Genomic DNA, 51442 nt, shown 5'->3' on the forward strand with positions numbered 1-51442 from the left:
TTGTTTATTCTGGTTCTGAAAATCAGGTAATTATGGCAAAACCATAATCAAGAATATGACCTTTTTTTTTTATTTAAATACTATTAGAATATTCTTGTGCTTATGAGTTCAGTCAGTGTCTTCAACGATTGTGTTATAGGTGCTGGTAAATTTGTAGACTCATCAGCTGTGCAGTTTCCTCCTCATCTCAGAAGCGGTGGGTTTTGTAGGAATGAAAAGAAAGCACCTGCTCTCCTGTGCCTCCTTTCACTGATTTATTTTTTCTCCTCACTTCATTCTCCATTATAACATTCATTGAAATAATGGAAATTGCATTTTTTTTCTAACTTAGGGGAAATCAATATGTGGTTCTGGGGCTTACGCGAGTCAAGCAATCACTTTTCCACACATGAAAGAAGAGCGTTATGCTCATCTGCTCAGGCCTTTGTTAGCCAGAGCTTGTACTGACGTGATTAACTTTGACAGAAGAGACTCTGATAAGATCCATCTCTTCAGAAAACCATTTGTGCTCAATTCTTTCCTTCCTTTTCCCCTCTCTGGTCTTTTTATTAGAGTTATTTCAGGGTAATTGTAAGAAGTCTTTATGTTGGATTTCTAAACTGTCTTTGGAGTCACAAGTGTCATCTGATGAAATCATAAGTATAGAGCAAGTCATTCACAGTTCTAATTAAAGTCTCATATACAGTGTCTGATCAATCATGATGTAATTCCCGATTGGTTTCTCGAGCTGCTGTAATCCTGCACATCTAAATTAAAGGTTACATTAAATTGGCAGGGCCAGTTTCATCTCCATTTGACCCATTGATGATCATTTAGAAGTTCTTTTGGAGTGGTAGTTACTTCAGTTTCAACCCATAATTCAGTTATTTACGTTTTAGGAGGGTGTATAGAAATCTTTACCACAGAAAGTTCAATGCATGCATTTGTTTGATTTTGAGAGAGATGGGTTTTTGGACTAATGGTTTTGGATTATTGGGTGTAAAGAATGCTGCGAGGGTGTTATTTAGTTTTTTGGGGGGCATCAGAGGGTCACAGATATTTTGAACACATCATTTCTGCTTGCAAACAACTTGTCTGGAATAGTTATGGGATATATAGATGTTTGAATGTATCCCTAGGGAGAGAAGAAAGGCTTTGAATTTTATTTTATTTATATAAACTCTTTTATCATTATCCAAATTTCAGTTGGCAATGCCCTTGAATCACAAATGAGCCCTAAGCCAGTTGTTTCCTCAGATCTGGTGCTAATAGCAGAATCTAGAGCACCATAATATCTCCCATGATAATCTCAAAATGGTTGCGAATGACTAAAGCTTCATCAAATCACGCGAAAACAGGACAATTACAGATGACTGTATTACTTTCTTTATTTTTATTTTTTTTAAGAAAACATGCCTGATTTAAAAAGTAGCCCATTTTGTGAGAATATTTAACAGCCTCGTTGTGTTCATACTTTTCAACATTTTTATTGTATAGGTAACTTTCTGATTTGAATTATGCATACTGAATGAATGAGTTCATCCCAAAATGGATAATTTGATAATTTACTCGCCTCCAAAACCAAAATACAAATCCATCAAGATGTAACTTTTTAAACTTTAAAAAAGCTCAAATACGAATTCCTCTATTCATAGAGAAATATGCGCATATCATGGAAAGTTAAAATGCTCTGATTAAAATGGATTAGTTTCTTTCAAGCGTGCAGCTTTTCACTTCACAAGATATTAATTGATGGGACTGGAGTGGTGTGGATCATTGTGATGTTTTTATCAGCTGTTTGAACTCTCATCTGACGGCACCCATTCACTGCAAAGGATACATTGGTGAGCATGTAATGCTAAGCTACATTTCTCCAAATCTGTGTTGAGGAAAAAACTAATCATCTAATATTCGATGGCATGAAAGTATGTACAATTTCAGCGATTTTCATTTTTGGGAGAACTATCCCTTTAAGAACCCTGTCAGGTGCCAGGATCTTTCCAAATGAGCGTATGGCCCAAATGGATGACCTCAGCTCTTTCTGTCATTAGAAATCCATCATTACGACCAACAATCTTTTTGCAGTGTCTAGATTATTAAAGGTCAGTATAAGGTTAACGTCAAATGGTCCCAGATCAGCATTAAAAAGTATGCACAGCAGTCTCCTCCAGACACAGCAGCAAGTTGGTGCCTCTTTTGACACAGAGTGGTGCCAGATTTATCTCCCTTCTCGTCTGTCTCATTATACACCCCCTCCTCTCCAACATCCCTCTCCTTTCACCAAATCCAAATGCCACAGATTTCATCAGTTTGCGAATGTCACTGTATGATAAACTCAAAATGTCACAGCGATGAAATCCTACATGATTAATGTAAGCGAGGTTATGACTTTACAAATACACAGAAAATGTTTTTTATTAGTTTGGAATTATTTTCTCAACTGTTTATACTATTGAGAAGTTTGCAATAATGAGTTTTATGATATTTGAGACGGTCTCGCTAGACCTTAGAACTCTTCTAGTTTGAGGCATTGCTAATGAATGTTTGACCAATCATGTTATGTGCTTAAAAAGAAGTAATTGTCATAATATTCCTTTTCAGATGAAATCTACAGAAGTGGATCCGGGGTTATTCACTGACAGCTACTGCAAAGTGTGCAGCGCTCAGCTTATCTCTGAGTCACAGAGAGTCGCCCACTATGAAGTGAGTAACTCACACGTTCACATAAAGCATAAACATTTACTGATACCTGTTCATTTGATCTGCTTTCAATAATGCTCTACGGTCTGCTGCGCACTTTCTTAAATGAGGGCAGATAAGTAGGTTAATTCGGTTTTTGCTGCTAATATTCATATGCAATTAAAAAAGGGGGATGAATTTCACCTACCATCAATCACGGTATGTAAATAAATTTATTTCTGATGATATCATGCTAGACATGCGAGTAGGTTGATATACAGCCTACACAGATATCCCACAATCCTGCCCATAGAAAAGAAAGAAAAACATTGAGGAGATCAGAAATGAGAATTATACCTCAGTTATTTCTTCCGGACAAAAATAAGATTAAATGGATACCAAATGGAGAGTTTGGAGCTTGAATGTGTCGCATTGCTGTCTATGGAGGGTCAGAAAGCTCTCGGATTTCATCAAAAATATCTTAATATGACCTTCACTGAATGAAGCTCTTACAGGTTTGGAACGACATGAGGGTGAGTAATTAACGACAGAATTGAAATTTTTGGGTAAACTTTCCCTTTAAAATGTTGGAGTCTAAACAGGTTTGTTTTGAGGTAATGCAGTAAAATTTAAAACAAGTGCATTCTACATATTTTCTAATGTAATTGATTCCTGTGATAGAAAGCTGAATTTACAGCAAATACATTTTTGGTAATATAATAAATGTCTTTACTCTCAGTTTTCTTCAATTTAATGCATCCTTGCTGATAAAAAATATTAATTTCTTTCAAAAAAATCTACTTCTTTAACAGTAGTACGTACTCCCTGAGCAATAAGTGTGGTCTTTATATATTTGCTTGGTTAAATCTATAGCACATTTAAATTTGTTCTAAAACAACATTGCCTTGGGAGCCCAAATAAACCCACTTGAACCATCACAGATGCGAGTCACATGACTGATTTCAATTAATACACTAACAGAGCATGAGGGGGTACTCAAATAACCCTCTTTGTGTAAGCATTTTAGTACATTAAAAAAAAAGTAATTGCTTTTGTTTATTTGCATCAGTTAACGGTTTGCCGATGCATAAACCCCAGTGGAATACACCATTATCTAGATGCATATGGATCACTAGCAGCGCATTGTCAGCGCTCTGTCTTTTTAAAACTCTCCCGATTTTTTGCAGCAGCTCGCTATAGGAGCCACATAATTCCTGGCAGTTTCAGAGCTGTTTGCAAAGGCAGGATGCAAGGCAGATAATTACATAGCATTGGAAATCTGCGTTTGTGATTTGTCGGGCCAAGTTTAAAATCTCAGCAAGTCGACGGTTCTCAGAAACAACCAGCTGTTCTTCATTCGCTCCTTTCAGCATGCACTAGTTCACAAATAAACCTGAGGAATTAGATATGCCTGTCTTCATATTGCACACCAATCATCCAGGCCTCCAGACCAGTTGGGGCTCATGATATCAGATATGATATCAGTGTTTGTCCAAAAGTGCGACTTTTTGGGTTGAGTGGCCCAGTGGTTTTTGCATGCTTGATAATTGTCTTTACGGTTCTATCTGATGCATCGAATGAGACAGTGGTTGATGACAGCTTCTTACATCATAAGTCATTACCTCAGCCATGAATGGAGATGTCTTAATTAATTTGCCTGTCACTGTCCTGAGGGAACGGAGCCATGTGGTCGACACTTGCGCTGGCTGAGAACCAGCTGTTGCCTTGTTAACCCAATCTAGAGTTAGGTCTACAATATCATGTCTCTCATGTTTATGTTAATGATGAGGCTTTCAACATGAGAAGTTCAGATTTTATCTGACCTTCTTGTTGCTTGGTATGATCATGCAGGATAGCTGTTGATACACATGGATTTGCTGCGTTCTTGACAGTGTTTCCAAATCATATTTCATATAAGTCATATTTAGAGATTGAAAGGTCAATGTCGGGTTAAACATATTTCTCCAAACAAAGAGTTTGGGATTATTAGTTATCATCAGCATGATTAACAGGACGCTCATTTTAAGTGATTCTGGAAGTTTTTTTTCCACATTTATTTTCTATATACGCATTTCAATATATATATATATATATATATGTATGTATGTTTTTTTATATATATATCAAATATTTAGGAAATTATGTTGACTATGTATAATGTAAAAAAAAATTTAACAGTAAAATGTATAAATTATTTACGGGAAAATTTATTAAAGATGCTAGTATGCTTTTTTTTTTTTTTTTTTTTTGTGAAATACTATCAAAGTTACAACATTAAGATTTTTTGTAGCGAAAATACACTGCAAAAAAAAAAAAAAAAAAAGCGGTCCTAACACACACAGAAAAAAACAAGGCAACCTATCGCACTCAACTTAAGTTAACTCTACCAGCAACCGACAACTCAAAAACTTAAGTTCAGCTAATGAATAAAAGGCAGTCTACTGAAAGTTAAAAGATCTGTCACAGCAACCAACGATTTTGAATGCTAATCTTTTTTAACAATCCTTTCTTTTAGATTTGTTTATTTTAAAAGCCTTCTACGTAAAATGGGTAGTATTTGTCTCTTAAAACTAAAGGCAAACATTTATGCTTAAAGACAAATATTTTTACAAAGTTGCAATGAGATGCACACATACGATACCTCAGCACATGATTCTCAAACACGGTGAGGATCAACAAATTTGAAATCAGTAAAAATATGAACTCGATCCACATGACAGCTAACCGACAGTGCCAAAAGCAGCATAAATTAAGCCATTAAAAATTAAAACGATGATAATACTACTAATAATACTAAAATATAATAATAAATAATACTAAATAATACTTTTTAGGAGACTCAATTATGTGGTTAGTAATGTTTTTTGTGAGTGCACACACACAGTCACTAGAGGGATTTTTTTTTCTCCTGATTCCTTGTTAACAGCAACTTTTCTGACTGCTGGATCTTTCTTCATGCGTGTAGTGTTGTGCAGTTTTTCAGTTAAAAACTTTCTATAAAAGCAGTGACAACCTCAAAGCTTATGTTGGTTTAGGTTTATATTGTTATTGCTGAAAATAATGAAAATGAACGAGAGCTGCACTTACAGAACTCTACAGTTGTGCACCATAGCCATGCATCATAAAACATTCAGTTTCCCCCATTACAACGCAGTGCTTGCACTCTTTCTTTCTCCTCCTGGAATTCAGAAAACAAAGCCCTGAGGTGCAAGCTTGTTATTGTCATCTGGTTGGTGCTATAATGAGGACGGGAGAAGTTTGCTGGAGAGAGAGCGATGAGGCTGTGTGGTCATGCATTTAATGAGACCGATCCGTGGGCCATCACCCCGCTGAGGAGAGTCGAGTTTACTAGAACATACAAAGCCAAAACCAGCCCTAGACGGTTCGCTTATCACTCCAGAATAGACAGTTAGGGGTCAATGACAAACATTTATCAGAAGCGCCTAACTGGGATGTTGTGGCGTCACTGGGTAAATGCATTCAGAAAACTCAGTTTGATCTATTGAGGATCAGATACCTTAAAGTAGAGGCCTGATATTGTGTCAGTGGTTTGAAATGATCAGATCAAGATAGGAGCCGCCTCATGGCTGACTGAACACAACTTGATGTTATCAAGAGTGTCCCGGGTCAATTAGCACCTCGCTGCTCCATTTCCAAGCTCCTCACAGAGGTGAAAATGGGATATCCATGCTTCACAGAGGCCTGACACAGGGTCTGCTTGACTAAATACACACAGCTTTAGTAATAGTGTTTACAAAAGTACTGAAATCGTCCCAAACCTGATATTTTTCAAGCTGAACGTTCACACTACTGTTTCCCATACAATGAAAATGAATATGAGCTAAAAAGAGCACCATAAACGTATGCAATGACTTGAGAAAATGAACTACTTATCCCACAAATAACTGCAAATCACATTAAAATTACTTAAAATAAGAGCAATTATGGTAAACTAGAAAAATGTTGCGAAATTTACTGAAAGTCATTCATTGTAAGTGTAAAATACCATATATATTTTAGTACTCAAACATATGCAGTTATAAACTTAAATGAAAAGAAAATATTTAGTTGAATGTTCATGCTGCTGTTTTCCATACAGTGGAAATGAATATGAGTCAAGATAAAGTCATTCATACTACAGGTTTGGAGGCGAAAAGGACAATAAACTATTCCTTTAATGTCTGATGCTTCATCTTACTGTCTTTTAGATTCCCAAAAACCTTTGTCTTACAGGCATCTACGAATCTGCTACAAATCATTTTAGTTTAAGTTGGCTTAAAGGGTGAAATAACTCCACATTACTTTACTGTTTTGGGGCAGAGATCTCTCTGGTTGGTTGATAATGGATTGAAGGACCCCCTGTGAGAATTCCTCTTTCACTGCTCATATTGCTGGCCATTCATCTGCTGCACAACAATCAATATGGACCTTTATCCACCCACCAGAGCGATCGCTCACAGAGTAGAGCATATCAAGCTCTGAGAAACAAAAGCACTGGCCCATAATCTTGTTCCTGTAGCTCTGATGTGAATCGTTTGGGCTCCTGACATCACTAGTTTGATAATTAATACCGAGTTGTTGTTTTTTTGTTAACACTTGAATGTAACTGGCTCTTTGTGAATGCATCTCTCATATACCGTCCAATCGTTTTCTTGCAGAGTCGAAAGCATGCAAACAAAGTTCGTCTCTATTACATGTTACACCCGGTGGATGGTGGCTGTCCTGCAAAGAAACTTCGAACTGACAATGTAAGTGAAGAAACACACTTGCATATGGCCATTTAATGTAAATACATTCATATTAATAGATGGTTATGCTATTTGTATTAAAGGTAGATAAGAGAAAAAATACTATTACCCATTGCAAGCCACTTTCCTTTTTAACAATTGAAGCTGGCAGTTTCACTACTCAGTCAAGGAACCCAGATGTAACTACCACAGGAAAACCATTTCATGTCCGCAACATATTGATTGACATGAATGACCTACTCGTCCGAGTTATAACTTCTGCCCAGTCCCACATCTCTCACATTTCAGGCTATCATTGGGATGTAGTGATGAAGTGGATCTTTTAGGAGTACGAAGAATGACCCAGTCCATTTTGTGACATGTTTCACATGACAAGCTATCACTTTATATCACACATGGCTCGGTTGTGGTTTGGACTGCTGAAAGTCTAGAGGTCATAATGGTTATATTTGTAACATTCTTGCCTAAGGTTTTGTTCTTAGGGAACTGTTACCTACCAAAGCAACTTGCATAAAAACATAATACAATCTTGTTTATTATTTTACTAATATGTTGAAAGAAACATTTGGACTGGCTTTTTGCTCTTTTACAGGTTGCAATTTATTCTGTCCTCTTAGACAGGAAGAAGATGTGTGACTGGATTATTTTTTTATATAACATAAAATATAATAATATAAATAATCATTTAATAACATGGTTAAAAAAATATATTTTAATTACAATATTTACATCAATAATCAGTTAAATATAAATATTATTTTTGTCATTTTATAAAAATAGTTTAAATTAAATCAGAATAGAATAGAATAATGACGCCAGTATTAAATGTTTTAATTTGTAGACATAGATTTATTTTGATAAATAATTTTTACATTGTATCGCACACGGTTAAAATTTAGACTAGAATATAATATTATATATATATATATATATATAAACATAATGTTTGATTAGTAATATGCTTTGCTAAGGACTTCATTTGGACAACTTTAAAGGTGATTTTCTTAATATTTAGATTTCTTTGCACCTTCAGATTCCAGATTTTCTAATAGTTGTACTGTATCTCATCCAAAAATTGTCCGATCCTAACAAAACATACATGAATGGAAAGCCTATTCAGCTTTCAGATGATGTTATAAATCTTCATTCAAAAGATTTGACCCTTATGACAGGTTTTGTGTTCCAGGGTCTCATATAATTAATACCACATTTTTAATAAAAAAATTATACATTAATTTGGTATTATTTATCAATTTATTACTGAATATTTTCATGTGATTGTCATATAGTCAGTCATGATGGGAAAGATTGGAGGACCACCTTTATCAAAGCACAAAGCACTCTGATCATATAGTTGAGGGTTATATTACAGAAACACAGTCGTGGTTGCCAGTTCACAACATTTTACACCTGATCCATGTGATAATTCCAGCTTTATGAGGGAATGTCAGAACTGTTCCACCGGGAACAAAGGGTGTTGTGGGGTGCAGATGGCAATACAGACTGCTGTTTTTTATTCAGTTAAATATAATCATTGCTTGCACCTGTGTTTTACCCTAGTTTTTCCCCTCTTTCATGAACTTTGCTCAGTCTTGTGATGGCATCCGCTATGTGTGGTTGCCTCGAGCCCAACTGCAGAAAACCTTTTCCTCTGATATAAATCTTGATAACACCAAATCAGCATTAGATAACGCTTGACTATTTTAACCAAAAACAAACCAAAAACATCTGAGGCTCTGCTCATGCTGTATTTCTAGGTTTTGTCTCCCAATGTAAACTTGTTTAAGATGCCATGTTTGTTGTGTGTTGACGCAGTTGGCAATATTAAAAATCCCCCTGAAATTAAACGGGTTGCTGTGATGCGTTTCCAGCCAAGGTCAATGTCTAAACAGATCTTTTCGGTTTGGCTGGATTTTGATGAGGTCTTTCCCCTCGGGAGAGTAAATAAAGACATTATGGCGTGTCAGGAGAGGAATAACAAGAAGCAGAATGAGTGGACACAGATCGATGCCTGTGGCAGAAAAGACAGATTTCAGTTCAAAGCGCAAGGCTTACAGAACAATTAAAGCTCAGAAAGTCAATCAGGGTTTCATTACTTAATGTTTAACGGAAACATTTCATGCAAAAAACCATGAAACTGCAGTCTACTTTTCAGGCAAGAAAGGATAAATGTGACCCTGGATCACAAAACCATAAATTGAGATGCATACATCATCTGAAAGCTGAATAAGCTTTCCATTGTTGTATGGTTTGTTATGATAGAACAATATTTGGCTGAGATACAACTATTTGAAAATCTGGAATCTGAGGGTGGAAAAAAATCTAAATATTAAGAAAATCGCCTTTAAAGGAGTCCAGATGAAGTCCTTAGCAATGCATACTACTAACAAACATTATGTTTTGATATATTTATGGTATACATTTGATATATATTTGATATATGGTATATATTTTATATATTTTTGGTAGTAAATGTACAAAATATCTTCATGTAACATGATCTTAACTTAATAATGATTTTTGTCATAAAAGAAAAATTGATAATTTTAACCCATACAATGTACTATTGGCTATTCAACAATACAGGGTAACAAATTTAGATTTCTTGACATAAATGAGTTCATAGGTTGAGTTCCAATGTTTTTTGGAGTCAAATTCATCGACTCATCTATGAACACGAACCTGCTCTAGCTCTGCACGTTTATTGCATGACATTGACCTAGCAATGCCATATATATATGTGTGTGTGTGTGTGTGTGTGTGTGTGTGTGTATATGTGTGTGTGTGTGTGTGTGTACTGTGTATATTTATTATGTGTATACTGTATATAAATACACATATACTGTATAGTATGTCATTAGAAAATATTTACATGTTTATACATTTATATATTCATATTCACACACACACACACACACACACACACACACACACACACACATATATATATATATATATATATATATATATATATATATATATATATAACATATATTTCTTAAATATATACATGCACGTGTTTGTATTCATATATACTGTACATAATAAATATTAAAGTATACACATATATTATGTAAACAAAAACTTTTATTCTGAATGCGATTATGATTCATTGTTTGACAGCACTATATATAATACTATAGTATACTATATACACTGTAGACACTATATATTCATATATTTGCGTTGCTAATATATATGTTGAAGTGCATTTAGAGAAACATATTTTTTGTTTTAACTACTTGTATTTCATGAACTATATTTTTGGGAATTTGTAACATATTTTTTATCTATATATTAATATTGCTCACTCAAAAGCTTCAGTGTAGCTATCTACATGCAGTGTATCTAATGACTTTTTCAAAGAGTAGTTTAATTGCACTTTAAATAATGATTAGCTTTTAGCTTTGCGATTTAAAGTTTCAAAGAAACTTCACCCAACAGCACTCAGAGCCAATATCAGTCAATATGTGAATCTCAGAGTGGTTGCATCAGAGCATGAAGTAGAATATACGGTACACCATTCTTAGAAGTTTTTAAATTACTTCTCCACAGCGCGACCCACATCTGCCAATTTGATAGCCAAATTTTATATCTTCCTCTTAAAGTTATAATAACACATTTGCTTCATAAATCATCCTGTTCTCCTGTATTATTAGCTGATGGTGATAAATGGTCCTGGTTACAGGATATCAGAGTATGTGTCTGCTTCTGCGTCATCCCAGGGCAGTGCGGAGGGGGACGTGGACAAGAACAAGTGCTGCACACTGTGCAATATGTCATTCACTTCGGCGGTGGTGGCCCAGTCGCACTACCAGGGCAAGATCCATGCCAAGAGACTCAGGCTACTGCTGGGGGAGCCACCTGCCATCACATCTAAAGGTAGGAGGTGCTAATCTAAGATCAGGTTCACACTGTCTAAATCACATTATTTAAAGGCCTGGCTGTTCCCACGTCAGTATTCATACTTAAATGAGTTTTACGTGTATATGACGTCCTAAGCAGCCAGTGGGAAAGTGACCTGTTCAACCATGGATGGACTCTGAATATGAGATAATGAGGCAATTATTATTGAGAATGAGTTCATTATTATTAATGCTCAATCTGTTATGTATTACTGATGTTTGATGAGGTATGGTATGATATATGATATGATTGCTGTTCACAGTTAAGAGTATGGGGATTTAAAAAAATCCCTAAACCTACATTTTAAATTGCTTGTTAATGCAAATATGTAATCAGCCAATCATATGGCAGCAACTCAATGCATTTAGGCTTGTATATCAAGACCAGTGTTGGGAAGGATATTTTGAAACAGTAGGTTACAGATTACAAGATACCCTATGTAAAATGTAACAAATAGTGTAACTGTAATGTTACTGATTACTTTTTGATTACTTTTCTAAGATTATAATAATTGAAATTTGTTAAATTGAGGTTAAATACAGATTTAAAATCAAAACAAGAAATAGTTCAGTAGCTATGATACTGTTTTTGAATCAAATCTTCAGGAAATATATATTTTTTATATACTGTATGACAGGACAAATAAAGCATATACAACTCAAATAGAAAATCAAACAGTAATAATACATTTTTGTTTTCGTTTTGATGATTAGAGCTTACAGTTCATGAAAGTAAAAAATCCAATATCTCAAAATATTACAATATGTACATTTGAGTTTCATTAAATTACCTTCCCTACAGTATAATTTCAGAGTATCTCTTGTTCTTTGAAACCACAATAATGGGAAGACTGCTGACTTGGCAATAGTCCACAAGACAATCATTGATCCCCTCCACAAAGAGGGTGAGTCACAGAAGGTCATTACTGAAAGGGGTGGCTGTTCACAGAGTGCTTTATCAAAGCATATTAAATGCAAAGTTGACTGGAAGGAAGAAATTGGGTAGGAAAAAGTGCACAAGCAACAGGGATTACCGCAAGCTTGAGAATACTGTCAAGCAAAGCTGATTTAAACAACTTGTCCAAAGTCAATGCAGCAATCTATCAGGAGATTTTGGAGCACTTTATGCTTTCATCTGCACTTTATGCTTTTATCTGACAAGGTTTATGGAGATGCTGAATTCCTTTTCCAGCAGGAGTCTAGCATTTGCCCACAGTGCCTGCACTTGCCCCAAATCTACTTTCAAGTGGTTTGCTGACCCTGATATTACTGTGCTTAATTGGCCAGCCAACATGCCTGACCTGAACTACATATGCAGTCTATGGGATATTTTCAAGAGAAAGATGAGAAACATTCAATCCATCAATACAGACAAGCTGAAGGCTCAGTAGTGCCTCAGCAGAGCCACAGGCTGATTGCTTCCATGACACACCTCACTGATGCTGGAGGTTGTGCTAAAGGAGCTCCGACCCAGTATTAAGTGCATAAATTAACATTCTTTAAAGAACTTGAACTTTTCTGTTTTGCAAATGCCTTTTTTCATGATCTTAGGAAATATTTGAAGTGTTACTTATATAATAATAATGTGTTAGACTTTCATGAGCTATAAGCTTTAATCATCATAAAATTAAAACAAAAAACTTTTGAAACGTTTAACTTTACATGCAATGAATCTAGAATATGTTTATGTAACTTTTTCACGATATTCAGATTTTTTTGAGATCCACTTGTATGTGTGTGGATGTGTGTGTGAAAATATTCAGATATAGTTAATATTTTTCTAAGTAACTAATTTAATAAATAAAAAAAATCTCAGTAACTAATTGATTACAGTTACATTTATTTTGTAACTAAATTACGTAACACCGTTAGTTACATGTAGCTAGTTACTCCACAACACTGATCAAGACAATCTGCTGAAGTTCAAACCAAGCATCAGAATTGGAAAGAAAATAAATCAGCTGACTTTAAATTAAGCAGATGGGCTACAGCAGCAGAAGAGCACATTGAATGCCATTCCCATCAGCTTAGAACAGAAAACTAAGGATATTTAGTTACACACTCATTAGCACACACTCATTAAAATTGGACAATAGAAGATCGTGAAACGGATGCCAGGTCTGATAAGTCTTGATTTCTGCTGCAACATTTGTATAGTAGGGTCAGAATTTGATGTAAACAACATGAAACCTGGATCCATCCCGCTTTGTATCCCTGGTTCAGGCTTATGTTGGTGGTGGGATATTTTTTTATCTTGGCACACTTTGGTGCCCTTAGTACTAGTTAAGCATCGTTTATACACTATAGCTTGAGTAAGGTTGCTGACCATGTCCATCCCTTTATGACTACAGTGTAACTATCTAGTGGTGGCTACTTCTAGCTGGATAATGTGCCATCTCAAAGAGCTCCTTGCTCATTGTACACAATGATTACACTTTACTCAAATGGCCTCCACAGTCACCAGATCTGAATCTAATAGAGCAGCTTTGGGATGAGGTGGAACAGGAGATTTGCATCATAGATGTGCAGCCGACAAATCTGCAACAACAACATAAACAAGGAAACATGCTATCATGTCAATAAGGACCAAGATCTCTGAAGAATGATTCCAGCACCTTGTTGAATGCCAGGCATGCAATGAAGAATTAAGGCAGTTCTGGCCTTGTAACTCCCTACAACACAGTTGCATGATAAATTTTGCATGGGGACACACCACTTACATTTTCAGAAAATGTAAAAAAAAAAAAACTTGCAACTGCAGTTACAGGTAGATGTCCTGTTTTTAATTCACTCGTATGCAAGTACATTAGGCATATTAGAGGTTTGTGTTCTCAAGGCTGTCGCTTGTGGCATGTTTATGATAAGAGCAGGGCCTGTAGCAGGAACAACACATCACTGACTCACTTAGCATGCATAATTGCGTGTGGCCAAGACACCTGAGGATGCAAAATGACCCAAAAAAGAAAAAACTGAAAGAGCCCAGAAAACAACCTACAATAACTGCATGCTGAATTAGATCAAATAAAGAGAAGTAAATCTGGGTTGTGTTTCCAATACAACAATGTAACTCATTGCTTAACTACCAACTAGCTAGCTAGTCATGACTGTTTCCCAAACATGGTTACAACTTTGTTGTTTGATCCGCGTTGGTAACTTCTACTAATTCATCGATTCGAGATCTCTGAGATGCTGCTGTAACAAACATGGCAGCCGATGATGACTATTATTTTTTGTTCCTTGTCGTTTTGCTTTATTTGATGTTAGAGTCGTCGCAGGTTCCTCTTTCATCTTGCTGTTGGTGAATGTTCGTTTGAACTATCTCAATCGTTAAACTATTTTGGTAATGACGGAACATGATGCAAAATACATGAGGTGAAATCCATTCACAAGACTAGATTTGGACATTTTCTGCTAAATTGTTAGTTTAGCCTGTTTCATCATCAAGGTAGCAATCGTATATGCAGTCTCTCAGAAAGTAATAGCACAGCTCTCATCAACAGGCCGTATGATTTAATGTGCCTTTATGTCTACAGCACAAATGGTGCGGGACGAGTTACATGCTGACTTTTTAAAGTGTTTGTCCAAATAGCAAGCATCACTAAGCAACACCATAAAAACTATTAGTAACCATAATAGGGTTCAAGAAACTGTCCTTTTGTTATTTGTTCAGCAGTCATAGTAGTAGCTCAGCATTATTCTGCTACAGTCGGATAATTGGAAATATGCTGCTGCTTCCACCATCATAACGATCTTGATGGTGATTTTTCATGTTATTCGTGAACTGATGTGATTGTAGATGAGCTTAAAAGGTTGTTGATTCTAGTGAGACCTTATATAATTATGATAATAATGATAAAGTGTAAAAACCTAGATGAAATGGTCTGAGAGGCTGGAATACAGATGAGGATATAATTTGATTAAATTATCCTTGAGTGGCATTGCTATTATTGAGTAATTGACCAAACTGCTGCACTGAAGATCTACACAATTACTGTAAAGCTAGTTTAAACAAGATATTATGAAAGCTTCAAATGATAACACATGGATTTATGGATTTATGTTGATCTGTAGCACCTGCACCCTTTTACTGTAAACACAGGGCTGTAACGTTAAAAAGTTGGTATGAATTTTTTTTGATACCATAGAAAACTAATAATTCTTGTCACTAGTGTCAATATCACAAAAAACTAATACTAGCCTAAAAAAAAAAAAAAAAAAAAACTAATTGAAAGCAGTAGGTCCAAAAAACTACAGTAGAACAAATAAACAAGAAATGATAAATTCATTGTATAATCAAATTTAAAAAAAAGGCATATTCTTCCCTGTGTAAATGAAATATATTTCTTATTATAGTTACAAAAGTGATTTAGTAAAGAGCAGTGAGAGATTTTCTGTCTTTCGTTGTTTGATTAACATTAATGACAGACTAGAGGAATATTAGACTGCTGTCACTTTAAGAGCTGCCCAGATCCAATATACTGTTACATGTGTTTTCTTTCCTAGCTGTTTAAAAAAACATAAATTACTGTGTTTACAATGATACTTGCAAAGACGGGCATTTTGACACATCTAAGTGTGTGTATTTAACCGTTCAAGGTCAATAAATTGGCAAAAATAACTCTAGTGCCATATGAGCATCGATGCCTCTCTGACAGGACTCAGAAACAATCTCTCAGACAGTGAGTGCATATAGCAAAATGTGTTCTCTTTTGCTGCTTATCACAGCACATCCAGAAAGCATTTTTGAAAATGGCAGAGAAATGTTCAAATAGATGAAATACCAAGAAATACAAAAGCTCTTAATTCTCATTCTTGGTGTGTTATGCTGACCCCATCATTTGCAATGAAAATATTTGTATTTCAAATTGGGGGAAAACTGCAAAACATTTTGACTTGTGGTCTCAGACTTTGAGCCTACAGTATTTGTCATGGTTGAGTCTCATATCACACTCTGATTATGTGTTCTAATGAAAACAACCCTCCATTCAAACAACTCAGGGAATTGGATGAAAATTGAGACAGAAGGAAGAGGATGCTTTATATTATCTAGTTATTTTGATACCTTCTATAAATACTCTTGTAGAGCTGCCAGTTTCATCTATCCTCCACTTGATAAACTGTGGAAGAGCCAAGAGACGGCCCATTTGTGCCATCCACCATTCCTATGTTATACGCTATGACGTGGGTTTGCTGTCAGTGTAGTCTCTTGTTTATCATTTACTATGATGGAGTATAATTGGACGGATGAAAACATCCCTTGTTCTCGACTTTGTAATAAAAATTCACTTCTCAAAAACAGACGAGGAAAACAAAAGCTTATTCCTGCTAGTGTGAGACAAATGACCTCCCGTCTGTTTATGAACCATATTCATCATATTAGTGTCATGAGATTCAGAATGCATCTTATTAAGCTGCAGCCACAGGGGACATCCCGTGTTCCTAATTTGCGCCCTTTACCCATGAAATGCTTCAAACTGACATGAGCCTGTGCCCCGTACTTTGACAGGTGAGACAGACCGCAAGCAAAATATGTCAATTGAATCTCGTACACATGTCTTGGAAATTCTAATATGTGTTATTAATGCTGTCACACACCTGCTGTTGTGGAGTGGATGTTGGTAAATAAAATGAAAGATGGATATGCCATTTTAACTTTAAGGCTGGCTGTTAACTAGTGTTGGTATGTTGCACAAAAAATATTTCCCTTTTTTAATTTCTTTTGCTTGCTTTCTTTTGATTTTTTTAATTCAAAATGTAGAAAAATAATGGGCAGTAATGGAGGGCAAGAACATATATTGTAATGCACCTTCTGTATGAATGCCAAAGACCTATTTCTCAGGTGTTTACACATTAATTGCTTTTACCTGTAGTCTGTTTGGTAATTAATGTACGGTGCATTAAGTATACTAAGTCTGTTATGCCCTCTTTACAGAGGAGACAGCCAGTTCAGAGCATATGGTGACTGAAGACTCGGCAGGAAGTCCTTCCATACATGGCAAACTCTCACAGCGCTACTGCCAAATGTGTAAGGCCTGGTTCAACAACCCCGGCATGGCCAGACAGCACTACGACGGAAAGAAGCACAAAAAAAACGCAGCCCAAGCTAACCTCCTCGCACAACTGGGTAAAAGTCTGGAGGACGGGGATGATCTAAACGGTATGTTCTGAGAGGAACGGGCAAAACAGATAGGAACAGTTTACTTAAACTTGAATTAATTAATTAGTGATTCTGTTAGCATTTACTCACGCTTAAGTTGTTCCAAACACATACAGTGTTTGACTTTATTCTTCTGTTGAACACAGTGGTTTTAAGATGAAAAAATTATGCCAAAAATACCATAAAAATATTTTAAAAAGTGACCCATTTGCAATTGTTCCCCAAGACTTCTGAAGTCATAGCTTTGTGTGATGAAAATCTAAATAAAGTAATACAAATTAAAAGAAAGCAAAGAAGTCTTTATACGAATTAAAAAAGATCAGGATTAGTGAACACATTGTTTTTTTAATTGGATATTTTGTGTGAATTGTTTGATTTGGTTCATAGAAACACTATAAATTATTTTATTGGACAGGACCCGATTTCCGCAATCAACGCAATTAGAATTTTCAGTAGAAGTTTCTCAATTTCATTTACGCTTTAATTGAATTTCACATACAAGGGTTACTGTTTTGTGTTGAAACAAAACATATATTTGGTTTCACGTATAATTTGTTTATTGGATCATGAATGCCAGCATTTTCAGGCTGATTTCACGGCAATTCGTACATATTTTCCGAAGTGGCTAATTCATATGAATTTTTACGACCTCATTGGTACAAATTTATAGGATTTGTGCTAAATCTGATATATTTTTCGAGTTGCTCAATTCATATGAGTTTGTACGAATGACCTACACTTGACCCCGCCCCAATACTGACAAATCTTACAAAATTGTGACGTTGTACGAATTCGTACAAATTAGCCACCTTGTAAAATATGTCAAATATGTACAAATTGGTCGTGAGATAGCGTTAGAATTTCAGGACATTAAAGGGATAGTTAACCCAAAAATTTAAATTATGCCATGATTTACTCACCTGTAACATTTTGGAAAGTATCACATACGCAAATGTATGCTGTTCTGTATCAGCAGCACTGTAAACCACATATCTGCACACATACGTTGCATTTGTTGTTTACATATGTGATTCTCCCTAAAATGGCGCTATAGGGTGACGCGGAGGACGAATTGTTGAATAAACTTTTTTTTTTCTTTGCGCACAAAATGTTTTCTCATAGCTTTATAACATTACGGTTGAACCACTGATGTTAGATGGACTATTTTAACGATCTCCTTGCTGCATTATTGAGCATTAATTGCGTTAGGTATCCTTGCTGTCTATGGAGGTTCAGAGAGTTCTTGGAATGCATCAAAAATATGTTAATTTGTGCTCTGAACATGTGGATGTTTGATTAATTACAGAATTTTAATCTTTTGGGTGAACTATCTCTTTTAAAGGCTTGTATTTCACATAGAAGGGTGACTTGTTATGTGTTCTGCAGAAAAAAAATAAACTTTTACCGTTTTAAAACAACATGAGGGTGAGAGCTTTAAATTCGGGGTTTACTGTCCCTTTAAAACCACATATTCAATTGTAACAATGTTTATGTTCATTAATTTGTGGTAATGGCTCATGAATAACCCCACCATAAATGCCACCGTTTAAGCACAGATATCATTTTAGCATTGACCATCCTGTTTTACAGGCCTCAGTAGAGGCATTTTAATGGCCTTAGAGTCTTTTCGCAAGCAGGCATTTCATTAAAGTTTTGCATTATTCAGCAGCTAGCAAAAGTGCTTTCGTTCGAGGCAGTTATCAATAGGTAATTAATGGCGTGACAAAGAGTCTCCCAGAACACAAGATCTTGCTCGCCAAACAAACCGACAACAGTGGAGGTCGCAGACAACAAAGCCACCCCGTTGGTTAGTTTTGACTCAAAGAGGGACTCGAAGAAACCACTTCATTGGAGGAGCGTACCAGCTGCCGTTTGGACGAACATTGGATTTATATTTAGATTGAAAAGTGTCCTGTCCCTCATGTCACGCTTGTGACTCATAAATATGACTCACTGCTGCAGATTTCATTAAGGCTTCCCAGTACTTCACTCACCAATAATAGCACAAGCACTCTCTGGATTGAATATGCTCTATTTTTGTGACGTGAAACGTAGAATAGTATTTGACATGCTGTATTTTTACTCATTAGCATCTGTCTGTTATAATGCTGTTCTGTCATAAACTATTTTCATAAACATAAACCAGTTTGTGGCGCTAACAGCAGGGTGCCGAATCAGTGTTCTGCAGTAATCGAACCCCATTGTATAGCATTTTCATTAGACTTCCCACCTCACAGGAAGCCAGCGACTGATTTTCCGAGCTTCACCCAAGCTTATAATTTACTGGTCTGTCCTAGTTAGAGACGGAGAACAGATTTGGTGTAGGAAGACAGAGCTGTGGGAGGATACGACTTATCAGCGTGTTTCACAGCCCCTTCTGTTATGTGTTTTTAATCATTGAATGTGCACAATGCCAAAGAAAAGCTGAGGCGCTGTGCATGCAAAGACGAGGCCAACGTGATCTGTGGCTTTGATTGAATATAGATCCGTGGTAAATGTTATTGATGAGGCATCTAGATGAGACTCCATTCATTATCTGGCCTGATTGCCCAGATGCTGGGATAATAAAGGATTCCTGTTGTTTAAACAGTCTAGGTGCTTGCTTTGTGGCATATGCAGGGGTCGTATGGCATATCTAAGGGTCATTTAACACTACCCATCTCCCAATAGTAAATCACATCTTGCACTAGATGGTTACAAAATCAGACATGCTGTTTGAATATATGAGTCATATGTGGACATAAGCTTATGTCTATTTGTGAAGGAGGAATATATATATTTGGTTTCATGCATATTGTGTTTACTGGAGCAGGGATGTCTGCATTTCCGGGCGCTATATATGAGATGAAAAACCAGTCCAAGTCATAATTCACTCAAAAAAAAAAAGCATATTATATTTTGCATAAAGAAAAGCGTAAAGAAAATTACACTTATATGTGGGACTATTGGGATTTTTTATTTATTTATTTAACATAATATTTTTATAATTATGCATATTTTCTTTTTGGTAATTTTCATTAGACTAAATGGTTATTCTCATTAGTATGTACACATTTTAAAGGTAATTTTAAACAAAAAAGAGAGTAACATTTATGCTAATATAATAAAAAATGATAATAATAATAAGTTAATATAATATATAAATATAAAATAAGTTAAGATAAAAAACACATTTTAATATGATATATATTAAAACACTTATATATTGTAAAAAATAAGCTTTTAATTCAAAACCTATATATATATATATATATATATATATATATATATATATATATATATATATATATATATATATATATATATATATTACACATGTATACATACAAACATACATACACTATCTATAAGGTAGCACAATAACTACTGAAGTTTAAGTTTGCATATATCTTGCATATGTATTTTAAATACATAAAAATATACTAAATTATCAGACTGCTATGTAACACTTTTTTGAATGGTCCTTAAGGTGGCCCTTTATTTTTCTTTAAGCAAAATCTAATTTATTTTTTATTCTTTTGATTTTAGAACAAAAAAGACATGTTCACCAATTCACCATCATGTTATTTGTTTTTTGCTTGAGAAAGAATGTGCTGTGCTCAGGCTATATGCTTATTTATCCATGTAATTCATGCACGGTGAAGAAACGGTCAAATGCTCAGGGTTCTAGCTGTCTGTAGGTGTTTGTCAAAATAGCGCATTATATTTACCCTCAGGCGATATTTGAGGGCATTTGCTGTTGGAATCAACAGAGTTAGTCTAATAGATGTGTTTATATTTATGTATGCTCTTAGGCCTGAAGCGGAGTCACACGTGTGAGGTCTGCAGTGTTACGCTCAACTCCGTGGCACAATACCACGCACATCTCCAGGGCTCCAAACACCAGAACAAGTGAGTATCATTCAGAGACAAAAAAAAGACCAGAATCAAAGGTAAACCAGCAGTAACTCACATAATCATAATCTCTACACGAAACACTCATTTTAATAAAGCATAATAAGAGTCGTTGAATCATTCACCAACCATTCATAACAGACACTGACTGGCACTGACTGTGAAACTGTGCACAAGCAGTACTCAGATCAACAGGCACGAGGTGTTAACTTGCATCATGTTCATGCAAGTGAAGTTAATGGAGTGTTGTAGATGCAATCGATATCTGCTCCAAATCAATATTCGGCCTGACTGGACCATGTCCTCGTGGTACCGTACGGGCCACAGTTTCCATTCGGAGCCTGCAGCGGAGCAGGCAAGGTCACAGCATCATGTGTTGGGCTGCATGGAATGTTAGTTAGGTAGAGATGAAGCAGAAGGAATGTGAGACGGATGATGGGAACCACCAGACGTGTCCAAGCTGTCGCAGAGATGTCCATATACATGCACGAGAAGCAAGGACGACCCTCAATAAACAGGACCCTGCGGATGATACATTACCGGAGCTGTTTTATGTTTTAAAGGAATAGTTAACCCAAAAATGTAAATCTTCTTAACCCAAAAACTATACACTCTTTATCCAGACAAATTTCAAAATTGTTGGATTGCATCACTCACTAATGGTTCTCTTGCAGTGAATGGGTGCCGTCAGAATGAAAGCCCAAACAGGCGGTTTAAAACATCATAATAATCCACATGGCTACAGGCCATCACTTAATGTAACATCTTGTGAAGTGAAAAGCTGCATGTTAATAAGAAACAAATCCATCAAGGTGTTAATCATTCACTTAAACCATCGCTTCTGGCCAGAATATGAATCCATAATCTATACTGTAATAATGCTTCCTCCAGTGAAAAAGTACATCTCCTGTTGTCTTCCCACATCAAAATCCACTGACATATTTGTTTTGAACTGTTGATCTGTGCATATTTCTCTGCTTATTCAGATGAAATTACTTTTTCACTGCCAGAAGCAAAAAACTGAGGACTCTTATTTTACCTTGTATTTGGATTTGTTTCTTATAAACAACCTTTTCACTTCACAAGATGTTAATTGAAGGATTGGAGACATGTGGATTACTTAGTGATTATTTTGATATTTTTATCAGACGTTTGGAGTCTCATTCTGACGGCACCCATTCACTGCAGAGGATCCATTGGTGTTATTGCACACAATAATCCATATTGCACACATGGATAATTCTTCCTTAGCTTATTTTACCCTTTAAATTAACAAATGTGTCTCATTCAGACTCAAAACAGAGGATCTTTCCAAAGGTTCAAATAATGCTCATTCACAGAAAGTTTGGCTCATTCACAGAAAGTTTGGAAATGTTAGCCAACTACATTTCATGCTTTTTATGTTGTTCCAGTTTGTTCATCCTTGAGTTCCCACTCCATTAACCTCAAAAACACATTGGAACTAATGATTTGACAGAGTGCAAAGAGTCACAGATCTGTCTGGATGCCAGTGTCTGAATCTCTGGGACTCGTCGGCTCAATTGAGTGTTTGCTGCCAGTTTTGTGCAGGACACCAGAATTGGAAAGTCAATGATGGATCAATAAGAGAGCAATGGGTGTCACTGCTGGAGTTCTGTTCGGGTCACTCAGCACACACACTTCCACTCAGTGTTAATGAAATTACTCATGAAAATGCTCAGTGATTAAGAGTTTTTTTTTAATTTGCGTAAATGACAAAATACTGTACGTAAAACAGCACAAACAACTATTGTAACCATTTTACAAGGCAGCAATTTATTTTGAATTTGTTCAATGTGATTCAAATGGAAATAAAATAATACATGAAGCTCCGCCCATAAACATAACCATAAATGTGGCACATGTAGATAATAAGACAATGAATGACGGAGATCATATAAATTTGTACGAATAAGCAACAATTTATACAAAATATGAATGAAGTGTACAACTTTGTATCTTCACAGAATGGCACAAGTAAACCTGAACTAAGTTATGTAGCTACTTAACTGTCAGAATATCACATTGTGAATGTAGTCCTTAACAAAAAAAACACTAAAGCACATCAACTGAATAATTTAAGTTTAAGGTTTCACAATATACTACAAAAAAAAAAAAATCTTTATTACATTAGCATTTTTTGTTTGCCAAAATTAAATTCCATTTTAGCCTGAGTAAAAGCACATGAGTGATGTCATAAATCTGTTTTGCTTCTTTCTCAGCCTGAAGAACAAATGAAGTTTAATGAAGCTCCCCTATTTCATCTCTACTCTTGAAACTATTTGAGGATCTGTCTGTGGAAGTCAAGGCAACTTTACGACAGCACATGACAATGATATCAGTTCATATTCTCTTGATCCACTGTGTTAATGACAGCGATATGGACCAGTAAAGCCAGAGACTCGGACAGTGACAATGGATAATGGACAAGTGCTTTTTGCTAAATTTGTACATAATAGAAAGAAAAAAAATCACATCCTGATCACTTTAATGTATATATTTAAGGCATGTCGAATGGCGTGATTTGATTGTAATTGTATTTCAGATTTTAATTTAAATGTATTTTAATTTGTGTGTGTAAGAACTGAACATTTTGTATTAGAGTCAAATTGTAACTCAAAGGTTATAGCTCTCTGTAGTCCACTAAAGATGGATTGGGTTTTCTTGTTTTATTTTGTACATACAGTACAGTCTGGGAGAATTGCTCTCGGATGATATTAAAATGAGAATTCAATCAGCATACTAGTAAAAGTAATGACCTGAAGGACAATTATTGTTTTTACAAACACTTTTTCAACATTAGCTGCTGTATGAATAGATAGAAAATGAACTATTTACTATCTCTTGCATTGACGGTAAAAGAAAGAAACCCAAGAAATTACTATAAGGAAGTATTACCGAAATTAAAACGTTAATAGTCTGCTATCATGCATTTTAGTGCTTTTCACAAAGGACTAAATGCTGCCGATTTCCATGTGTGCACTGTTCCGTTTAAAAAAGCCAAAATAATCGAATAATCCCCAAACCGATAATGACCTTTATAAATGAGGATAGGTTCCTAGCATTGTTTATTATTAAAATACCTTGTCTCTTAGAAATGACATCCTAAACAATAAAACACTTCTGACACAAATACAGTTAGTAGTCCTGTTTTCATGATGTTACGTTATCATGAAGCTTCAAACTCTATCAGTGTGAATGCTCTACTTACAGTGTTGTGATGCTTATTCACACTTATTTGGCAAGTGCCACTGTTGATTTTGTACTGGAATGAGAAGCAAACAACAGAAACAAACGTCTCGGTGTTTCCCAAAGGCCTTTTTCATAGTGTTTTTCATTCTGCTAGAATAATGTGCATGGCAAGAGGACCCACAGGGCTTTAAAGATAAAAGGAATGACGTCAGACAGTCTTTAAAAATAAAATGGATTGCAAGTGATTCCCAACAGACAGTGGCTGGATCTGTGAAGGGCCCGGAGGGGTCTCTTTTGTAAGATAGATCTGATGACTGTTTTCTGATGTACTGAGAAAGTTTCTCAAAATCTACATTTTAGCAGGTTTCATCATGCTATGAGAAAGTACAGTTACTGAAATCTTAAAACAGAATTAAGGTGGCATAATATTGAAATGCAGTTTTAGTTAATAAAATAAGCCAGTTTAACCACTGCAGTTTGATTAAGTTTTTCTGTAGCAAATTGCAGCTGTGAGTCCGTATTTCTGAGGGTCCAGCTCATTATGCATCTGATCATGATTGATTATTCAAATATATGTCATATAAGGGCCATTGATAGTGTATACAGCTCATTTACCTTTAAATAATAGCATATAGAGGGTTATGGATATGAAAATGTTGTGTACAAGAAGCCAACATTGTTCTGTCATATGAATTGAATTTGTGAGGTAAAAGCTAAATTTTTAAAAAGTATCCCCATAGCACACATGCATGTCGCAGGCCTCTGAATTTACATCTGCAAGACGTATTTTTCAAGAGTTCACCTGCAATATGTCGGAGATATCTATTAGATGTCAGATAGACGTACTGTATGTCTTTAATATGTTTGTGATTTAGAATTTATGTAAAACTGACATCTTTAAGATGTCTGTCAGATGTTTGAACACCGCAGATGCTTTCCAGATCAAGAGATCTTTAACAGACATCTTGCAGACGTCTACGTACATGTGCTATCTGGGTCTGTAATCATCACTCAGTAATCTGTAATTAACTACAATAAAGTCATTTGGCTAGTTTCAGCCATGGCAGTGATGTAAACTGTTCAGTTTTAACGGCCCTTTCAATATTAACCATGTTTAAAAAAATAAATAACATATAATTAAACCATGGTAACCACAAATTAGCCATGGTTTTTCAATGCTAACCGTAGTTTAACCATGGTATTTGTAGTAAAACTGGGGTATTTGTAGTAAAAACATTTCTACTTTTTGACTAAAAACCATGGTTAATTTGCATAAGTTGGACATCATCGAGCAATAAAGCAAATTTTCATTATATCTAGCAGATAAAACCAAGGATTCATGTTGTATGTTGTTCTGCTTTTCAAAGTCTGACAATCTTTACTTATTTTTTTTAGATGAACCGGCTCCCTTCTTTAATTTGACCATTGCAAATTGCTGTGGTAAAAACAAGCCACTAAACAGACCGTGATAGTCATGCTGTCAGTCAGTTATTACAGAGATCCGCTTGTAAACTTGTTTTTACTCATTCCCGGAGAATCCGAGGGAGGCTAAAATTCTTCCATATGTTGGCTGCTGCATGTTGGAGCATTTCTTCGGTTTGAGGACTGTGGTTACTTTGTATTTATTGGCTATAAAAGCTGAAGTAAATTCACGGAGGACTGGACTTTGCTCATTCCGACTGATGGACAGGCGGACGGATAAATCATAGTTAAAGGGAAAGTTCATCCAAAAATGATTTACCATCGAAATGCTCTAAAATGTGTATCACTTTCTTTCTTCTGTGGAACATAAAACAAATTAATTTTATTCTCAGTGGCTTTTCATTCATTTAGTTTAAGTCAATGTATGGATGTGATTGTTTTCCGTAATAGATGATCTATATTTTTTCCCAGCAACTGTATTTAGCAACAAAGTGTTGTTCTCACTAAAAAAAAGTGGAGGACATGCCACAGTACAAAGTACACCACAAAGTACACCACATACAAAAGTGCAAATCCTTTACTATCCAGAAGGTGGAGGCATGTGCAAAATTTTGGATAGAAAACCAGTCGAATGACTGCACAAAACGAATCATTTACAAATTAACAAGAGTCTAATCAAACCAGACGTATTGAAATACATCAAGACGTCTAAACACAGTCCAATCTCGTTTGCTTTAGACTATAATAGTATAAGACAACTGGAAAGCTTTTTTATTTTTATTTTTTATTTTTTTACTGACAACATAAAACCAGGATGTTTAATGTGGTTTTGCCCAATTTTCAGTTTTTCCTTTGCTTTTCCCCAGGACAAGATTCATATGTTTCCTTTTTTTTTATTGTTTATTGTAATTTTGACCTTTTTAAAATGTGGTGCCACATATCAAAGAGTGCATAGCATTACATTTTCAAAAATACCGAAGGCCAATTATAAGAGGCAAAAAAAACCTATTTGTATTCAGAAGAACTAGATAAATATGGCACAGAATAACCTCAAGAGGAAAGCATTCCAGCTACCAGTTAAATGAACTTGCAGGAAATATCTTGAGGCTGAACTTTAATCAGCAGAATGCATGACAGTTTTCACTGTTTATCGCGGCCTGTGGAGATCCACTCAGAGTAAACACAAGGGAGGGACACTTTTACCACAAGATGCCTGCTTTAAGATCTAAATCTAAACTGCAGTTTAAAAAGTACTGCAAATACAACAGTTGTAATAAAGAGGTTAAGAATTTATTTTAAAGAATATCAGGTTTTATATTTGAGAAACCATAAATAGCCTAAAAATATATTTTCTCTTGTTTTACACACACACACACACACACACACACAAACACATACACACACACAGACACCCACACACCCACACACACACACACACACACACAAAGGCAGATCTCAGTCAGCCAGACAGGACCAAGGGTATGAATAGCCTAATATACCTACGAAGTCTATCTTTGGGAATTTTTTCCATCTTACTTTCATTTCCAAGGAAGAGTTTCGTGCCAAGAGGCATTAAGAAGAGAGAACCCATCTGTATTACTCATCATCATACAGTACTGATTTTGTCAATTGTAAGTTCATAGTGTAATAAGATTGTGTCAATTGTATCAGTCTAATGAAAATGACATTAACCATGAAACTTTAAATGAATGTGACAATTCAGAGAGCTGGTGATTGTGTGATTGTGCCTTGTGTTGATTCACTGTAAGGGTCACTGTCCAGAGTGACTCACAATGAAACACAGCACTGCCCCCAGACTGATAAAAAGATAATGTATGACACAGCTCTTAGTTGAACTTTAAGTTCCCCTTTCTCATCAATCCACAGCTGGTTTAACCTGGAATCTGTGGCATTCTGTGGAATTGTTTTCAGCATGCAACAAGAAAAATACCCAACAAAATCACAATATAATTGTGCTACAAGTGTGCCTGCATTATATAATAATTTCTGTTAATAATGTTAATTATCTGGTTGATTACATCTTGTATTAATTTTTCTGAAACTTTCTGTCATACATAAACTGACAATAACCACTGGTAAGCTACTACTAAATATTGTAGACATTTAATGTTATGTAAAGTTGCTTTGTAATGATTTCTATCATAAAAAGCGCTATACAAATAAACTTGACCTGAATTTAATTGAAATAATAATAATGATGATGATAATAATAATAATAATAATACATATATTACTATTATTAAATATATGTAATTTATTTAATACATTATTATTAAATATAGACTTACTACATGTATACATTTAATTACAATAATATTATTAGGTTATAAACAAGGTTGTTATTTTTATTAATAAATATTATTACTATTATTAAATATATGTAAGTTATTTAATACATTATTATTTAAAATATCCATATTACATGTATACATTTAAATACAATAATATTGAGTTATAAACAAGGTTATTATTATTATTATTGTTAATAATAATAATAAAACAGGTTATTACTATATGTTACATTATTTAATACATTTTCCATATATATATATATTAATAATTTAATTTAATTTAATAAATTACAATAAATTACATGTACACATTTAAATATGTAAGGTGTAAAAATGATTTCCTCACGCATCCAAAACGTCAGGAACTCACACAAAACAGATGCCATGTAACAAAACAATAAAACTAATCTGGAGAAGAGATCTCCAAAGAGAGCAAACACCACCGTACCCTTGCTCATTTATGACCCCCTTCTCCCCTCTGCCCTCTCTTACCCTTCTCCCCCCAAAATGTTTAAAATATGTATATACCACTTATCTTGTATCTTGTGAACCTGTTGTTTTTTCCCCTTCATGTTTGGTATCATTTTAAAGGTCTGTGATTGGTAAAATGGTCTCAATTTCACAATAGTCATTTATATTATGAATAAGATGGACGACTTTTAGAATTGTGTTCTGCTGAGGACGGGGTGTGTCAGCTGTGAGACTGTTTACCCAGCCTGATCTCACAGCAATTCGTACATATTTTACGAGGTGGCTAACTTGTATGAATTTGTACATAGATAGTAGCACAGGCAAGTGACTGCCTGCTAAGCATTTCTGATTGTTGCACCTCCGACGGTGCCATTGCGTACAAATTCATATGATTTGCGATTTGTGTAAATTGTACGTATTTTAAGAGTTGCACAATTCGTATGAATTCGTGTGAATGACCTACACCTAACCCCGCCCCCAAACCTACCCATCACAGGGGTCTATACAAATCGTAAAAAACTGTACGAGTGAGGTCATACGAATTCATACACATTAGCCACCTCATAAAATATGTATGATTTGATTGTGAGATAGCATTGGTTTACAAATCTCCAGCCAGGTGCGACCCCAGGGCAGTGAGATCCTAACAAACCAATAGGTCTTTAATGTAACAGATTTGACAAAACATTGCTTGGGGATTCTGTCGCCAGAAAACCCTCACACAGTGTATGTGAATCTCTGGAGCTTTGCACCAGACATTGCTGTGTGTCTATCTGCATTTCTTAGATTCAGTCTCTGAGCAATCTATGTTATGTATTTATTTGAATTGGAATGGAATTTAACTCTGAATTGGCTTTTAATTGTTTTGTTATGCAATTGGCGTGATACAACTTAAAATTGTTATATTTGATTCATTCTGATCTCTTCTGAAATCATTATTTCTAGTAGATTAAAGTATATTCTGGTGATTCTGCAAATCTGCTTCCAGGACAGATCATACCGAAATACCAATTAATGGACCATGGGGGACATCTTTAGGGGTTTCCGATTTCTTACTGTCACTGAATTAAGTTTTCTGGATTATAGAAAAAATCTACTTTTTTGTTATTTGCCTGCAGGGTGTGGCATACGTAAAGGTATTATAATCACCCTGTATCCTCAGAGTAAGTACAAAACCGGTGAGTTTGAAGGAATTTCATGAAGAACAGAATGTGGATCACTTGGGTAACAAGACAATATTAAGAACCAAATATGTAAACTTTAACGTGGTCATTTTTTATAAATTCAACTATTATTTTCTCTTGTGGACTATATGTAAACATCTTTTATGATAAATATCTTATTCAGGTCAGTACTAATCTGTGTTTTGTATGATCTCCTTTATTTTAGTAAAATAATTAACTTTTTGCAGATTCTGCAAGGTATATGTAAACTTTCGACTTCAGCTGTAAATGCAGGTGCTTTTTTGGTAAATTAGAATGTCAAGGAAAAGTTCATTTATTTCAGTAATTCAACTCAAATTGTGAAACTCATGTATTAAATAAATTCAATGCACACAGATTGAAGCAGTTTAAGTCTTTGGTTCTTTTTAACTGTGATGATATTGGCTCACATTTGACAAAAACCCACCAATTCACTCTCTCAACAAATAAGAACATGGTGACAATGCCAATCAGATAATCAACTCAAAACACCTGCAAAGGTTTCCTGAGCCTTCAAAATGGTCTTTCAGTTTGGTTCACTAGGCTACAATCATGGAGAAGACTGCTGACAATCATTGACACCGTTCACAAGGAGTGTAAGTCACAAAAATGAATTGCCAATAAGCTGGCTGTTCACAGAGTGCTGTATCCAAGCATGTTAACAGAAAGTTGAGTGGAACGAAAAAATGTGAAAGAAAAAGATGCACAACCAACCGAGAGAACCGCAGCCTTATGAGGATTGTCAGGCAAAATCGATTCAAGAATTTGAGTGAACTTCACAAGGAATGGACTGAGGCTGGGGTCTGATGTATCAAGAAATTCAGCTAAAGTTGTCGTATTCCTCTTGTTAAGCCACTCCTGAACAACAGAGGCATCTTACCTGGGCTAAGGAGAAGAAGAACTGGACTATTGCCCAGTGGTCCAAAGTCCTCTTTTCAGATGAGAGCAAGTTTTGTATTTCATTTGGAAACCAAGGTCCTACAGTCTGGAGGAAGGGTGGAGAAGCTCATAGCACAAGTTGCTTGAAGTTCAGTGTTAAGTTTCCACAGTCTGTGATGATTTGGGGTGCAATGTCATCTGCTGGAGTTGGTCCATTGTGTTTATTGAAACCAAAGTCACTGCACCCGTTTACCAAGAAAGTTTGTAGCACTTCATGCTTGCTTCTGCCGACCAGCTTTTTGAAGATGCTGATTTCATTTTCCAGCAGGATTTGGCACCTGCCCACACTGCCAAAAGCATCAGAAGTTGGTTAAATGACCATGATGTTGGTGTGCTTGACTGGCCAGCAAACTCACCAAACCTGAACCCAATATAAAATATATGGGCTATTGTCAAGAGGAAAATGAGAAACAAGGGACCAAAAAATGCAGATGAGCTGAAGGCAAAAGGAGCCCCTACCCAGTACAATAACAGTAAATTAACATACTTTCCAGAAGGCCAATAATTCACTAATTTTTTTTTTTTTTGGTCTTATGAATTATTCTAATGTGTTGAGATAGTAAATTAGTGGGTTTTTGTTAAATGTGAGCTGAAATCATCACAATTAAAAGAACCAAAGACTTAAACTACTTCAGTCTGTGTGCATTAAATGTATTTAATACATGAGAACACAATTTGAGTTGAATTACTGAAATAAACTAACTTTTTCTCATTCTTATTTTTTGAGAAGCACCTGTATATTAAATGTATACATTTAAATACAACAATATTATTAGGTAATAAACAAGGTTATTTATAATAAAATGAACAATAATAATTATTGCACAAGACCTTGCGCCACCTTACTTTTGTTTTTGAGAATATATACCTAAAAAAAAAAGTCTACTCTCAGCTTTCTTAGCTTCAAATCACTTTAATGTGGCTGGGTCTGTAAACAAAAAGTAATTTGAGAGCATTTTAAGCCAAACTAAATGAGTACAGACAGATAGATTAGACTCAGGGTAATGTGATCCTCTGTTTGACTGTAAATAAACTGCCATTGTAGTAATAATACCTCTAGAGACAAAGAAAATCTGAGCTTTTAACTTCATTATAGAGTCAATCCAACAGTAAACAATAGTTTTGGTCCCTAAACGTAATTTTGGTAAAACTGTTTTGCTTTTGTGTCATGAAATAAAGCATGTGAGAAGGGCCACACTACTAAAACTTGTAATATAGGTCATATGCTATTTATTACTTACTTAAAACTATTTCGTATTTCTGGCCCATATTGACATCTACCTTTAAGAGCATGTGAAAACTGGATTAAACTAGAACTAAGTGACTGTTCCTGATGGATAACAGCAACGGGCGGCTCAGGCTGTCAACACCCTTATCTCAGAGAACAGACACGATTAGTTCCATGATATCGGCTGGGACTCTGCTGATTTAGCGTGGAAATTTGGCTGAAAAGATTTCGCACATCAAATAGTTTGCTCACTATAAAACAATAGGCCTACTAGCTCTAAAAAATTATTTTTTAAGTGTTCTTTTTTTTTCGGAAAACATATTTCTGTTACATTGAGTGCAAATGTCCAACAAGTCTTATTGACTAATTTACAAGCTTCATTTAAAATATGTTAATAGAAAGTGTAAAGGACAATGATTCATTCTCTGTCTGGAATATATTTACTATGTTTGCACTAAAGGTTGTTTTATATCAGGGGTGCCCAATCTTGGTCCTGGAGATCTACCTGCCAATCAGAATCCACCCAACTATAAATATCTTGAGCTTTTAAAGGGGCAGATGACAGAACTGCAGCTCGCTAAGTACCTTATTGTCCATTAGTGTGAAGTTAAAGCTGCAAATTTGTGTGCAAAAAAATGAAATACTAATAATAAACTCAACAGGACACCTGTACATGCAAAAAATAAATAAAAAATTATTTCTCTCATGTAACATTCCCAATCACTTGGATTCTTGACTAGATTTAGCCCGTGAAATTTTGCCGATCATTGGTAAATGTGAGAACACCTTAAAATCATAAGTTACTTCATTTAGACTGAATAGGTTATTTATTAACAAGTTTAAAAATTAAGCAACAGTCTCTATCCTGCAGATACAAGCCTATTATAATTAATATCAGTATCTTGTCTAATAAGCAATTATGTCTATATTTTCTTTCACTGAATTTTTTGATTACTATCCTCATTTTATTTTGGTAGCCGAACATTTTATGCATGTGTCAATGAACAAGATATGGCTGTTTTGTCAACTCTGAAATTAACAGATGGAGCTGAAAACTACTTAGAAAACACCCTGCAGACATCCATTCATTAAATGCTTTCAGCAAAATTTCACATATTTATTATCAGAGTGTTGACTCATATTGAGGAACTGGCAAGGAAAACACATTTTAAGAAAAGCAAGAACCATGAGATTGTCAAAAAAATTTATTTTTTAAGCAGACTGTAACATGACAATACAAACACTGTTGATACTGAACCTAAGCAAATTTGACCAGGGGCTTCAGTCCATATTTCAAAGTTCTCCATGGTGTCTTTGAGCTCAACTTTCTGGCCCTGGATCAGTTCGGTCTCCTCTTTCTGTATTTTCACAGCACACCAGCATGACTCTGTAAGGACCCTAGCACAAAGCCTTGAGGAACACCAGGCTCCAGTATAGAGTAAGTGATCACGGATTCTTTCTCCGTGCACACATCTGCACAGCTTCCCAAACAACAACTTCCCTCAACGAAACCTCAGCACCTGGCGCGTCAGTCCGGTAATGAGCATAAATTTGTCCTTCTTGTCCTGCTGAAGGGCCATGAGCGCTTTGGAGATGCCCTCGGGATCCTGTTGCAGCGCGAGGATGCTCCTGGCTCTCTCCACCGCCTGCAGGTCTCCTGCTTTCTCGAAGAGTTTCACCAGGACGTCTTGGTTGACGTTCTCGAAGATGTTCGGCGATGCTTTCTTGCGGTGCGCCGTATCAAACTTGACGCCGCTCACGGCGGGACTGACGCGGCGAGAGTCTGAAGACGCGTATGAAGACATGGCGATACTGTTTCCGAGACGTAGCGTGTTTGATACGACAGTCTATGGTTTGATAGCAGCGACTGCGCTCTCAGTAGCCTAACTCCAGCGTTGGAGACAACAGCCGGTTTATAGTGCGAGAAAACCCTTTCGAGATGATGTCATGCGGACGGAAAGTGAACGCCCAACTTAACCCGCAGCTCACAGCAGGGCGCGCGGAGGGACTCCGTTGTGACGCAGAGAGGAACCAACTCACCAAGGAATTCATAATGAGTAACTGTCTGCCTCACTATAAGCGACCCCGAATAATACAATCTCTTTAGGTTCATTTTAGTTCAGCGTTATCTACAACATAAAACTAGACTTTCTACAAGAAATTGCCTTATGACATTACTCGCTCCAAGATAGATAACATTATTTCCTTACTGGAACGCTTAGAGTAGCAGAAGTTGTTTATTTGCAAGAGTTTAGGCTATAATATAAATATATAGTATTATATTAAAATTCTATATTATAAACATATAAAGTACTAACGAATATTTTTTTATATCCTACTTTTGAAAATGTTCATATAAATGTCACACCTCTAATGATTATTAATCAAATAAAAAAAAGATTAAACTACCCTGTAACCCAGAGGTTAAAAATAGCAGCCTAGACAGTTGACTTTATTTTCTTCTATTTTCTTGACTTACATTCATGGCTTTCTTTATGCCACTGATAAACAATATTTTTAGTTTAATATTGTTTTTCTTTCTTGATTCAATCAAAATCATTATTATTATACAGTATCATTATTGATGTGATTATAGTAGGTTATGGAACGCAGGTTTTGGAGTGTTTTTGCTCTACAGTTGTAGTAAATGAGTTTCTCTTGTGCATTTTGTCATACTGTGTGTTTTATTGATGATGATGGGGACACACATTGCTTAATTCATATGATTTCATCTCTACAAGTTTAACATTTCAATGTTTTATGAGACCTGGGAATTATCTGCATGATGTTCAGCTTCAAACTTTATGAAAATTACCAGTGTTATTTAAAATTTTAACAATAACTTTAAATATTTCAGCACTTGTCTTACTCCTGCAGGACATTACGTAGTAAACAAGGTGTTTCATTGGCAGCCTGCTATGGATCTCATCAGTGATGCTGGTATGGGAATGAGGAACAACATGCAGCTCTCTCATTTTATGAGAAAATGTTCAGATATAAGCACTGATTGTTCTTTCCGCATGACAGTATTTCCCATGCAGTATAGCACGTGTCATTAAAATAAAATTATTTGTCATGGCATTAAAAGCCTGGCTTTTTATATGCATTTATTGTAATATAAAATTCTGTTCAATTCAATTCAAGTTTATTTGAATAGCACTTTTTACGATATAAGTCATTGCAAAGCAACTTTACAGAAAATTCAGTATTTAGTAGCTTATCAGTGGTGACTGTCAGTTTATGTGCATATGACAGGAATTAAAAAATAATTATACAAAACGTAATGTAAACATTAAATTTGAGAAGAATAGCTGCCTTTTTTATTTCACATTGGATATCTCGTGAACATGTTTCTTATTTAAAAATCATTAACCAAATCCTTACCTTTCACTTTTTTATATTTAAATGCTCTAAGTCTAAAGAATAGCTAAAATTACCTTTCTGAATATGAAAGAAAAAGCACATTTCTTTCGGCTATTGTTTTTCATTTGTTACTATATTAACAACAAAAGGGATTCATTGCACATTATTCCAGTTATGAATTTCACACACGCACAAGCACGCACACACAAAGCCTATCGCTTCTAAAAAAAAAAAAAAAATCAGTTAAGAAACAGACTGTACCTTTGCCAGCTAGTGTAATCACATTTTGCAATCAGCATTTATATTTAGCTCCCACAAGCTATTCCAGTCCTTTAAACGATGGGAAAGGTCTACTATAAAAATGTATTTCCCTAGTAAATAAGGGCTCTTATGATGACACTCAAAATTTCAGAGGAAACAGAGGCTATTTTTATTAAAGTTGTGTGGGGCTGTCATCAAGGGGAACAGCTGGGAACATTCCCTGAGCTCTAGGAAGGCCTACTAAAGTCTCTCATGGTATAGCAATCATTGGCTTCAGTACAGCAGCAGTGTAACATCTGGCACTGAATACTGTGAGAACCCTCCCAGTGATTTATACTTAAAGCAAAACTACATTAAAATAATCTTAGTTGTACTGGTCATTTATTCAACAGAAGGAAGGATCAAGTCACACTAACTTCCCATGTACACATACAGACTGATTGCATTGTTACCATGAATATTTGAATACAGTCCCAGTTATTCACTGATTATTATGTGGCTGAAAAAACAAACAAAAGGAGATCACTGTTATGCAGTCATGAAAACAGCAACTAACAGTTACTTTTATTTCTCAAGAACCAAATATCTATTTCCTTCACATACCCTTCCTCTATAGTCACCCATTAGAGAGAAGTATTGGAAAAACAGCAGTTCTACAGTAATGCCACACAGTTCCACAGTAGCCTATCATCGGCTAATGACTTTTCCACATTATTGTAATTTATTTTAACCCCCCCTCCCCCTCTTATAGACTACTTAATACTTTGTGTGTGTGTCTCTGCCTCATTTAGGCTTGTATTTTATTAGGGCCGTTGCTAGTGGTGGTGGTGGTGGTGGGGGCGGGGGTTGTCATGAAAGCTTATTATTTTCACGTGTTTTTATGTCTTGCCACTTGCCAATTTGAACATTCAAAAGAGTTTAAAGCATTCATTACATAGATCGCTACTCGTGCGCTGTGTTCGGTGCGCACGTGGAGAGAGAGCCGCGTCCCACAGACAGCAACACTGAACCAAGCTCTCCTTTACGAAGTTCTCCTCGACGTTTCCCCTTCACCTGAACGAACAAATACAAATCGCAGTTTAAACAAACAGAAAAGAATGTGAAAAAGCTCAATTCAGGACCCACTGTGTTCTGGTGTTCAGGGCTCACGCAGAGAGAGGTGTCTCAAAACGCTTGAACACCCAATTTGCATTTTTTGCTCTTGTACTGACAAATACATACAAAATGTGTCAAAATAGTGTAGTCATCTTGGAAAGTATGTTCGAAAAAACAGTCGGTTATCACTTAAGTGAAATAAACAGTTGAGAAAATATTGGATACGTATTACATTGGATGCATTCAGCACCAGAAAACATGTCAGTAGCGTCATACGTCAACAGGACCGTGAACGCGCTCACAACAGACCCGGAAGAGAAGACAATGCTGAATAAAGTTGTCATTTTTGTACCAAAATGTATTTTCGATGCTTCAACAAATTCTAACTGACCCTCTGATGTCACATGGACTACTTTGATTATGTTTTTCTTACCTTTCTGGACATGTACAGTATACCGTACAACAGGGCTGGACTGGGACAAAAAATCAGCCCTGGACTTCAACCAGACCGACCCACCATGCATGTAAACATGCGTGCGCGCACACACACACACAGACACACACACACACACACACACACACTACATGTCTATACATACATTAATCTGGATGTAAAATTACTGATTAGAATGTATTACCATCAAAACCAAGAAAAAACTATGAAAATAATAAACAAAGAAAATGTAAATTATTTTATCAGGCTTTATTTTAAATATCCAAAGGTCTCAATTTATGTGCTTCTTATTATTCTAATAAAATATTAATGCTTAGGGTACACAATTTCTGCTGTAACTATATTTCATGTGCTGCAACATAACACTTGTTTTTTTTTTATATTAATTCACACAAATTACCTCTGACCTGTTGGCTGCTTATAGTAGGCTAGTATTAAGACCACTGATCTACAGTAAACATGATTTATAAAGACCACTGATCTACAATAAAATAAAAGAGTAATTAAGACAAAGAACGTTGTGTAGTGATTTATTTTACATTTTTCATAACATAATCAAAGGCCTTTAAAAAGCTGCAGCATAAATGGCTGCCCACTGCTCTGGGTGTGTGTTCACAGTGTGTGTGTGTTCACTGCTCTGTGTGTGTGCACTTTGGATGGGTTAAATGCAGAGCACGAATTCTGAGTGTGGGTCACCATACTTGGCTGAATGTCACATCACTTTATTCAAATGCAGAGCTCAATGCTAGGGTTCAGAACTTTTCTTGCCCTGCCAAAAATAAATACATAAACAAAGATAAAAATAAAATTGCTATTGTTTTCTTTGTAAATAAGCTGCAATCTCATTTCACAATTCTAATTTCAATACCACAATAAACACTAACTATTAAGTTCAAACATTAATGAAGACAAGTGAACAGTCAGTAATAAAAATGTAAAAAAAAATGAAAATATAATAAATATGTACTATAGTGCACATATTTAGCAAAATATTCCTTTCTTATGGCTATTTTTCAATCTCAACTAACCTTGCTATGGCCTTTAAAGGGCTTTCTTGAGGTAAATGTAACATTCTGTGAAATAATTGTTCTCCTGCTGTTTTGACTGATGACTGATCGATATTATTTCTGAGGCATATATACATTTCTGTAAGTTGTACTGTATCTTTAAACAGAAAGTAACAGATGATCGATTTACTTGAACTGAGGCGCTACAGCGATCTGCCACGTCACATTTTTTTTTACGCCAAAACGGTATTGTCTGAATTTTGTAATAAAATAGACAGAACCTGAGAGCTGAGAATTTTAAATGTAATTTATATAGATCAGTGAGTGGTGGCATATTACAGCTGGAATATCCTAACTTTTTGAAACAAAACAATGCAGTAGCCTCCGTGTGTCATTATTTTTCTGTCTTACCTCAGCAGTCAAGTCCCGCCCTGCTGACGTCTTCACTGAAGTATTTTGCCTTCCAGCAAATAATTTATTTATCTTGACACATTTGGTGGCATCTGCCTCAAGTGCTTGTCGTTTTCTCTCTCTCAACGTTCGGCCCCTCCTTTACGCTTAAGTTAGATATTTTATTATTTAACATATTGAATTTCGTCGCGGTTGTAAAGCGGCCGCTTTTCAAGGCTAGACCTTGATTCTGATTGGCCAATGAGCAGTGAACACGTGATGTCACGTCTCGCAGCTCGCATCAGCATCATGCGCACGCGTAGTTTTATCTGTTCTTTATACTGCTTTTTGTAATGTTTTAAATAAATTATTGTGACTAACGTAAAAAAAAAAAGCATATTGCGGCTTCAAGAGAGAGACACGTTAAGGCCGTAATTGGACTGTTCAAAAATATACTTACGAATATATTTGCGATAATGATTTAAAAACAAAATACATAACCCACCGGCCCAACCAGACCGCGGCCCACCGGGAATCTCCCGGTAGTCCCGATGGCCAGTACATGCCTGCCGTACAAAGATTTTCAATGGAGGGACAGAAAGCTCTCGGAGTAAATCTAAAATATATTAAACTGTGTTCTGAAGATGAACGGAGGTCTCGCGGGTTTGGAACGACATGAGAGTGAGTCATTAATGACATCATTTTCATTTTTGGCTGAACTAACCCTTTAAACAGTGTGTAAATAGGACAAGTAAATAAACAGAACAAACATACAAATGAAAAAATTTCAAACAGGGCCCGCTAACCCCAGCTACGGTCCGGTATTTAATCACTTGGACACAATATGGTCAGACTCTGGCCAAATGAATATGAACTTCCGCAAAGTGGTAATTTAGTGATTGAGAACAGCGCTCTCTTGTGGCTGAAACGATAGACAAGTTTGGGCTGATTGAAGTTGATCAAGAAAAATCGACAGAAGCGTCCAAGCAATGAGTCATTGATTTCGAAAGTTAACGTAAGAATTATGCAACGACATCCACTTTTTAAAGCAATTTCAGGGAACTATTTAAATACTTAGCCTATTTAATACCAAATTAGACTAGAAGTTGGATGTGGCACTCCATTGAATTCAGAGTAGTATTTTTGAGGGGGAAAAAATGTAAAATTTATGTAACGTTAACCCTACTGAACTACTTTTTATTCACTAATTAGCGTCATTTTTGGTTTAAGCTGTGGGAAAAACACATTAAGATTCCGCCTCAGGCTTGCGTTTCCTGCTATGCGGTTATAAGTAAGCAATAATGCGTTGTGACCTGTTTTTTAGGATTATGTTGCCTGTACCGCACTAGCTGAGGCGGTTTAACCCACGAGTAGACGAGCTCCCACAGAGCCCCTGTTCCCAAGCCCCGCCGCACTCTCTGCTATCCACCGTGAAGTCACCACACGAGAGCGAGTAAATGATGACAGAATTTCCATCCACAACCGCAGAGTATAGAGTCAAACAGAAAAACAACGCAAATGCGGAGTTTGCTAAGTGAATTATTTATGTAGAGTAGAACCGTGAGTTCCTGAGATGTGACTCACTCCAGGCCGTGTGCTTCAGCTTCTCCAGCTAACACAGTCTACAGTAGCCTACAACTCACACTGCACGGGGACAAGCAAGGACAGTAACATATCATTCATTTCATGTTGTCATTAAACACAAAATACGTCTACATTCACTGTGATATTGGGTTACATTTGATTTTAAGGTGTCCCTGTAACAGTGTTATTATACATTTACTGTGAGTAATAGTACTCTTAATGAGCTACATGTATACTTACTGTATGGGTATAGGATTTGGTTTAGGGTTACTTACATGTAATTATGCACAATTTATTGTTATTATAAAAATAATATGCCTACATGTAACTGGTATAACAAGGACACCTTAAAATAAAGTGCAACTGATTTTGTTGTGTTGTGGACTAATAAATTGTCACTGGACACTCATTGAAATGCGTGTTTTGTTTTTGTCTGCGATTTTGCTTTCAGTTGAATCAATATAGTCACTAGGGAACAGTTTCTTAACAATGAATTAAAGATCACCTGTGGTTGGATCCTTTTTTTAATAGGCTTTTTTAAAAATTCATATTATAAGCTCCATAAAAACCCACTAAGTCAAAGTGAACATATATTCTATTACTCATACTGTTCAGGCAGCTGTTTCCTCATCTGTGCAAATACGGTTTCTCCAACTACTCGTATGTGAGGAGGCCAACTGTGAGCAATCTGCAGTTTTAAAACGTCCAGAAGTGAGACAGCAGGTGGAGCTGTTTACACGTGTGTTCTCTTATGTGGCACATGAAATACACAGATCAGACAGTGAATGTTTTAAAAGGATACCACATAAATCTGCACACCCAAAAAATTATGATCTCATTCTTAAAAAAAAAAAAAAAAAAAAACTCCAAAAGGGGCAATCTGAACCCTTCAAATCTTTTAAAAAACAAATACAAAATTGTGCAGTAAAATAAAAGACTATCATTTTTCACAGCGATGGAATTTAATAAAATATAGTTTTAATGGAACATGTCTTAAAAAGCGAAAATCAAGGCCAAAGTATTACATACCTATCTGTGTGTCGTGCCTAAAAAACAAGAGCACAAGCTGCATTTATAGAAATTAAAGCCTTATGATCTGGCTCTTGTATAGGGTACACGAGTAAACATGAGCTTTCAGAAGGATTCTCAACTAGAGAACGGCCTTGATAAAGACAGCTAAGATAAAGAGACATAAATGACAAAAGAACAGCCAAAAGTAGCTGAGCCAGTGTGTGTGGGTGGCCAATAATGCTCTGCAATGCGTTCACGCCAAAATGGGCAGTTGCAGGATTCCAACTGTTTGGCTTCTGATTAAGCACACACTTTGATATGCATATCATCAAATAAATAAAACCTGAGTTGCTCTTGAAAAGAAGAAATGCATATAGAATACAATCAGAGATTTATATATATATACAGTATTGTTCAAAATAATAGCAGTACAATGTGACTAACCAGAATAATCAAGGTTTTTCGTATATTTTTTTATTGCTACGTGGCAAACAAGTTACCAGTAGGTTCAGTAGATTCTCAGAAAACAAATGAGACCCAGCATTCATGATATGCACGCTCTTAAGGCTGTGCAATTGGGCAATTAGTTGAATTAGTTGAAAGGGGTGTGTTCAAAAAAATAGCAGTGTGGCATTCAATCACTGAGGTCATCAATTTTGTGAAGAAACAGGTGTGAATCAGGTGGCCCCTATTTAAGGATGAAGCCAACACTTGTTGAACATGCATTTGAAAGCTGAGGAAAATGGGTCGTTCAAGACATTGTTCAGAAGAACAGCGTACTTTGATTAAAAAGTTGATTAGAGAGGGGAAAACCTATAAAGAGGTGCAAAAAATGATAGGCTGTTCAGCTAAAATGATCTCCAATGCCTTAAAATGGAGAGCAAAACCAGAGAGACGTGGAAGAAAACGGAAGACAACCATCAAAATGGATAGAAGAATAACCAGAATGGCAAAGGCTCAGCCAATGATCACCTCCAGGATGATCAAAGACAGTCTGGAGTTACCTCTAAGTACTGTGACAGTTAGAAGACGTCTGTGTGAAGCTAATCTATTTTCAAGAATCCCCTGCAAAGTCCCTCTGTTAAAAAAAAGGCATGTGCAGAAGAGGTTACAATTTGCCAAAGAACACATCAACTGGCCTAAAGAGAAATGGAGGAACATTTTGTGGACTGATGAGAGTAAAATTGTTCTTTTTGGGTCCAAGGGCCACAGGCAGTTTGTGAGACGACCCCCAAACTCTGAATTCAAGCCACAGTACACAGTGAAGACAGTGAAGCATGGAGGTGCAAGCATCATGATATGGGCATGTTTCTCCTACTATGGTGTTGGGCCTATTTATCGCATACCAGGGATCATGGATCAGTGTGCATATGTTAAAATACTTGAAGAGGTCATGTTGCCCTATGCTGAAGAGGACATGCCCTTGAAATGGTTGTTTCAACAAGACAATGACCCAAAACACACTAGTAAACGGGCAAAGTCTTGGTTCCAAACCAACAAAATTAATGTTATGGAGTGGTCAGCCCAATCTCCAGACCTTAATCCAATTGAGAACTTGTGGGGTGATATCAAAAATGCTGTTTCTGAAGCAAAACCAAGAAATGTGAATGAATTGTGGAATGTTGTTAAAGAATCATGGAGTGGAATAACAGCTGAGAGGTGCCACAAGTTGGTTGACTCCATGCCACACAGATGTCAAGCAGTTTTAAAAAACTGTGGTCATACAACTAAATATTAGTTTAGTGATTCACAGGATTGCTAAATCCCAGAAAAAAAAATGTTTGTACAAAATAGTTTTGAGTTTGTACAGTCAAAGGTAGACACTGCTATTTTTTGAACACACCCCTTTCAACTAATTGCCCAATTGCACAGCCTTAAGAGCGTGCATATCATGAATGCTGGGTCTTGTTTGTTTTCTGACAATCTACTGAACCTACTGGTAACTTGTTTGCCACGTAGCAATAAAAAATATACTAAAAACCTTGATTATTCTGGTTAGTCACATTGTACTGCTATTATTTTGAACAATACTGTATATATATATATATATATATATATATATATATATATATATATATAATATATATATATATATATATATATATATATATATATATATATATATATTAAGTCAGCAAGGATACCAGAAATTGATAAAAAGTGATAGTTAAGGTTCATCACTCTTCATATCAACACAAATCATCATACTAGAATCTTTCTTGAAGGATCATTTGACACTGCAGACTGAAGTAATGATGCTGAAAATTCAGGATTACCTTCAAGAATAAATTACATTTTAAAACATTTTAAACTAAAATAATATTTTATAATAGAAGTTTGTATTGTACACAAATAAATGAAGCCTAGGTGAGCATGACTGACATCTTTCAAAAAGTATTGGGTGACCCCAAATCTTAAAATCTCCTGCAGTTATTATACGCTCTCAGAATGCATAAAGACATTTCTATTTTACAGAAATATCAGTGTAATTTTATTCATCTCTCTCTAACACTCCTATACATGTGGAAGGTCTTCTCTCACTTCCTGAATTGGGTTTCTTGTATTTAGCTCTTTCTGATAGCTCACTACCAAGACGTCTGTTGAATGTGGGTTGCTTTCTTTCATGCCTCTTCCTGTACATTCAGGCAAGCGATGAGTGCAGTATTGAATGCTGCCACAATACATGACCACGTCCTTCACATTACTAAGAGAGAGAGAGAGATTTTCATTTACTGAAGAAAAATCGAGTATAGTGCTGGAATCCACAATAGAGAAAGTGATGGACACGTGCATAGAAGAGATTTTTTTATTTTTTTTTTAAATCATCCGTTGCCATCAGATTACCAAAGCATTATTACAGGTACAGATAACTGATCTCTCAGATTAAATCCTCAACATGATGACTGTGCTTCATCTATTGGATCAGATTATCTCATTTCTCATTGAGCATAATGGATGAGACTGGCTTACATTTAATAAGCCAGTTTGCACAACAGCATCTCTACAGCAACAATGTGCTTTCAGGAGATTATAAAAAAATGAGCTTGTGAAGCAAATCACAGCAACAAGCCTGAATAACCGCTCCAATCCACCTACGCACCTACAGAAAGCGATGTTAGCTGCACTGTAAAGCCGCTAATGTGACCCTGCAGCACCTCACCATCCAAAAAGATGGCGCTCTCCACTCGAGATAAACACTACTGACTCAACACCGAGTTCACGAGCATTTAAGAGAACTAGATCCCTCATTTGCCTAAGTAAACGATGTGGCTTCATATCTTTATGCTGTATGCCATTATACCTCATCGTTGATCTCGTTCTCCTGAGGCCATGCAAATGATGAACGAGAAATGGCCTAGTTTACTGAACCTTTTTTTTTTTTGTACATTAGCAACTGTTGAAATGAAGGCTGAAAAAGATATGAGAGAAAAAAAAAACGTTTCATATGTTTGACCATGATGTCACATTTACATATTTTATGCTTTAATGGATTTAAAAGCAAATATACAGCAAGAACCACACAATAGACAATAGTTAACAGTAGTTTATACCCATGTCTTGTACAGTTTTAATGACTAATACCAAGTGTGAAGAACATTTTCATCATCTAATGAACGTTTTCAACCAAAATGAAGGTTCTTTATTTGCACTGACGGTACCAATACCTTTTAATACCCAAGGAACCTTTCCATTCCACATGAGTTTAAAGTGCATGCTTTAAAGGAACAGTACACCCAAATAAAAATTACCTCATGATTAACTCACCCTCAAGCCATTCTAGGTGTATATGACTTCATTCTTTCAGACAAATACAATTGGAGTTGTATTAAAAAAAAATGTCCTGGCTTGTCCAAGCTTTATAATGGCAGTGCATGGGAGGCGAGATCTGAAAGCCCCAAAATGTGCAACCGTCAAAGGCCTTTTCAAGTGAAGCGTTGCTTTGTGTAAGAAAAATATCCATATTTCGAACTTTATAAACCTTAATCTCTAGCAAACTGCTGTACGCACATTCATGAGAGAGTGGATGACAGATACTTTAGCTTATTAACATTTTTTTCACACTTCTTGTAAGAACCATTGCCCTTAAAGATTCTTTGGCAAACCAAAAAAAAAGGTTATTGTGTTGCATAATGAAAACTCTCTTCATAACTGGGTTGAGTGGTTCAAAGTAATAACTAGATGTCCAGTTAATAAATCAGTTTTTAAAATGAGTTAAGAGGTTCATTTTTTTCCTGCAGGGCTTTCAATACGTTCAACACTATGTGCTGATATCTAGTAAGTTAACTGACATTCATCTTTTCATCCTAGCGTTTCTGGGAGTTGTTCAGGCTGGTTGGGAACGAGGAGGGTTTATAATTGCATTAAATAGGCGCTTGTGAAATATTCGGTGGCGCAACAAATGTTATTTTGAGGGCGTGCTCCATTTCAAGGCCTTTCAATAAAACAGAAGTGTGATTTTATTTTGTATTCAGCCACATCCTTCACATGAGTGTGTGTGAAGCTGAAAAAATACCATTCAGCAAGACCTTCGGGGTTGAAACGGAGCTTTTCAGATGATGACCTCATGTTAAGGACATAAACATTCCACATTTAAATCAGATTACATTGGAGTAGCTAAAATAATGAAATAACTAAAAGGTTTGTACATTTAATATCAATTAGGTGCTAATGCATCATGGAAGTTTAGCTTTCTTTTTTAATATTTATATTTTATTTCAAATAGTTTTAGATAACACTGTCCTACTGTGCATTCTTCATCTCAAGCACAAATATCATTCAATCTCGGCCTCGCTTGGAATGTGCATGTGTGTGTGGGCCGTGTTCAGACAGGTAACAATACAATAGCTTGTCCTTCAAGCAAAAAAAAAAAAAAAAAAAACGTAAAAAATGTAACGTCGTAATCATAAGAAACCTTGACAAGCACAGACATGTGTAAAGAAAAGAAAATGACAAAGCCGGTCTCACAAAACATAAGTCTGCCATCAATCAACCGCTCAAATGCTAGAAGCAAACGCAATATAGTAGGTGAAGAATCTGGTAACGGGCCAATCTCCCAAAAACAAACAAAATCAAAACAGACAAAGAAATAAAGAAACGACACCAGGTTTTTTTTTATCCCCCACATTTTTTATTTCATTTTACTTTCATTTTTTCCTTTTTAAATGGACAATGTCAAACATTTTTTTGTAGTTTCTGCAAGATATGTTTGGAATTTGTAACAGAAGCCCTCCTAAAACGGGGTCAGTGGTCTGAACGCCCCCATTCCTCTCCGATATCAAACAAAACCCACCCGACTCTCACACCAGACATCCCCTTTTAAATTAAACATGAAGGAAACTAAACAAAACAATAGTTTGCAGAGGCTCATTACATGAAACAAAGACTTGAAAAGACAAACACTTTAAAAGAGGACACGAAAAGGTGGTCGTGATGATCTACTCATCAACTTTTGGTACCTGTTTAAGGTCGTAGGCCTCTCTCAGGTGTTTTATATCGCAAAAAGTAAAGCGTTAACTTAACAGAGGCGTTTTCTTCGTTACAGAGTGTCTACATGACTACTTCGCTGATTGAGCGCTCGCCTCATCTCAAGCAAATGAAGAGGCAACGATTATATACAATCAGCAATTGTTTTTTTTTGTCAATGATAAAGCCATATATTACATTAAAACACTGATTTTTCTTTGGATGAGAGTTACTTTTAAATACAGTAATGATAGCATGCAAGTTTACCCTCGCCGAGTCTCATTTTAAGATTGCGCAAGACATACAAACCCTGAACTGCTTGCGGTGTTAGATAAAACGGAAAATACACTTGTGAGCGACAGTCTCGATGCCTGCACACATTACTTTTGCTATATTTATTAGCATGGCACATGACCTCAAATGGTAACGGACAGGAAGTTCAGTCTTTGCGCAGCGAAATCTCCAGTCGCCGGATTATTATGTAATGATAATGGTACAGTAGAGAAAAAAAAAAAACAACGAAAACAAAGTTTGAAAAGACGATTTGGTAAACAGATTGCAAATCCTGTCCTTAATTCTCAAAACACACAGTACAGTAAAAGCAATCAAAATAACTCTGCTTTGCTTCAGGTTCAATCATATGCGTGGAAAATGGTCCACTCTAGAGAATACAGGCATTTAGAAGAGCGCACAGCTCAGCTATAGAAATACTAGCGCTGAAGATAGTTATTATAGGTACATTAATTAGATAAATTGAAAAACTATTAAATGGGTTTTTAAAGTTTAAAATATTCAACTGGTGGGCTACAATTATAAAAAAAAAAAAAAAAACTGAAAATAAAAGGCAATCAAAAAAAACAAAAAAAAAAACGGTTTAACTAATTTACTCTAACCGAGATGAGATGCAGGATGTAAGGCATGTTTAACGTCCACCTCATCCAATCACATTTATCGCACACATCATTGGATTCGTTCAACTGCTAAAGCTAAAAATCTGCATAAAATCGTGGCAGTTCAATCATGCCTTTAACCAATGTGGCATTAGCGAAACGTTGAAAGGTGTCAAAGTGCGCAAAAGCACATCAAAGAGGCATATAAAAGCGCGAGTGACTACAAAACGGAGGGTTGAAAGTAAACAAAAACATGCAGACACAATCGCTCCTCCAACCATCTTGAGAAGCTGCTGGGAGGGTTGGTGCTTTTCCCACCTTCTTGATTACAAATTGGTGTAGTTTGAGTTATGAACAGAAAAAAAAAAAATAATCTAAGAAAGTAAACATCACATTTGGTTGAGGGAACACTTGAAAATGTACAAGTACATATAAACGTGCCAACACTTGTTATTAATTGCACTCATCTTAGCTATAGTTGGCATCGTAAAGGTATTTTTCCACATTGTTTCAATACCAAAACTTTTTTTTTGTTTTTGCGGTCAACATTTAACATACTCGCTTTGGGTATTATTCACAAATAAGCATTCTATATAATTATGTTGGGCCAAAGAATTATTTTGCCAAGCGCACAAACGACAATAAAGAAATTCTAATGAGTAAGTCTTGGTTTAAAAAAAAAAAAAGTCAGAAATAAACCTAATTTATAAACGTAAATTTACAAAATTGATTTTTTTTTTTAATCTACTGAATCTAAGATGACCTTACACCACCCCAATGCTAAGTCTATATATATATTCTGTATTTTATATACACATGTAATATTCATCCTGTACGTATTCATTCATCTCAATTTTCCCACCATTACAGATCTTAAATTTCTTATCATCTATATGAATAAATAAATAAGAACCATGGTTTGTTTCTCATTATGCCCTCTTCATGGTATTGTGCGATTCTCCCCGAAATGGTCCTGGAGAGTTTTGCATGTAGGGGGCATCACCTCTACCAAAAAGAGAGAGAATGAGAGGAAAACAGAGGAAGAGACAGAAAAAAAAATATGAGAGACAGAAAGGAAAGGATGAGGGAGAGCGCTAGGTAGCTGCTGGGTTACTACGCCTGTGCGTTGGTGCCATTCTTGTCGGGGGGAATTGGCTGCGTTGATGGAGTTGGCAGTGCCGTCTGGCTGCATGCTGTCCTTGCGCGGAGGCATTCGCTCGTTTATCCGGTCCAGTCCGCGTGCTTCCTCGAAGCTTTGGATCTTGTGTTGAGGGTTGAAGCCTTGGATGGCTGGAAGTATGGAAGCAGGGACGTTAGTTAACGCCAATGCTTTTGGAGTAAGACAGCAATGTTCGGTTTTGTTTTGGGTGTTATTGGTATGCTTTAATTTCATTATATAGTAATAATGATATCTAAATCACAAACAAAAGCACAGAAAAGTTGGAGCTTCATTTAAAAAAAAAAAAAATAATGCCCCCTACCCCAAATCAAGCAGTCCCACATCCCAACATTAACTTATTAGACACAACATTTTCAGTCACTAAAAGTAGCATGACTACAGGAGGGCTGTTCATCCCCAAAGAGCACCCAAAAAAGACTGATGAAATACAGCTAAATATACCAGTCAGCCAATCAACCAGCTGCGATAAGAAAAAGAGAACTACAGTAAAGCTTGATTAGCTTCGATAAACATTAACCAGAAATGCTTATGTACCCCACGTCAAGCTTGACATAAAAGGCAAAAAACAGGCCTAGATCAGAGTTTATTTGTGTGCTTTTTGGTCAGGAAGTGAAACTGATAAAAACAAAGATTCAGTCTCATGCTGTGGTCTGCTCGCACCCCACTTTAAACAGCTGTGACTGAGACGTTCACGATTGCGAGACTTTCTGAAACAGTCCTATTTCAAAAGCCAATCTACCGGTTTTATCAAGCGTTATTAGGAATAGTTCACCCAAAAAAATGAAACTATTATCATTTACTCACCCTTGACTCATTCTCAAACTTGTACAGCTGTACATGACTTTCTCATGTGGAACACAAAAAGTAATTTTAAAAACTATTTTTTTTTCCAAACAACGCAAGCGAGTAAAGTCCAAAATTTTTTTTTTTAAAGACATTTTAAAAATGGTTAAACGATAACTCAACCGATTAACACAAAACAAAAACATAATAAAAAACATGATTTTTGAAAACTGAATTTTGAGTGGATTGCAAATAAACTCTTCAAATAATTTTGATGCTCCACAGAAGAAAGTTATACATGATGAGGGTCAGTGAATTTCATAATTTTGGTCAACTATCATTTTTAAAATTGTATTTACTTATAACAAGTCACATTATGCAAATTGTTTTGCGAATGTTGTTGCAGGTTGAATTTGTTATCTGTTTAGTGGCGCAAGAAATCTCACACTTTACTTTCAATGCAAAACTGAACAACAAACAAACAAACAAACATCTCAACATGCAAACGTGGCTAACTTTAAACGCAACAAGCACGTAACTACATACAAATAAATACTAATGACATCGGGCGACTACAAAGGGACGAAATGCACACGAAGGACAGACAGTTTATCCAAGGGGGAGGGTAACAGACAGACAACACTGAGAAGTTCTCACAGATGTCTTGCATACCTCGTGCTTCCTCTGCTTCTACGGTGGCTGTGTAAGCATGAGTAGTAGTGCCATGCCCAAAACGAACGGGGAAAGAAAGTGAGTCAAGTTATCAATGCAATCACAAGTCCATTCAAACCCCCTCCCCGTTTCCTATTCATTCATCTTCCCCTCCCAACACCAGCCCGAATGCTTCACATGCCACACAGGAAGAAACCTGAGAAGTTAGTTTAGTTGCTACATCCAGAACATAAACAGATTTCAAGACTCGTTTTTTCTTGGTCAGGTTTGTTTTTGAGAACCAGTGCTTTTGAATCTGAGATGCGGCGCCTTCTGAACTACTCTTGACATGGATCTAGTCTTTTTAAAGCTTAAGGTATACAATATCCAAACAAGGAAAGGCTTTCGCCGTAAAAAAAAAAAAAAAAAAAAAAAACTTGTATGCGTGATGACAGTTTATTTGTGGCCTTCACAGGAAGATGAGAGGCAAGACAGTTTTGAGCGATGTGTTGTTACAGTAGAGTCCTTTTATTTACATCCCCTCCCCCAGTGAACCACCAACACATTACAGTCATAAGACTGCCTTGTAGTTCACTGTGTCTTGACATATGACCTTAACAGCTGGGCTTTCCAAAAAATGTTAATGCCATAGATTGCCAAGTATGAAAATTCCCTTGGAACTGCATTTTCCATTAATACATTTTAAAGTCTTTTTGGTTCAAGGCAGTATTTTCATGTATTCCTCTGAAGCATAGCTAGATTTCCAGCATCATTCCTCCAGATCCTTCAGAAATTATTCTGATATGAGGACTTGCTGCTCAAAAAACTGGTTTTGTCAGAACGGTGGTCTAAGAGTTGCATAGGAGTATAATACTCAGACACGTTTAGCAAAAGTGCAGCTTGTGTCATTTTCTGATCCCACACAAAATTTCACACATTGCTATGCAGTTTCTAGGACATTCTGGTTGACTTTGCCCTGGCAAAAAAAATAAAAATAAAATAAAATTCATACTTTAAATAGAACTTGAAAATCTTAAAGGGTTAGTTCACCAAAAAAAGAAAAAAAATGACCTTCATTCATCTTCAGAACAAAAATGAAGATATTTTTGATGAAATCCTAGAGCTTTCTGAAACCTGCATAGACAGCAATGAAACTACCACATT

At 35.9% G+C, this 51442-nt stretch overlaps 2 protein-coding genes across 3 annotated transcripts; one reads left to right on the top strand and one right to left on the bottom strand.

Moving 5' to 3' along the window:
- Positions 1-2580: 2580 nt before the first annotated feature.
- On the top strand, positions 2581-24502 carry LOC113078350 (zinc finger matrin-type protein 4-like). 2 transcript variants are annotated; one of them, XM_026250676.1, is made up of 6 exons: positions 2581-2682; positions 7317-7406; positions 11132-11288; positions 17244-17468; positions 21263-21400; positions 23603-24502. In XM_026250676.1, the coding sequence occupies exons 1-5, from the start codon at positions 2581-2583 to the stop codon at positions 21361-21363; spliced, it is 675 nt and encodes a 224-aa protein (XP_026106461.1). In that variant the 3' UTR covers positions 21364-21400; positions 23603-24502. The 2 variants fall into 2 exon arrangements, with proteins under 2 accessions (XP_026106461.1, XP_026106460.1); XM_026250675.1 differs by having other exon boundaries at positions 21263-21359.
- An 8834-nt stretch (positions 24503-33336) lies between these two features.
- LOC113078349 (transcriptional and immune response regulator-like) lies at positions 33337-34071 on the bottom strand. The gene has a single exon (XM_026250674.1). The coding sequence runs from the start codon at positions 33949-33951 to the stop codon at positions 33649-33651; it is 303 nt and encodes a 100-aa protein (XP_026106459.1). The 5' UTR covers positions 33952-34071; the 3' UTR covers positions 33337-33648.
- Between the last annotated feature and the right edge of the window lie 17371 nt (positions 34072-51442).

The sequence above is a fragment of the Carassius auratus genome, unplaced genomic scaffold, assembly GCF_003368295.1.
Source record: "Carassius auratus strain Wakin unplaced genomic scaffold, ASM336829v1 scaf_tig00025418, whole genome shotgun sequence".
In the NCBI taxonomy this organism is placed as follows: domain Eukaryota; kingdom Metazoa; phylum Chordata; class Actinopteri; order Cypriniformes; family Cyprinidae; genus Carassius; species Carassius auratus.

Bases quoted from the DNA above. Each gene is read 5' to 3' on its own strand.
- LOC113078350 (XM_026250675.1), top strand. From the start codon at position 2,581: ATGAAATCTACAGAAGTGGATCCGGGGTTATTCACTGACAGCTACTGC. The intron at 7,407-11,131 runs GTAAGTGAAGAA...GCGTCATCCCAG, and splicing joins AGAAACTTCGAACTGACAAT to GGCAGTGCGGAGGGGGACGT. The intron at 11,289-17,243 runs GTAGGAGGTGCT...CCCTCTTTACAG, and splicing joins ACCTGCCATCACATCTAAAG to AGGAGACAGCCAGTTCAGAG.
- LOC113078349 (XM_026250674.1), bottom strand. From the start codon at position 33,951: ATGTCTTCATACGCGTCTTCAGACTCTCGCCGCGTCAGTCCCGCCGTG.